The sequence below is a fragment of the Colossoma macropomum genome, unplaced genomic scaffold (genome assembly GCF_904425465.1).
Source record: "Colossoma macropomum unplaced genomic scaffold, Colossoma_macropomum, whole genome shotgun sequence".
NCBI classification, from domain to species: domain Eukaryota; kingdom Metazoa; phylum Chordata; class Actinopteri; order Characiformes; family Serrasalmidae; genus Colossoma; species Colossoma macropomum.
Genome location: NW_023494792.1, coordinates 12,780,924 through 12,853,012, shown reverse-complemented (window position 1 = coordinate 12,853,012; position 72,089 = coordinate 12,780,924). Strand labels below are relative to the sequence as shown.

At 38.6% G+C, this 72,089-nt stretch overlaps 2 protein-coding genes across 3 annotated transcripts; both read left to right on the top strand.

The window, feature by feature from the left end:
- The first annotated feature begins 11,732 nt into the window (after positions 1–11,732).
- On the top strand, positions 11,733–39,569 carry tbc1d2b (TBC1 domain family, member 2B). The gene is made up of 13 exons (XM_036576055.1): positions 11,733–12,185; positions 15,012–15,162; positions 16,568–16,721; positions 21,759–21,931; positions 23,460–23,686; positions 26,664–27,029; positions 28,202–28,312; positions 28,556–28,752; positions 31,253–31,747; positions 32,886–33,003; positions 34,051–34,236; positions 36,893–37,014; positions 37,225–39,569. The coding sequence occupies exons 1-13, from the start codon at positions 11,847–11,849 to the stop codon at positions 37,418–37,420; spliced, it is 2,835 nt and encodes a 944-aa protein (XP_036431948.1). The 5' UTR covers positions 11,733–11,846; the 3' UTR covers positions 37,421–39,569.
- Positions 39,570–41,220: 1,651 nt separating this feature from the next.
- dapk2b (death-associated protein kinase 2b) lies at positions 41,221–69,875 on the top strand. Of its 2 annotated transcripts, XM_036576053.1 has the most exons (12): positions 41,221–41,343; positions 42,442–42,611; positions 53,774–53,995; positions 57,076–57,214; positions 60,865–60,994; positions 61,219–61,267; positions 61,374–61,400; positions 62,049–62,201; positions 63,354–63,399; positions 66,647–66,736; positions 66,947–67,006; positions 67,762–69,875. In XM_036576053.1, the coding sequence occupies exons 2-12, from the start codon at positions 42,535–42,537 to the stop codon at positions 67,885–67,887; spliced, it is 1,119 nt and encodes a 372-aa protein (XP_036431946.1). In that variant the 5' UTR covers positions 41,221–41,343; positions 42,442–42,534; the 3' UTR covers positions 67,888–69,875. The 2 variants fall into 2 exon arrangements, with proteins under 2 accessions (XP_036431946.1, XP_036431947.1); XM_036576054.1 differs by lacking the exons at positions 66,647–66,736; positions 66,947–67,006; positions 67,762–69,875 and adding an exon at positions 65,036–66,640.
- The last annotated feature ends 2,214 nt before the right edge of the window (positions 69,876–72,089 follow it).

Below are 72,089 nucleotides of genomic sequence, written 5' to 3'. Positions count from 1 at the left end.
AATATTTTACCCAACCCCTAACCAAACACTGTCTTGCTGCCCACAATGAGTTATAACAAGCATTTCTGCTTTCATAATATTACCAGTACAGTATGATCTTAGTGATATGTTTGTCATTTTCAGAAGGAACAAATTGATGATTTTCAGAATGACTTAAAACAGACTCTTTTAAAAATGTTTTATATTTAAATTACAGTGAATCTGATCAGATTTACAGTGGGTGACATCAAAATGACTGCAAACGAAGTCAGTACTGCTTAATTTCTATACTTGACATGCCAAAGATTAGTGACAGACAGGAGGTGTTAACTGCTGAGAGTCTTGCTTGTGAGATAGGCCTGACGTAGGGGGAGATCTAAACAGCTTGACATTTTTGAAAGGTCACATGTCAGAAGGGACTGGAGAGAATGTCAAGGCAATGTTGTTTTGTGTCAGTGGCCCTGCGTGAGAGAGAATCATACTTGAGACAAATGGATGCAAATAATCCTGCAACAAAAGGTGACAGAATGAAGAGGGGAAAATAATAGTAAAATATTGCACATATGCACATTCATGCTAAACACTGACATCATTAAAAATATTGCTTTATCAATGCAAATGTACTTGCTTTATTTCCATATTTCTTAGAAATAAAGTGTCAGTGCAAAAATACCTGTGCTGGTTGCTATATTTATCTGAGAACATATTTGATGCATATCTTGCTGAAATATTTCTTCATAAAAAAAGTTTGATTTCAATTGCGTCAGCAGCTTCAAACAGATGTCACTTTCATTAGGTTTGCACAGAGACTGCTGTGGTACAGGAAACCAAAGTGTTTCCCTCCTAACCGTCCCATTTCTCAAATAAACAGCTGCTGCAACAGCTATAGCAACCAGAGATTGACGTTAAAGCTTGAAGCAGGCTGGAAACAAACGGTTTAACTGATCACCTCTGACAAAGTCTTAGACTCTTTTTTGTCAATTTCTATTCCATCATCAGTCTACTGAATCAGTATACACATGAATCCATACACACCATTCTCACTAATACTAAGAGGTGAAAACACTTTGCAAACACAGTGCCCTCCACAAATTTTGGCACTCCTGGTAAACATGAGCAAAACAGGCTTTATTGCTCATCCTTTTGGTCTTTCATTTAATATATTAACACAAATCTAACCTTTCTTTGAAATTCTTAAAAATATTGAAAGAACAAATCAAAATCTTACCGTAAAATCAATGTTTTTCTCAAATTTACATATGCCACAATTGTAGATATCCCTAGAAATTCTTGTAAGAGAAATCTACCTGAAATATGTTCCCATTTATATTTTATGTTTTAAAGTTCACCTGAGTGTTCAGAAAAACTTAAATGGTCAGCTATGACCTCCTATTTTATTGGGGAATAAATATGATGCCAAATTCCCTCAGTCATCCATCACTATGAGAAAGACCAGAAAATACAGCAAAGATGTGCCAGAAAGTGTTGCTGAGCTGCACAAATCAGGAATTGGCTACAAAAAAAAACCAAATAATTAAGGAGTTTAAAACAACTGGAGATGTTAAGAATCTGCCGGGAAAAGGATGTATGTCTATGCTGACCCCACACAAAGTGAGGAGGATGGTTCAAGTGGCAAAAGAGTCTCCAAGGATCATTGCTGGAGAATTGCAGACATTAGTTAGGTCTTGAAGTCAAAACGTCTCCCAAACTATAATCAGACACCACCTACATAACCACAAGTTGTTTGGAGGGTTGCCAGAAGAAAGCTGCTGTTGTTGTCAATGACGAACAAACTCAAGCTCCTACAGTTTGCTAAACGTTACTGGAACTTTCAGTGGGACCGTGTTTTATGGCCGGATGAGACCACTGGACAACTTGTTCAGAACCATGGTATCATGGACTCCATCAAGGACCAGCAGATATTAAATCACTTGACTGCCTCAACCAGGAAGCTTAAACTAGGCCATGGTTGGATCTTCCAGCAGGACAATGAATCAAAACTCGCAGAAAACCTGTGGATGAACTGAAGAGGAGAGTCCAAAAACATGGACTTCGGAATCTAACTGAAAGGTCTGGAAAGGTTCTGTATTGAGGAACTGTCTCAGGTGCTTTGCCATATGTTCTCCCGTTTCATTAAGCACTATAGGAAAACACTTAGAGCTGTTACTTTTGCAAAGGGAGGCTGCACAGAGTCTTGAATGAAGGGTGCCAACAGGTGCACATAAATTTGAGAACAACATTTATTTTATTTCAGGCATTGTACAAATTAAAGTTTGATTTTTGTTAATATTTTGAAGGAAAGATCAGAAGATCTCATGTTTACCAGGTGTGCCAATATTTGTGGAGGGCACTGTATGTATGACATTCTTCAAAAAGATAGCCATTCAGTTCTCCATAATCATGCTAATTTTCTTAAATTCAGGAGCAACTTCTACCACAACAGTCTAATCAAACATTTATTCAGATTGCATAACATCAGTTATGGGTACGCTATCAGACTTGCAACAGAAAATAATTTAATTTCTGTTTCACAATACAATGGAAATTATAGATAGGTCTGATTTTCTTTTCTCCCTAGCACACCCTTGAACTTCTCTAAATGTAAATATAGAAATATGAGGTGAGTCTAAGCTGTAATTCACCACCAAATTTGAAAAGAATGAAAAGAATGCTTACGAAGCTGATATCCATTTTTAGTCATCATTTCAGTCATCTTGGCTGAGGCAGAAAAGATTAAGATATTCTGTGGTTCTATTGCTCCCCCTAATGGTGGCGATTACATCAGTCCTTTTACACTGCCCCATTCCTTGTTCGAGAACCTAATAACTAGCTGTTATTTTTTAAAAAGAGAACACATGACAACAAAATGTTTTATTGTAAATATTGAATTTAACTACATATTCCTATAAAATCCACAGACTAAGAAAAAGTTACATTGTCTAGTTACCTACCTTGTAAAGCTGAGACAGTCCAAAACCACTACAGACTGCTGATGCTGTCTTACTTGCCCATATTAGGAGCTCTGAGTCTAGGCCAGTTTTCTCTAGCAGTGCCCTTTGTATATTTTCCCTGTCACTGGGTTCTGAATCATGAGGTTGTTTAGCAATCAAAACACAATACTGTATATGTTACAAGCTATATTCCTGTTCAATAAATGATGTTGCATAAAACTAAGTCTACTAAACCTCAATATTCAAGTGTTAACATTCATGTAGCAAAATTTGTATTTTGACTTCCCGTATTATAAATTATGAATTCCATGCTGGTCTGGTGCTGGTTTAGCTGGTCAGTTGGTCACAGTATATTCCGGTTTTGCTGGTGATCAGCACATAAGCTTTCATTGCTGCTGACCAGCATACCAGCATCGAAAACAGCACATATGCTGGTTTTGCCAGTGACCAGGCAAGCTGGTCTATGCTGGTCACTACTGACAGATTTAAAAAGTGCATGTGATCTTAGTGTGAGAGAATGAGGCCTTTTTGTCAGATCTGCGTTTTTTAAACGAGAACTAATCTGCTCCCCTGATCTTTCACTAGAGGGCGCAAATGTTCATATTTACAACAGTTACTGTATGTAGAGTCAGTGGTCAGTGGATCACGGGCACAAAGCCTGTGGAAATAATTGCATAACTGCTCCAAAAAAAAATATTATATATATATATGTATATATATATTCCTAATCATAAATGATGAATAGCTTGTTTATAGCACACAAATTATTTACAAAGTAATTTACAAAGTAATTTGGAAGCAAAACTACATGACACCTATGTATATATTGATATGCACCTAATTCATTCCAAATCTAATAAAAAAAACAAAAACAAAACGAAACAAAAATATTATGACACTATTTGTAACAACTAACGAAACTAACAAAAATGTGTTTCAGTGGAAAGATGACTTTGATGAAAGTTTTTTATTACTGATAGTGATTAGCCTGTACTAAGCTTGCTGATCAGCATCCTCAACGTTTTACGTTCAAGCGGTGTCCGATAAGTTTACATGAGGCTGAAACAAGCAGATCAATTATTCACTTAAACCACAAACTTAATAACGGTCATGTAGTCTGACAGCTACAAGCGTTGCCATAGTGACACATTCAGGCGACTAAGACGGCATCGGCAATAACGACACTGTGACGTATCCCGGCTATAAAAATGAAAACTGACTGAAATTTCTTCATTCGCGTTTGTGATGATCTGATGTGAAGACATGAAAATGGAAGCGGAACACACAGCTATAAAAGTAAGTCCAAAGTTCCTAACAGAACCTAAACCTATGGAACCTATGGGTATGACGATTTATTAATTTAATTATCTAATTATCAACGCAACAATTAAAACACACATCACTGTTACACTAAATGAGTAATCAAAGTAATCTTAAATAACACAAGTAACATTTTTGGACTTGAATTTTAAATTTTGTTTTTACAAATGTAATGTTTTCCAGATAACAAAAATCAACAGCATATTCAAGAGCAGTATTAGAGTTTGTGTAGTAACAAAATGTGTCTTTTATAGTAAAGCTGTAAGTCTGATTTACAGGGAAAAAAAAATACTTAAGTGAAACCAGAAACACAACTACAATCATAAAATAAGATTGATTCACTTTCTTTCTTACAAAACGTGCACAAGTCATCTGTGTCTGTAAATTCTGACAAAAGAGAATTAAAGGGATGAATTTTGGAACGTATCTCTCTGGTCTTGTTGGGAATACAAAACTTGTAAGTAAGTAAGTAGCTTTAGTAAGTAAGAAGATCTTTTCCCATCAATGTGTATATCTGGACTGGAACAGAATAGATTTGTTATTACCCTTTTTTCAAAGTTGGACAGTCTCAAACTTCTCATCAATAGTATTATCAGCAGTGATAATCACACTGAATCGTTCCAACTGGTGACGTAGAAGCAAACGAGACAGTCGAACCTTACGACTCTATTTCGAATCCTCGCGCTTTCGAACGTTCTCTGCGTCATCACGAGCTGGATTCTGAATTCGGAATGACCAGCAGCCATCAATGAAAACAAATGAAGGCGAAATGCTTTTGTATTTGACTAACGGACATTACGTACTCTTCTATTCGAATGATCATTACTAGTTGTGTTATTACAAGTAATGTGTACATCAAGGGGCTGCATGCTGTTTATCATATTTGTTTGCAACTGCAACAAACTGAAGGATGAAACGGCATAAAATGCTGTATAATTTGCTACAGTAAAACACCTTGGCCCACATTTATCTCAGAGGCAGAGCACTGATCCAAGATCAGGTCTCATCAGGTAATGGAATTTTATTTGGTGTAATATAAAAAGCATAAACTGATGCCAGATCAGTATTATTACTCTAAGAAGTTTGATAATACAGGCCATTGAGAGAGAATGAGCCATGTTGATGATTGAGCTACAGTAATGGAAAGCACTGGAATTACTACCACAAAAATGACGATGACTTGATGATGACAGACTTCAGTGGCTGACGTCTGACCAACAGAAAGCAGAATGATGTGTATGTTGTGGAAAACGTGCTTATCTCATGATTGATCTGCCTTTAGAGTGGAAAGCGAAAGGATAGAGGTGGCAAGGGCACCCATGGTCCCACCAAGAAGAGGGAGCACAAAGCTGCTGAGGACAGTGGCTTCAGCAAGCTACCACCTCTTAGCCTCAAACAGGAGCAAGAAAAGACCTGTCAGGTATGTGGATATACTTTATCTTATGTGTGTGAGCGCATGCTGTGTTCAGAAAGAAAGGGACTTTTGGGGTTGTGCTTGTGTTGTAGCCTTGGCCCTCCCCCACCTGCTAAACAGACTGATTACATTGTTATTTAATGTTGTTATGTTGTTGTTCTTCAGTTACAGTGTGTGTATGTGTTTATTGTGTTATTTTGTGCTCAGCTTGGGGTTAGTTGGAGTGTGTTTGTGTTTGGTAACCATCAGAAGAAAGAGTAGGGCTAGGAGAGACCTACCTCAGTTTTCAGTTGCTTTTCAAGTAGCATTGTTTTCCCTTGATCTCAATAGAATTTTCAAACAAATAGCATTTTTAGCTAAAAAGTAGCAAATAGCATTTTTCAAACAGAAATTATAGCCTCATCTGACCCTGACTATCAGAAACCCATCCCTTTAAGCTCTGCCTGGAGTTTGTTAATGCCCATTTATGGATATGCAGTGATTTTCATTAAATATATATCAATGATTATTACATATATATTAACGCTCACTGTATGTATATCAATATTCATTGCATATATGTCAAAGTTCATTTCATATATGTCAATGTTCAGTGTTTATATATCATATATTCTATATATATATTTGGCTTGTCATAATATAAATATGTTGTGTATATGTATAAACAGACTCATTATGAATGCATTTGTGGTGAATTCTCATATATTTTTATATCTTATATTCTGTTTAGGTTCTGGATGTGACTGCACATGGTCAGTCTTATGGTGTCCTACCTCCAATCAAAGGTTGGAAAATGAAACTCCAGAACTGAATGGAATTAAGGAGGTTCTGGTCACACCGGAGCAAGAATGTGAGGAGGGTCAGGCCGAAGTCGAGGAGGTGTCATCTGCTGTGAATCGTCAGTCCAGGTCATCAGCAGTGGTCAAGGAAGTAAGCCGGGATCCTAAAGACTCTAAGGTCTTTACTGTGCCTCCCTCACTCATCAAGAAAACAGCCGAGGAGCTCGTCAAGCGTCTGGAGACTTCATTTAATGTTGAGGTCTCTGTGATTTTTCTCTATAAGTGTCTGGTGGAACGTCTGATGGAGGAATTAGAGACCCTGTCCCAGATAAAAATTACCCACCAGGTCCTTGGCGGGCAGCTCTTCTCTGATGAGAATGAAGCCATTTCTTATATTGCCAATGAGGCATACAAAAGCCTTTTGAACAAGCACTTGATGAAGGGAGCATCTTGTGTCAATCAGTGGACCATCAATTACATTGCTGACACCATCCTGATGGCGTTTGTTAACCATGCTTTGGGATGTTTTGAGGCCTCTTCTTCCCCAGATACTGCATACACTGCTGAAGAAACATCACAAGAGTTAGAGTTGTCTGAGGTTCAGGAGGACTCAGATCAGCACTCTAGAGCCAGTGAGTCCAAAAGCACCTGGTCTTGCAGCACCGTCCTCAGTGAACTAAGACCATCAGAATTCGAGGACCTGATCCGAGAATGTGATGGATCTCCTGCCTTGAGTGCTCTGAGATCTTCACCAGCTACCAGAACTATCGAAGGTACGGCCATGTAAAAAGACCCTCTACGTACCTGGTGAAGTGTGCTGAATCCCCCCTGGAAGATTCCCCTGATTTGTTGAGCTCCATTCCTGCTGTTCAGGTAAACAGACTGAATTGATTCTCTATTTCCTCTTAATATAAAGCTTAGTCTTTTATGTTGGACTCTTCTCTTAATGTAATTTTAACTGTGATGTGATTTTCAGGTGACTGAGGCCTCTGAGAACTTGATGGAGAATAACCAAGACCTGGAGATTTCTGCCTGCCCTGATGGTGAGTGATTCAATTCCTTTTGAGATTTCATAATGTTCTGTATTTAAGGTAGCCTAAATTCTCCCATTGCTTTGAACTGATATCCTCTGATATCCTTCTGTCTCTGTCTGTAGGTACTGAGGATGCCATCACACCCAAAAAAAATGAAGAAGCGGCAGCTCCATTCTCGCATCTTCAGCTTCCTAAGTTTCCTGAGTTCTCGTCTCATTCTCAAAAAACTCCCTTTTCCTCATTAAAAAGCATAAGCATATTATCTTTTTGCCCGCCAGCATTTTTGAATATGCTTTGTTTTGGAAAAAAAATCTTAGAAATGTGAGCTCCATTTGATGACAAAAGCCCTAAAATTGGCAAAATTACATATTTTTTTACTGTAAATTTTGTTCAGACATTAAAAAGAAATTTCCACCTTTTTTTAAAAAAAAATCCTGCACTATTAAATCATAAACATGTAAAAAAGTCATTCAGAGTGGTTTGACATTAAATGTTCAATGCTAGAGAAACCTACTTATTCAGAGTTGTTCACAGTGGTGGTGATGGTAACCAGACACCTGAAGAGTTTCATGCCTCTAAAAGCTCCCTCACAGAAAGCTATTACACAAAATGGTTGATTTCTACACCCAAGATATTGTTTTATCATCGTTCTAAAAAGGTTTAAACTTAAAATAGATTTTTAATTCATTCCTGGTGGAGAAATACATGAAAGGTGTTGTAAAGCTAAATAGTTCCCACCCACTCAAAAGAAATGACAATTATAAGCATTACATACAAAAACTCAGAACACAAAGTTTCACATGTATTTTTGGATATTATCTTCAATGGCTACATTTCTGTTTATATTGTGACCCCTGGCGACCACCACTGTAAAAAAATCTGTAAAGAGTGGGCAGGTCTCTCTACAATGAACCATTTCACACCAAACCATTCTAAACTCTGTATATCTCATCCACTGAACTGTACAGAAATTGTAAAAAAGTGGTAGAATTCCCATTTAACTTTAAATGACATTAGTAAGCAAATGTAAATATGTGATAAAATCAACAAATCACTTTCTAAGTACAGATTCCCATTTGCAGTATTTTCATATGCTGCATTCTGTCAGCTTACTGTACAAAAGTCTTAAACATCAAATTTGGTTTCAACCAGTTCATCAGCAGTTAAAGTGATTTACTTTGCTTGTTTCGATCTCCATGTAATTCATTTCCTTAGCTGTAGTTTAGCTCACCTGTAACCTAAACTAACTCTGACTTGGTAGCATTTTTCAAAGTCATTGTGGCTCCTTGTTGTATTTTTATGCTCTAAATATGTGAGGTAACAAATGTAGAGATTCATATTCTATAATAAGAGTACTTTCATGCAGTATTTGTACACAAAACTACCTTAATGTAGAGCAGTGTTTGTGTCTGGGGATGTTTTTCTCTCCACTATGACTGGAGTAGGAGTAATCAAACAGTAAACACAAGAGAGTACAAAAGAGTGGCATATGTGAAATAACAAGTGTTAGTGTGATTAAGTTTCTGTTTCTCTTCTTTGCACAGTGGAGTCCAAAAGTCAGAAAATCTGAGATGTTTTTAATTTAAATCTGAAAATAAAAAAACAAATGCTAAAATTTTGAAAAATTAAAAAAAACTGTTCTAAAGGTATAACTAGTGAAATGAAGAAGGAATGTTCAAGATTCTGATTCTTGGTTACTATTCAAATGTAAGCAAAATTGTGACATTGACCATGTTAAGACCTTTGTACAACAAGTTTAGATTTTTTCTGAGTCACTGAAGCTGGTGTTAAGACTCTCTGCTCATCAGATTCTTTTGCACAAGCTTGTGAGTTTCATGCAGCTCGAGTGCACACTGTCATTAAAGCTAAAAAAGGACACACTGCACCAAATACTAAGAAATTTAAAAATTCATGTTAAAATTTCAAAGACTTTTCTGGGTTCGATTCCTGGCCGGGTGACCTGGGTCATTTCTGTGTGGAGTTTGCATGTTCTCCCCGTGTCTGCGTGGGTTTCCTCCGGGTACTCCGGTTTCCTCCCACAGTCCAAAGACATGCAGTACCCCACCGCAACCCAGAAGGATAAGCGGTTTAGATGATGGATGGATGGATGGATGAACAGAGGTCAATATCAAATTTAAGTTACATTTTAAAAATATAGTTTTCACTGTTTTATTATTATTACTATATGCCACTAAGCGCCATGAATATGTTTCTTCAAATATATGTCTTCTTCTAACAGAGCAAGTATTAGTAAAAGTGGAGCAATGAAGACCAGGTCAGAAAATAAACTTCACCTTCTTTAACTGAAATGTTCTTGTTCTCTCTCTACCTCATGAGAAACGCTCTACTGCCATCTTGTGGGAGCTGCTCAAAGAAAAGACAACTTTAGAGCAGAGCTGCCTGAAGCATGACCTGCTAAAGTTGACTGTGAGGACTTTTGACCACCAGAAGGTAAAAAGATTGTTTTCCTCTGTCTTTAGTAATACTTTGGTGAACGACAACTATGACAACTAAGTGATATCATGTCACCAAGTACTAGGGTGTTTAGAGAGAAATGAGTCAAACGGAAACCATGAGAACTTGAGTTTCTAGTTCTAGTTTATTTTATGATATTTACTCTGTGTGACCTGATATTTACTCTGTGTGGCCAGCACTGAGAGATACTTTGAAAATACAGATGTACATTTTTGTATACACTCCAGACTAAAGCCAGCCTCTAATCATCAGGGCAGACAACACAATCACAGATATTGGGTGTTGTCTGTCTTGTTATCCTCCTTTCTAGTTAGAGTCTTCTGTCTTGGGTGCGTCCCATCACCACCTGGGGCGATGAAGCAAGAAAAAGCAGAAGCATTCTCTGAAGAAGCCATGCTTTCGAAATGAGGAGCTGTTATTTGGTCTAAGATTGATGCTAAATTCTGAAAAATCATAATTGTATGATACAGTTTGGGTCAGTAAAGATAAGGCCATTTTAACAGTTTAAAAATTAATTTAAAAAAGGGCCACCCATCTAGTTAAAGAATATCATGTTTGTGTGTTACCTTGATTGTCGAAACAATAGGTTAGTTCTGTTATCTTTAGTTATATGTATCCAGGTGGATGGACTGTCCTGAACACAACTTTAATTTGAAATATGATAAGAAGCATGTTCAGAGTTCTGTGGAACAAAAATATCAGAATCTATTTGCACAGGGATATAAGCATTGACCACACAGTCCAGTACATCCTATAAGAAAATAAAACAGCAAACAAGTACAAGCATGCCAGGCCAGCAAGACTTGAACTGACCTTTTCCTAAAATTGTGGGTGTCAGTTAGGTTTATGATATTCCTAAACAGTGAGTTCAATGAACTATAAGCAATTTATGTTCTGTTGGCTAACTAGATGTTAACATAAACTTAACATAAACATGGTTTACAATTTGTGCAGAAATATTGTGAAAAATGTATTTATAAATGTGAAAAACAGAGTACTCTTTGACTCAAGGCATGCAGTCTGTGGAATGACAAGCTGCATATGTCCTTGAAGATATAAGACACACAAAGACTGCAGACAAGCCTTTTTGTCCTTCATTTATTTACTATTTTTATTTATTTAACCAAAATCAATATGGCTGGGTCCTCAGCCCAGATCTAGCCCATATACTGTAAAATGAGAAGAAATAATGGATGTGGCCCAGATTTGGCTCATGCTGGTTTACGCTGGTTTGGTGCTGGTTTAGCTAGTCACCCAGAATGAACATGCTAGTTGACCAGCATACCAGCATCCAAAACACAACATAGGCCGGTTTTAGTGACGATCAGCATAACAGCTTCCATTACTGCTGACCAGCCAGCATCCAAAACACATCTGCTGGTTTAACTGATGGCCAGCCAATCTAGACAGGTTTTTATAGCAGATGTCGTCATTCTGTAGTATGCATCTTGTCCACAGCAAAACCAGAAAATGTTGTGTTTTGGATGCTGGTACCCAGTTAGAAAAATTTATCTAGCCCAATTGTGGAATCCCATGCTGGTCTGTGCTGTTTTTTTCAGCAGGGTTGACCTACTAAGCATGGTAATGCAGTTTTGGAGGCAGCCTGCATCTGGCCTTATGGTAGTGATGTTAGCAGATGTGAAAACTCGCTGCATGAAACCTCATTCCACCATACTAAGTAGTAACTTATGTCAAAATAGTAAAATACTAACTTACAACAATATTAACAGAACATTGATCGGTATAACGTTAGTACGCACAGGTCGTGAAACGTTGTACGAACTACTTCCGCACTACATTTCCCGTGAGCCTTTGCTGCGCCACGAGAACGAACGCGCAGTCATGTGGATGGAAATGGTAATGTGTATCCGCTAAGGCAACAGTTCCGAGAAAGATGCAGGACGAGGATGACAACTCTGCCCATCCGCCCAGGAATTCTCGCATTTTTGCGACCAAGTCTGTGGATGTGTCGGACTGTGAGAACACGAAGGAGCAGGCTCCGAAATTATGCGGCTACCTGAACAAGCTGGTTGGTAAGGGGCCCCTCAAGGGATTCAAAACTCGCTGGTTCGTGTACGACCCGAGGAAATGTTACTTGTACTATTTCAAGACCCCTCAGGATGCCCTTCCCCTTGGGTACATAGAAATAGCCGATGCGTGTTTCACCTACGATGTGGAGGCAGAAGAGGGCCAGTTCGAGATCCGCACGGCGGGGAAGGAGTTTCTGCTCAAGGTAAATGGAGTAAATGGCTGTGGGTGGATGTGCATTATAGGCTGCTTAATTTCTCACAGATATCTTCAGTTGCTTTGAATGAATGCATGACTGTGAATCACTTTCGAAATCAGAAGAGCAGATCTGGACACGAAATCAGCTACTAATAAACACTGTTGCAGCGTTGAGCACGATCTGTCAAAACTCCATGAAGGATCCCTGTCCATGTTTTTGTTAACCTGTGTATCTCGCCGTCTTTAGCCTAGACAACAGCAGCTGCTGCTTGATCTTCGTTGTCTTTCCAACATACTGATAATAATTTGACTGCAGTCTAGTCTGAAATTTTGGTTTAGTCTTGTTGTGTTGTCACTGTGAGATAGACAGTGAATACACTTTTTGGAAATGCACATTAAGATGGTGTCAAAGTAAAACTTTTGAAAATGTGCTTACTTGAAGAAAGCCTGACATCAAGTGCATAACTTACTACAAAGCTGTAAAAGAGAGTCTTAGTACACTTGGCAGGCTTGAGGGAATCTCTTAGTCACTCAGTCAGCTGGCCTCTTTTTAAAGGGATACAGCAGACACTCTGGATTCTTATTTCACCTCAAAACATTGACTTAGAGTGGTGGTTCTCAGTCCTGGACCTGGCCCTGGTCCTGTGTGTTTTCTCTCACCCCACACACCAGATTACACTCCTAATAGACTTGTACTTTTCATTAACTTTGTCAGAGCAGGTATCATTTTTCTGGCTCCTAGGATGGCACTGCTTCTGCCTCCTGATAGTCTGACTTCTGTGGATAACAGTCAGCTTACTTTTGTGTTTTCTCTGAGGCAGCAGACCATGTTCAGTTTATAATAAGCCTATAACTTAGCTGATGGGTTGAATTAGGTATGTTAGAGCAGAAACTCGCTGAAAATTGGTGTTTCCCAAGACTGCGAAAACTGTCTTTTCAAACTGCTGAATGCTGGTATTAAAGAGTGTAGGCCTATCAAAAAATTAAGTTGATGTTAAAATAAAGCTTGGCACATGGCACATTACATACGCAAAGCTCATCTGAAAAACAAGTGCAACAGTATCTTCATATTGCGTACAGTTATTAGACCAGCATTGTAATAACCCAGCTTGATTTGCCAAAATATCCCTGCCACTCTGACAAACATTGGCTGACTGGCCACTGTCCCAGCCTTAGATTTATGAGAGCAGTTGAGGTCACAGCACCTTCTCCAAGTCCTCCATTGGTGCGCTGATTTATTGGTTGTCACACATGGCAAAGCTACAGGCAACACCTTCACGAGCTGTTGTCACAGCTTAACTACTCAGATATTAAAACCGTGTCAGTGCCTGCTACACACAATCTCGTTTTTATGAAGTAGACTTTGTAAAGATTTGATGATGCAGGCTTGGATTCTGTTAACATACAAGGGCTTATATCTTTGCTCCTTTGAATTTGAGTTGAATGTCCAGGAGCACATTTTATTTTTAAAACTAGTTTCAGCTGAGGGAATCATGCGCCGAAACACATCAGGTGTTTTGTTGGGTTCATGGGTAGACGCTACTCAAACTGGAACTGAGACTGAAACCCGCATGATCGCTCTCAAAGAGTACAATCACCCTCACACCTCCCTGTGTTCCTCTAAAAGAGACAGGTAGATGGCTTTATTGTACCAGCTGTGTTGTACCAGATAACATCTGTGTTAAAAATACCTCACAGCTTTATGGTTTTCTATTGAAAAAGCCCCACCACGTGAGAGGTCCAGAGGAAGTTTACCAACCAAAACAGAACTACAGCAGTATCTGCATCAGAACTAGAAAAGTGTCAGTTGACCCAAGTTCAATAATGAATCCTCAGTTTTATACTAATTTATGTATTACATAAGAAGTTGCGGAGCCAGTCTTGTACTCTTGAATGTCAATGTTGCCCTTAGAAGTTATTAAGTCATTGTTGTTTGGGGGTCTACGAGCAGACGTGCCATAATTATTGTTAGCCTAGCCTGCATGACCCTCATAACACTACTGCTGCTACAGTGGGGCTACAAGTTGAAAGATCTATAGCCATTTTGCTGTTATGATTATGGGTTTCAGACTGCATAATAAAGCATGAACATTCTATTTTAAAGTGTTAACTAGAAACTAATAGCACGCCATTAGTGGTACGCATCAAAAATTAGACTTGGAGCATGTGACCACACAAGCTGTGCCACTTGTCATGCATGACCAATATTAAAGGTTCCACAGCGGTAGCATCGCATTGCAGAAGTGGTGGAATTATCGTTGATTGAGGTTGATCTGGCAGCCGATCATTACAAAGAATGTTGGAAAAAGGAGGTTTGCATGAAAGTAGGCAATCAGACATCATAGACAACAGTGTGTTGCAGTACCACTTGCTGAGAAAAAGAAGAATTGTTGATGGGGTTAGAAGGCAGGTGATCGAGATTAAAGGGCCCATATCATGGAAAATCAAAATTTCCTTGCTTTTTCAAAATAAAAGTTTGATGTAGTATGGAAATATTGTTATAGTTTCAAAACACACCACTCACTCCCTAGTCCATATAGGCTCACTTTCATTTGACAAATTCATTGTCATGTGCCTGTTCACCCTTCAGCAGTTTAGCCTCACCCATTAATGCACTTCAGTCCAGACAACACAAAAACAGCTTGTTTACATCTAAGTGGTAAAGAGAAGTTGGAAAAGGGTCATGTAAAATCAAATTATATCTCATTTTGAAACACATAAGCATCATGAGCAGACCATCTAAGAAAAATATAGGATATAGACTCTTTATTGGTCAGACCGCCCACTACCCTGCAGTGGTAGGGGAAACATTGTAATGCTTTTTACTTTGCAGGCGCCCAACAAGCAGGTGATGCAGTACTGGCTGCAGCAGCTCCAGCAGAAGCGATGGGAGTTCAGTAACACGAGAGGATGCGGTAACAGAGACAGCTGGTGCTCACCCTCCACGCTGTACCCTCACACAGGCCTGGTGGCCAAAGATGCAGGTAAGGGCCTGATTAGAGCTTCACAGATATGCTGCACCTTATCATTTTGCACACATGCACTCCATGACAAAGTGGTCTGGAATATCCTCAGCTCTCCCACTGTTACTGAGGAGTGTTTTCCACTGCTGTTTGCAGCATGTGGTCATTTCTCAGCCTGCTCACTCTGAACAATCCACTGTTTCTGGACTGTTTCTAGTAAGTATGTGGCGTGACTCAGAGGTCAACAGGATACATGTGTTCTGATGAAGAGTGGGTTAATATTTAACCTATCGGGTTTACTTAGATCAGCCCATGCCTTAACCACACAAAGACCAAGGAAAGGTTAATGATGATAATCATTTTTCTCTCTCTCATTCTCTTTTTCTCTCTCTCTACATGAAATCCTAATTCACGTTCAGTCGTACTTACTCACTTCAAGTCTCTCTCGCTGTCTTGCTCTTTCTTTCTCTAAATGTAAATATTTGGGGAAGCCACATAGCGAGACTCTGCACCCTATACAGTACAGATTTTTTGTTGTGTTTAGCTAGATGTTGGAAGTAAACTGTCTGGGCGTCTGGCCCTACACATATCATATATTAACCATGTGAGGACACATGTACAATGTATATGTAGTTGTAGGCAAAACTTTGGGCAGCCCTGGTCAAATTACATGCTTTGTTAATTCTCTAAGTGAAAATAAGATGACACGTCCTTTAGAGAAGCTTGAATATGGCATTTCTTCCTGCAAATTGTAGTGCACAGTTTTTGTTTATTTGCTGAGTTTAACATATTGAGGGAAAAATAAAACATAAATATAAAATTTGCCATAACTTTTGTATAGGCCACATTTTATGTTTTATTTTTTCGAAATATGTTAAATTCAGCAAACTCAGTGATTAAATTTTGAATTAAAGTGTGTTCTCTGTAGAAGAACTTATTTTCACAACAAAACATTTTGACCAAGGGTACCCAATTTTTTGCATACGACTGTAGAGTGAGAAAACATGTCATGAAAACACAATTCAATTCCACGCTTCCTAAACCGCTCATTTGAGTATGTGATTGTTTCAGTGGACTACAAATTTTGAGTTTCTCTTGTTTGGCACTACATCTGGCTATTGTTAACTCGTTCAGGTTGAAAGTCTTGGAATATTCCAGTCGATTGTGTAAACATTATCAGAAGATATGTTCTCTTGGGGGTACTGTAACATCTCTCATTTCCCATTGTGGTTCCAGCTAGTGCAGCTCCTTATAACCATTGGGTACTCAAACTGTTTTTGCAACACAGTGAGTGATGGTGACTAAGAGCAGGGCCAGTCACAAGGACTACTGCTTTGATCATTTGGAACACAGGCCCTGGCCTGTAGCTAGTAAATAGCATTATGTGTCAGTATGTAACTGTTTAGTCTTTTGTGTTGCTGTTCAGATGCAGTGCTCCTTGACCAGCCCAATGAAAGTATGGAGAGCGTCCGGAGTGATTTTACAGTGGAGGCAGATGCTAATGGCTTGGTTGGACTCCAGACTGCAAGGAACTCGGCAACCCTTAACTTTTCCCTTAAACAGTGGAGCACTGAGCTGAGGTAAGGGCTGAGAGAATGCATTCATTTGTTTTATAAATACCAATGCATTTTGTTTTTTGCCCGAGCAGCTAACATCACACATCATGCCACTGAATCGAACCTTCTGGTCTATATGGATCATTGTACTGAATTGGTTCAAAGTCAGAGTTTAAAACACATTTTGGACTTTTAACTGACTTGGACTTCAGACTAAAATCCTTTATCTTTATACATACATTTGGTATAGGTATTGTATTAAACTAAACAGTTAAACATTGTTTTTTGTAATGACAAAAATTAATCATAACACTTCTAAAACCTTTCCAAATGTTTCAGTAGTGACAACTTTAGCTGAATTTGAGCATAAATCAAAAATGTACGTACATAAAATCATATTATATTTCTTTTTAGGACATATTTATTTCAAAACATTGACACTAAACGCTCACTATGTGGCCATGAGGGACAAGGATGCAGTCTCACTTGTTGCTCTAAAATGCAGCATTGTGGGTAAAATAAGGCTCCACCTATTGGACTACAACTCTGTGTTTTGGTAGTGACATGAAAATGTGAGACAGCATTTTTGAATAAAGTTTTTGTATTTAAAAATTAAACTTATGATAAATCTGAAATGTTTCAACTGCAGTTTAAACCATCAAAAATCTCAGATCTTTACAAAAATTTGCAAATACACAAATGTAAGTAGTATTTTCAAGTTGAAATTTAGGGGTTAGGGTTTGGGACACACCTCCTAATTTAGCTAATTACAATCTCAATTAATGAGCTTGGGTTTAAATACATCATGATATAATACTTGTAAATTTCTAAAGTAGGAATACTTAATTATTTTTTAAATAGTTTTTTACTGTGGGACTGCAGTTTGAACTAAGTAGAACGGTTGTAAATGGTCTTTGACTGCGCTGCCTTCACTAAAGCTCACACTTCCTGCACTTCATCAGAGCTGCTTTGGACACATCTGTTTGGATGACGCAATGATTTAGCATGCCAAAAAGCTCAAGCTAGACAAACAATATGGTGAACAGAAATTCAAAGCAGTATTTGACATAAGCTTTTAGGAACTGGAAGCTGCAGTGCACAAACTTGCTGTAGTGCCAAATAAAAGAGACCAAACATGATGATGTTGAGCAAGCAGGGTTGTCCAATCATGTCAAAAGCAGAACTGGTTGCACATACTGATGTGACATCTGCTGTTTGAGGGTGAGATAATGACACACAATGTCTACACACATCATCCTGCAAATTAGTTAAAAGCTGTAACATCTTCAGTTTGGGTGTTATTAGAGCATGAACTTCCCCCTGACTGTGTGTCCTCTTTTCTCTTCTGAGAACAGTTGTTTCTTCATTATCTCAATGTGCCAGCCGTGTAACTATGGTAATGTATGCAAGGGCAGAAAATAACAACACATTGTCTGTATATCTGGTTAACACTGTAACACCTTTAAGCTTTGTATTTATCTTTATTGAGCTGTAGTCTTCTCTGGCACAAACACCAGACACTCACCATGACCTCAGTGAATGCAGAGCTAAGCTTCTTGAAAAACCCCCTTGACTTTTCTTAGACAAAAGAGATGCTTGTTAAAAAGCAGTGGAATTTTCAGGACAGTTTCTTATGAATGTCTAGACATCCTCAGCAGACATGCCCCACTCTGTTTTTTGCTTTTTTATCAGTGCTATTATCAGTGTTTTCCTCTCGGGAAGTCAGCTCATGTGTCTTAATGCTTCACTTGATGCTTTTCATGCTCTCTGATTCCAGCAAACTTAAGATAAGCAACCAACATGCTGGGACATGTTGTTATGGTCTAAACTTAACTGGCTGGAGGAATCCACCACTAGCTCATTCTCTTAGAAAAAAGTCTAGAAATTATGTATGATGATAACAAGGATTCTGCCTGCATGCGGTTTCCTATTGCCATCCATCCCTGCGCAACAGATATCAGGTGGCTGCCGCCACAACTTAGTAGTGTGGACTAGTTTGGTCACGATAAGAGAATTTTGATTTCAATACCAGTACCAAGTGTAATATCTCTACTTCTTAGCAAAATGATGCTTTGGAAAATTCAGACGTATTCAATTTCACGCACATGTTAGGAGCACCAGCACTAGGAAGGTGAAGGTTAACACAAGCTTTCTCAGAGTCATGTGAAGCCAGCCACTGCATATTTTTGAACTGCTGCTAACACAACATCATTGGACAGCTGAACCCGCTCAGAGGAAAGCACCAACCGCCTGTTCTGTTATGTCAGCTTACAGACGCCTGCACTGGCCAGCATTGCGCTGGGTGATGAGGGGACCATCCTACCCACTCAGAGGGAGCAGTTGTGCTCTTTTGGACTCTCGGCCACGGATGGCTGTAGGCTGTGGCATGGATTGTGATCTTCTGATGATAGGGCGTTTAGATGGTTGCATCACTCGGGAGCCCCCTACTTACTCTTTTAACTTAAAGCATTTTTTCACAGCGTGCTGCAGGTCCAAAATTCTGAGACCATTAATTAAAATACTTATATTTTGCATAACCCCCACCTGCTCCCCGGGCGCCGTGGATAGGGCTGCCCACCGCTTCGGGCAAGTGTGCTCACTGCCCCCTAGTGTGTGTATGTGGTGTTTCACTGCACGGATGGGTGAAATGCGGAGGTCTAATTCCGATGTGTTCAGACACAGTTGGCTAAAAAAGGTTAATTTCATTTCATTTCATTTTGACCCCATTGTACAATATAGTATTTCATCTCAACCAGATACTGAGTAATACCTAATGTTAATATTTTCTAGAAGAATAGGATCATATGGTATGTATGGAAATGTTTACCACACTGTAGTACTGAAAAGACACCAAACTTTCAGTACATTGTGCAACACTAGTACAGGCAGACCTGACACTGCCTGTTAGATTCATTCTCCCTTCTACACTTCCAAAAAACATTTTACCTTCTGTCTGCACTGCTGTTCCAGATCTTTTAGCTGAGACGTGTTCCCTGGGCTGAGGCTGTGCACACTGTTGTCCAAGCAGTGCATGTTTGGAAAGACCTGAACTCATTGGGCCTCATTCACCAACCGTTCTTAAGAAGAAATTTCTTCTTAAAACCCACTTACACTTAGATGTTTTATTAGGACCTTTCTCACAAACAAATTTAAGAAAAAAATTTGGGAATATGTTGGTGAGGCCCGTTGTTAGTGGCATCTCAAGGCACAGGTGTTCAGGACTTGGACCAGTAATGCGTAAGTTTGTACTTAAATTTGTGCACGAAGTTTTTACTAAGTCACAAGTTAATGCTGCTTAGTTTTGAACTTTTCTTTTACTAAATTTGGTTGTACCACAAATCCATACGTCACGCCTTAGTCAAAACTAATGTGTCACTACTTTTCTGTTGGTTCTTTTGCTTAGGGGGAGGCTTTAATAACTACTAAACTCAACATAAACCACTCAATGTATTCCTAAACTACAGACAATCGTGTGATTGGCCAGCCAAGCTGCTATTTACGTTCACATCTGCACACATGAAATGCAGTGATGATATATTTCACATATATTGGTATCTACCAATATCAAAAGTTGATAACAATTAAAGTAGAAATGGCAACATTATTAATTATTGTAGCTGTTCATTAGATATATGCATAATATGTATGTTTACTAGGGGTGGGAATCTCTAGGCACCTCACGATTCGATTCGATTACGATTCAGAGGGCTGCGTTGCGATTATAAACGATTATCGATGCACCTCAGGTGGTGGGGGTGGTGGCGGTCGCTGTGTCAGTAAAATATCTTTGAGACGAGATGTGTGCAACATAGCGCGAAAGCCCTATGACGACTGAGAATTGCTGTGCAGACTGCAAGTCACCTAGCAATGATAAGCAGCACAGTTGGTTTCCTGGTCTGTTAAATCTGCAACGCGAGACTGTCAAACGCTAAACAGTTGCGGAGATGAACTCGTGTCTCTTTCGAATTTTCCCGTTCCACCTTAAATGGTGCCGCATTTACATTCTGGCCCCTCAGTCAGAATTTAAGGTGGAATGGAAAAATTCGAACAAGAAGCTGGAGAATAAGAAGCGACTTCAGCCTCGTAAAACAGTCGAACATTGAGAGACATTTTACAATAAGCTGCTCTACTTTTGAAGAAAAGTTACCTGGCGGAAATGGGAGGAGAGCGGCTATAGCTAAAGCTTAAAGCAGATCAAAGTAAATCTGCGTTTTCGTTTATATTGTTTAGTCTATACTAGGCCATCAGCACATACTGAGACATACTGGCCATTAAATATTGTGGCTCCCAAGGTGGTTTGATTTTTGTTGAAAGGACAAAATGGCTCTTCATAACATTTGGGTTGTGACTCCTGACCTAACCTGGCTTTTAATGCAGAGGATGCTGGTCGGATTTCTCACTCATCCAGTTGTGTTTTTGTTATCTGCCGCCACAGACCGTCCGGGCGCTGCCCCTTCCGCCTTTTGCATTCCGTCAACATTACGTTATAAATTAAATATTTAGAAAATTGATTTTTGACATTTGTCAATCGATTCAGAATCGTCCACGTCCACATCGCGATGCATCTAAGAATCAAGTTTTTCCCGCACCCCTAATGTTTACATATCACGATTTGAATTATTGTTGTCCGTCTAAAATGAATTATTTCTAGGTGGATGATAACTTCTCGATGTAAGATCATGGAATCAGTATTGGCAATTAGGGCTGCACAATATATTAATTCTTAATAGTTTTCACAATATAAACCTTTTGCATTAGTGCGTTCAAAATATATTGCAAGACATATTGCAATTGCAATATGTAGCTGTATAATCACAATATGGTATTTTGGCCATGTTTTGTAGCCTTATTGTGAGTACTTCTGTTACTTATTCTGTTAAACTATGCTTTTGCTTGTATGAATGTGGAAAGTGCATCAAAAGGCTTTGTTTCTTCACACCATTATTCACACCCGCGGTGCTTTTATGCATCAGCAGACGTCACCCTGAGCTGCTTAACCACAGCGCTTTTTCTTTCTCTCGTCTTTTTCTTTCACTGTCCTTTCCTCTGTCTCTCCATCAGGAACAGCATGTCTCACTTACGGCCCAGTCGAGGTGGAGAGAACAGACGCAGTGTTTTTTACACAGCCAGCAATGAGGAGTGGGAGATGATTGATCCTCCTACCAAAGACACACCAGAACATAAGCCCCCGACCGAGAGCCCACGCAGAGAGAACCCATCGCACTTCCACAGACGTGAGAAACATCTTTTTCAATCATTTCCCCTTATTGCTGCTGTGGAAAGACCAGGGCCAGAGCTTACAGAATGTATAGTATTGCTTCCTCTTTTCTTTGTTTAGTGACACCTTGCATATACATTGGTGATGCTAGCGTGTTTTTATGCAACCGTTTTCGTCTGTCTCTAAACGTGCACTGGACACATTTAGCTTTCAAAATGTATTTCTTCTAATTCAAATAAGCGGTTTTATTTTACTGGTTTGCAATAACTTATCTTAATCAGGTTTATTTCTTTATTTTAGGGAAAACAAACTCACGTGCAGTACTGTGTTAAAGACCATTCGTTTAGTTTCTGGTCGAAGTTGTTCATTTTTTAGAAGATATTTCTCAAGAGATCAGATATAAGATAATCCAGTTGCAAAGAAAATTATGTGAAGAAACAGAACAAAACTGAACTTAAAAAATACTCTTGCTTCAGATCTGAAAAAAAAAAAATCCACAGAACACAGCTGAACACTATGGGTCTGAAATAGAGGTGGGCAACATGGCAAAATGTAGTATAACAAAACTTTAAGAAGCTTTTATGATACAAGAGAAGTCACAATATTTATTTTTTGACATCTGGTAAGTAGGAACAAATAACCTAGTGCTACATTTTAAAAAATACTATGAAAAACAAAATCTAATTCTTACATTTAACATTTCACATACTATACTGCACTAAATCCCATTAAACAGGACTGATTATACTGTCTTTGTAATCAAACATGCAGTTGGAAAGTGGTTTTAAGTACTGACGATATGCTTGAAAAAAAACATATTTTGACATATTGTGATGTAATTTATCACAATAACGATAAATATTGTCCCAGTCCTAGTCTGAAAGGATGTGTAGCTGTCAAGAAGCTGTTACTGAGGAAAGGAAATGGGCAAAAAAGAAGAAACTTTACAAATCAGAGAAGCTGCTTATGTTCTCAAAACAATGGACTGACCACCCCAAAACCCAGACCTCAGCATCACTGAATGTGTTTGGGATTACTTTGATCACGAAAAGCAGAAAAGACTGAACTTTGGAGGTGTGGAAAAATATCCTTGCAGATTTCTTCGAAAAACTGAAAGCAAGTTTCCCAAAAAGAACAGAAGCTGAATTAAAGACAAAGTGAAAAAACATAAAGGCTGAAAATGTTAATGTTGTACTTGAATAACTTGTACTTAATGGCCATTTTGACTGGAAATTACACAAATTAAATCTTTGTTTTTTGCATAGTACTATAAATATTTGACAAAATTTGAATCAGTACTTGAGAATGATGAAAGATGAAGTTGAATGTTATAAAATATACCCAAAATATTAATATGGTAACAAAACCTTTGCAGGTATTTTTCTTGTTTAATTAAAAAGTAGAGGTGAAAATAATACATGACTCTAAAATTTTCAAAATAGGACAACGCATCCCAAAATTTAGATCGGCAGTATATTTGAATCTGTAGCCAAGTTGTTAAGTTGGTTAAAATCTTCTGCTTTCGATCTTGTTATTTTCCACAGACTCCCTTGGTTCAGCATTTACATTCGATTTCCGGAACCCATCCCGCATTAGACGGCCATTCCACGTGGGCTCGGGTAAGTCAAGCCGCAGTGCAGAGACGTCGCCGGTGGAGTTTAACGGCAGTAAGGCCTTGGAGCTGCAGCTGCGTTTGCAGAACCAGCAGGAGGAGCTGCGCCGCATGCAGGAGGTGCAGACCTGCCTCCAGGAGGAGCTCAGCAGTCAGAAGGTACAGAAAGAGGGGTGTGAAGGAGAAGCTGAATAAATGGGTGAATAGCTAGAAGGTCATATAAACTGGCTTTACTTTAATCAAGGAAAAAAACAATGAAAACTTACTGTCTCTCTTTGTTTTACTAGTAAAATAAATATATGTTCTGCACTCATAATTTTTTTGTTGATCACAGAGTTATTTTTGCTAGGTTGAGTGATTCTCAAGAATTTTAACTAGTCTTCAATGATCTTTGACTTCTTCAGAGTGTACACTGTAAATCTTAGCAGCGAGCTGCAGAAATGATTTAAGGGATTATTTAAATCCCTATTTGCAGTTGGGATTTGTTAAAAGCAAATAGCTGACCAGTACCATTACAATGGGCAGTGGTGCAGTATGTTCTACCCTCTCTGCCGTCTTGAAACAGAGCCTGTTGTCAGTTATATAACAGTTACAATAAGTGTTATTTACATATTTATTTATTTATTTTACTGAGAACGTATACAGTACAGCCGTACTAAGTTTTGCTTCTATACCAATTTAAGGATTCTTCCTGGAACCTTTACATCATGCATGATATGGAAGTTCTTTAAAAAGGTTCTTCACCGTTACACATTTTATTTACCAAACTGGTAAATAAGATTCTTTAGTGATTCTTTAGAAAACCAAAAGAGGTTATTTTGTGGCAGAGCTTTTCAAATCTGGACCTTAAATCCATTTTCCTGTCATGAATTTTATATTCACCAGCACAAACTGTTGATGTAAGTGATTGGTCACCTAATCTCATACCATGCAGTGACTGCTAAATCCAGGACCAGATTTGAGGACTTTTGCTCAGTGGCATCATGCAAAGAATCCTTTTTAGCACCTTCATTTTTAAGAGTGTTTCCTTTGTATAAATGTAGTGTCTGTCTGGTTTACATTCACAATACTGTGAGGTAGGTAGAATTTCACCTTAGGATGTAGTTTTAAGAGGAAAAAAAAAATCATGATTTTTTGGAAGATACTGCGATACTGAATTTTATCCATACTGCATAGGAAGTATGGATAAATAGGAAGCCCCCCGAATTGCCCGTTGAAGTACAGAAAAATATCGAAAAAAGTTCTGTGGAACTGCATTGGGGATTTCCACTGTAATCTCAAAGCCCTGTAAACTGTTCCCACAGTTGAGGAGTGCAGTACATGTGTTGTCTTATTTACTGGACTGTCAGAGTTGTATCACTTGTGCTGGGATTAAATCTGGGCAGAAGGACTATCTCTGAGGAACTCTTAAACTGTCTGCAGTGAGTCTCGCATTGCCAGTTCCCCATTTGTTTCACTACTGTACTTAGACGGGGAATTCCTGTTAGACTGTGTATGTGTATGTGTTCATGTGTGAATTGTTTTGGTCACGCTACTCGTAATCTTACCATCGGTGCTACTATAAAATCACCACTGTGTGACTATTCTGAATATATACATTTCCTATTAGGTTGGACAGTTGTGTGTGTTACTGAGTGACTGTGGTGCAGTTATTAGGCTCTATGGTGGCATGTTTTTTTTGTTTTTTCATTTTTATGTTCTTTTTTTTTTGTTGATGTTTCAGCAGAGATGTTTATCAGGGGCCTAGAGAGCCACATGCCGGGTACCGTAGATTCATTTATCTATTAGTTTACTGATTATGAATGTTATAATGTAAGGTCTTGCAGATATAACCACAAGCAAGGGCAGAAACAACACCACTTATTCCAGCTCACATCTAACATCTATGGGCTTGATTAATGGTTATTTGACTAAATTCGTATTCAAAACACTAGAACATTTATCTCCACTACACATTAATTGATTTGAAAATAATTTCATTTATGATCTGGATTCTCAGTATGTTCTTAGAAGTGTTGTTAATTTACGTACGGTAATGGAATGTGATGAGTGCATGTGCTGTGAGATTGTCTAATCAACTGTTTTAACAAATCAAACTTGTGCCCTGAGCATTGCAGTGTAAATTCATTATAGCTTAGAGACTGAAATTAAAAGCATAGTATACAGGTGAATGAAAAAGGATAAATTAGATAACACATGACAGGAGCAAACCTCCAGAAGATCAGAGCAGGATTCTTTAGATGAATCTACTTTGGACCAACTAATCAGAAAACAGCAGTAATTATTCAGTAATAAGATATTCAACACTCAGTATTGTTTGTGGAGACACTTTGAAATACTGAAGTTTTATGTTAGTCAAACAAATTGGAATCTTTTAAAGAGATCTTTAGATACAGAGTAGCTCTGCTTTTACAGAATATTGCTGTGCCATTATGCAAACAGCCTTCAGGGAAGTTTGCATTAAAAGCAGAAGAAAACAGAAATCCCCAAAATGTATAAAATAAAATAAGAAATAGTAAGTAATTTTTGTGAAATGAAATTGGTTTATGGTTTATTTAGAAAGAGATCAGCTTCTCAGAGTCAGAAGTGCTAATCTAGGTTCAGATTCCTCTCTTATTTATTATGGCTTTCTGGTCAGGACAGTCCTTTTCTTAGAAGCTCCAATAATGCTGGCTGTGATCCCACACAGCATGAGAGCAACTAGCATTTGTTTTTTAGACTTTTACCTTCTCTTAACATGTTTTTTGTTCTGAAACTGCAAATTACATTCTATTATCAATTAATAGTACCTTATGCCAGTTAGTTAAGCTGATACTGACAGTAAGGAGCAACATGGCCCTTGACCCTCCTAATCACAGTGCTTATCTTTCTTAATTAGTTGTGGTTTCATCCAGACTTACACAGTAGCCACTTAGAAATAGTGTTAACTAAAGGGGTCAGCAGTTCCCTAACTGAATGAAGTGTGTTCTCATGAACTTTGACATTAAGGCTCCTGATCAATAAGCACAGAATAGAGCCTTAATGTTTTTCCCCCATCAGCTCTTTTGGTGTGGGCTAACATGTTAATGTTTGCTTGACTCTGCTTAGCTTTCTTTGTGACTGGCTTGTAATGAAACTGTGTTTTCACCTTTGCTAGGAGCTGGTCAGGCTTCTCCAGCAGACGCTGCGGAGCTCTCAATGTGAGCATTGGCCTGCAGGCAGCTCTGTGCCGGGGGAGGTGGATGCAGCTGCAGCCCTGGCAGAGCGGGACGGGCAGATCCAGGCCCTGTGTGGTCACATGGAGCGGCTGGCCCTTGAGAAGGAGAGCCTGCAGCAGGAACTGAAAGGCCTGAAGGTTAAAGTGGGGGAGATTAATGATCAGTTAGGCATGCTAATGGAGACCATCCAGGCCAAAGATGAGGTCATTATGAAGCTGTCCCAGCAGAGCCAGGAGGGTAATGCTGAGCTGCCAGAGTGCAGCTCCCCCACGGCCAGAGAACGGCAGGAGCTGGACAATCTGAGGGTAATGAGATCTTTAATTGAGAATATGGAATAAGAGTCCTGGTGTAGATTATTGAGTTGTTCTTACTGTTGAATTATTAGCAAATTCGTATTTAATGTTCCTTCTAGAAAATTCCTTAGTAGGCAGTATTGGTTGTTGATGGGTGGGGCACTGCATGTTGAAGCCCACAGGCTATTATAATGGGCTTGGACTGCAAAATATAGTTTTAAGCAAATGTGACATTTAGGGTTGGGGCCACTTATCAATGTATTGCTAATTATTGACAGTGGTCATGAAATTTAGGTAGATTTCATCCTTTTTTCCCCCACATTCCATGCTGTGATCCGTGATCTCAAACTCCAATCCTGGTTTTGCTTCATCAACACATGCAGTACTGAATTGTCCTGTCAGCCCTGCCTGCTTTCCAAGACATACTGATAAATAGTTAAATACTGAAACATATCAATATATATCAATAACTTAGTCTTGATTCATTGATTTTTCAAACTTGCTTATGTGAATTTGTGCTTCGTTTGTGCCTGACTGCTTCTGTTCCGCTTGCTTCTTGAGGTCATTGCCTAATTGATTAATATAGGAGTGTAGTGCAGGCAGGGAAAATGTGCGGTTACCACTTCTGATCTAATATGTTACATTTGTATACATTTTAGCAGCCAGACATTACAAACCGTGTCTAAATAAGAACTGCACATTGGCACAAAAGTAAACAACCACAGATACCAATCAGTATCTTGCTCTTATAGTTGCGCTGTTCTTTTTGCTGAAAGAAGAAGAATTGTTGATTGGATTAGTGAATATACAATCAAGATTACGGAGTCGTCTGCCTGCTGTTTTCTATGATAGGGGAAACTCTGTATTGAAATGTTTTGATAGTAACATTGTAAGAAATTACCTTCTGAACTGAGCTACAAGAGACCGGATTAGTTTGTAATTCATGCAATTTTAGTCAAATAGTCTTAATATTTTAGTTTCACATCTGACTGAAACTGAATGATTTACAAACTAATCCAGTGGTAAGTTTGGTTCAGCTTTACTAGCAGTCCTGATGACACTGATCTCCTGAGCACTTTAGAAACAGTAAGACTTGGAATTGCTGGTAGGGAGGGTTCTTTTAGTTTACAGTGCACACTTTCTTGTGTCCTATTTTAATATGCTGGGTGATTGTTCTCTTTCAGGACAGCCTTCATGGCTACAAATCGCAAAATAATTTCCTGAACAAAGAAATCCTGGAATTGACAGTCTTGCGGAGGAATGCTGAAGCTAGAGAGAAGGCCCTGGAAGCGAAGGTAAGACCGAGGGAAAGAGAGAGAGATTTTGTGTGTGTTACTAGAAGGTGAAGTTGTGCAGGAAGCACCTTAGCTTCTTTTGCTTAATTTAGAATCTGATATATAGGTTTGTGCTGCCCTGTCGTTTCATTTCCCGTTTTGTAGCACAGATGTTTGTGCTTGTGTGTATTGTTTGATAAACAGTCCTGTCTTTCTCTGACTTTCTTCCTCTTCTTAAACTCTACATTCTCTCTGTCTGTACAGTACACTGCTCTGGAGGCCAAGCTGTGCCAGGTGGAGAGTAAGTACCTGGTGCTGTTGCAGGAGATGAAGACTCCGGTATGTTCCTCATCTGAGCAAGGTCCAGCCCACGAAGTCATATCCAGACTGCTGGAAGATGCCCTGGAGGTGGAGAGCTCTGACCAGCAGGAACACACTGTTTTCAAACCCCATGCTGTCAGGTAGGACAACAGTTTTTTGTTGCTGGCTTCAGACATCATCCTCTATCATACCATGTAGCCCACATGTTTGGACCACTGGCATAACACAAATGGATAAGAATTTTAAAAGATTTAACCCCAAGTTAGTAGTCGAGACCTCTCTGCCTTCTCTGGAATGTTACTGCAGTTTTGTGCCTATACACGTCATGATATGAGTAAGGCTGTCAAAGTGAATAGGTTAGTAACAGGTCAATGCAATAAATTATTAACAGGACACATTTTTAATAGCTGTTAATGCATTTTCCTGGAGTGACCTTTTAAATCATCTGTAGTACAACAAGCTGAAGTCCAGCTGCTTGTGTGCCAAATGTTACTATGATTGAATCTGTGATTATATCCCCCACACGTTAAATGCAGCCTTTAAATGGGTTTTATCCCCTTAAAATCTCAGACTTATTACACACTAAGGCTTATTATTTAGTAACTACAGGGACTTCAATGCAAACTGGTTGAGCTATTCTTAGGGTATAGATTTGTGTAATAAAACTCTGGGCCTGCTGGTGGGCCCTGGCCATTTAAGGGGTTAAATCAATACTTTCACCACCTTCAGATGACTACACTGAACAGTGTTCACAGGAGACCTATACAAACACTACCTGGACAAAAGCATTGGGACACCTACACATTACACCTACAGGACCTTTTATAACATCCCATTCTAAATTCATAAACATTAATATGGAGTTGGTCACCCTTTTGCAGCTATAACAGGTTCCACTTTTCTGGGAAGCTTTCTACAAGATTTTGAAGTGTGTCTGTGAGAATTTTTGCTAATTCATTCAGAAGAGCATTTGTGAGGTCAGACGCTAATGTTGAAGGAGAGGGCCTGGCTCACAATCTCCGTTCTAGTTCATCCCAAAGGTGTTTGATGGGGTTGAGGTCAGGGCTCTGTGTGGGCCAGTCAAGTTCTTCCCACCAAACTCACCCAACCATGCCTTTATGGATCTTGCTTTGTGCACTGGGGCACAGTCATGCTGGAACAGAAAGGGAGCCTTCTCCAAACTGTTCCCACAAAGTTAGAAGCATACAGTTGTCCAAATTGTCCTGCTATGTTAAAACATTAAGATTTCCCCTCACTGGAACTAAGGGGTCTAGGCCAACCCCTGAAAAACAACCCTATAGTATTATTCCTCCACCACCAAACTTTACAGTTGGCACAATGTAGTCAGGCAAGAAACATTCTCCTGACATTCGCCAAACCCAGACTCATCCATCAGATTGCCAGACAGAGAAGCGTGATTTGTCACTCCACAGAATACATTTCCCCTGCTCCAGAGTCCAGTGGCGATGTGCTTTACACCCCTCCATCTGACGCTTAGCCTTGTGCTTGGTGGTGTAAGGCTTGCGTGCAGCTGCTCGGCCATGGAAACCCATGCCATGAAACTCAGTTTTTTTTGTACTGATGTTAATGCTAGAAGAGGTTTGGAACCCTGCAGTTATCGAATCAGCAGAGCGTTGGCGACCTTTTTGCACTGTGTGCCTCAGCGCTCGGCGACCCCACTCTGTAACTTGGTGGAGTTAGTCCTAAACGCTTCCACTTTTCAATCATACCACTCACAGTTGATCATGGAAAATCTAGGAGAGAAGAAATGTCACAAACTGACTTGTTGCAATTGTAGCATCCTGTTACAGTACCATGCTCAAATTCAGTAAGCTTTTTAGAATGACCCATTATTTCACAAATGTTTGTAAAGACAGACTACATGGCTTAGGTGCCTGATTTTGTACGCCTGTGGCAATGGGACTGAATAAAACTCCTGAATTCAATGATTAAGAGGTGTGTCCCAATACTTTTGTCCATACAGTGTACATATATACATACACACACATTTATTGGTTGGAACATGCAGCCACTGTTGCTCTCCCTGGATGTCCGTGATGGATTGGAATTTGGAAACTGTGTCTATTCTGCCTCTTTTCTCACACTATCTTGATTTTGCAAGTTCTGTAATTTTTCTTTCCATAGGACAGTGTAAATAACATACTCTTGTGCTTGGGTTTCATACACTTCAATTAGAGCTGGGCAATATGACAATATTTATTGTTATGATTATAAATTACATTACAATATGTCACAATATGCTTTTCTAAGCATATTGTGGATATCGTCAGTACTTAAACACTTCACAGCTGCATGTTTGATTAAAAAGAGAGCTTAATTAGTCCTGTTTAACTGAATTCAGTGTAGCATAGTATGTGAAATGTTGAATTATAATCTTTGGATTAATAGTTTTTGATAGTATTTATTAAATGTGGCACTACTTTGTCGGTTCCAACTTATCAGATGTCAGAAAAAATAAATATCATGACGTAGCCTGTATCGTGAAAACTTAATGATATTACATTGTTTGCCATATCACCCACCTCTAACCTCAGTTCGTTCCAAAGCATACAAGTTATTTTAAGGAATGACAAAGACCACTTGACTTCTTTTCAATATTCTTTCCTGTCTTCTTCTCAGTGAGTACGATGTGTATGGCTTTAAAACAGTCCCAGAGGAGGATGATGAGGAGGAGAAACTAGTAGCCAAGGTGCGAGCTCTGGAGCTCAAGTCCCTCTCGCTGACTGACCAAGAGGTGTCTGTTGGGGTAAAGTGGGAAAACTACCTCGCAGGCACCATGAACAGGGAGATGGTTCGCTCTCCAGAGCTGAAGTCACTAATACGCAGTGGTGTGCCACACGTGCATCGCTCTAAAGTCTGGAGCTGGTGCGTTAATTTCCATGTGAAGAAGATACGAGAGAGCCAGCCGGCAGACTATTATGAAAACCTGCTGTGCACGGCGAGGGACAAGCCCAACCCGGCCTCTAAGCAGATAGAGCTAGATCTGCTGCGCACACTGCCCAATAACAAGCACTATGCCTCCCCTTCAGCTGAAGGTATCCAGAAACTCAGGAACGTGCTGCTGGCGTTCTCCTGGAGGAACCCAGACATCGGCTACTGCCAGGGCCTCAACAGGTAATTCTCAGTGAACAGGAATATTGAGGGATGTGAAAAATGAAGGGGGAAGTTGAGGAAGCTGCAGCACCCTCTGCTTTCAGGAATGTCTAACTGCAACTAAATATAATAATAATAAACTTTATAAATAAAGCATTTATTCATAGTTTAAAATATAGATTGTATATGTATTTTATATGTTTTTACATATTTTTGGAATCTGTATTAACCTATGACATTTGACATTGTCGTTGACTCAGACACACACTGGTTAGCTTGGCCAGCAGCCTACAGTGTGCAGTTCCCAAATAATTTCAGAAATTACACAAATTATTCAGTTAAAAGGAAATCATTAACATTGACTTCAGTATGTACATCACATATATAATCATTCAAACATTTTAAATCAGTGTTTTCAATTAAATAAATCACGTTTTGTATGTATTTTGCATGTATTTTGTATGCATTTTTATTTTTGTCAATGTTTATTTTTCATTTACATCATTTGAACATTTTCTTTTAAATACAGATCTGAAATATATTTACAATTCACTGCTTTCTATTTTTCTTTGGACAGTGACAGTATGCTTGTCCTGTGGGCCTTCCTGGGTTTAATGTAATTTGTAGGAAACTTAAGAATCTGAAAAAATAAATTTTTTGAAGATTCCAGAGTGATGACCAAAAATATGGTATAATATCAAGAATAAAACTAAAATAAAAATAATATCCAGAATGCCTGTGTTTCAAAAGTAGTCATCTAATCTCGATGCCAAAACTTGACAGAAAATTATTCTAAAAACATTGTACTTAAACAGTTGGACTATTTGCTGATGCAGAGTGGTGAGCCTTGACCCATCTTTGCTCATGATGGACTAGACCTTTTCTGGATGCTCTTTTTATACTCATGCATGATTACATCACCTCTTTTAAAATGTTTTCTGAACACTTAACAACATTCCTAGTTTTAAATTGCCCTATTCTAACTTTTTTGGAACTGGGTTTGTAGGACTTAAACCAGTAGTTTAACTGATTTGTTCCTGAACTTCAGTAAAGCTTCCACTAATGAGCACTAATACTTTTACACTCAGGGTTAGGCAATAAAAGCCTCATAGATAGACATAATCACTTTCATATTTGTTTGCATTTAATATTTCTTTAGGTTAGCAGCCATAGCCCTTCTCTATCTGGAGCAGGAAGAGGCTTTCTGGTGTCTCATCACCATTGTGGAAGTTTTCATGCCACGAGACTATTATACCAAGACGCTGCTTGGCTCACAGGTACTATTTAAAGGCCATGTTTTTTCCTGTTTTACCTACTGGTGGAAAAGTCTCCAGATTTACTGCCAGGACAGTAGCATCAGTCAGATGGACTGAGTACTGCTAGCATGTGACTATTAGGTCTGTATGATTCAGTAGCAATAAGGATAACAAAATTGATATATTTTTTCCCCTTATTGTGGTGCTGGTGCCCTTGGCTCAGTGCTGTTTTAACATATTCACTGTAGTGTCTGAGCAGTGCTTCCTCTAAAATGTATCTCTGCTTTATTATTATTATTATTTTATTTGTTGTAAATTAAATTATATGTGTAGCATTATTATTTAATTTTTATCAAAAACCATCTGTCTGCATTGTTCCCATGAAAATCCTGGGGTATCTTTTGAAGGGAAATTTCGATTTTTCTTAATTTCTATAGAATTCAATTATTAAAATGTAAACAAAGCCATTCAGAGTGGTTTAATGGGAAGTGCTCTGTTCTAGAGAAACGTACTGAGTCAGAATTGTTCACAGTGGTGGTGATAGGAGCCAGACATCTGAAGCATTTAATGGCTCTAAAAGCTACATCACAGAAAGTTATCACATGAAATGGTTACAAATACTCTGTCTGATGCCTGAGATGCCCATTGTTTCATGATAGATTTGAGATAAAATTTTAGCACAATTTAAATGAAAAAATGCATTCATAGAGGAGAGGTACCTGTGGGACATGTTAAGGCAAATCCGTTCCTAAAAAAAACATATTTTTCAGATTTATTACAGTTTTATCATTATTAACATTACATATAAAACATGCTGGTCTTTTTAGATTGATCAAAATGGCTATATTTGCATTGTAGACATTGCAATCCATGATTCCTATAATCATAATAGTCCAAGGTGATATATTTCTATAGAATGCACCTTTTCACATCAGGACACTTTGATTGACTTTGTTTACATCTGAGCAGTTGAATTAGGCAGAAATTAAAACAAAAATCAGCAAACGCAGCTTGTTGGAACATTTCTGTATCAAACTGTAATACAGTACAATTATTTTGTTCCTGTAGGTGGACCAGCGTGTGTTTAAGGACTTGATGAATGAGAAGCTGCCAAGACTTCATGCTCATTTTGAGCAGTATAAAGTGGACTTCTCCCTCATCACCTTCAACTGGTTTCTGGTGGTGTTTGTGGACAGTGTGGTCAGCGACATCCTCTTCAAGATATGGGATTCATTTCTTTATGAAGGCCCAAAGGTAAGAACGAAAATCTGAGCAAGCATTCTGTGTATTTGAGTAGGAACAATAGTAGTAGCATTACTTTTGAGGCAGCAACGAGCTATACTTACCAACATGTGGTTGTGGTTGTTGCCATTTGTGCATAATGCATGAATGTGCACATATAGTCATGCTTGTTGTGTTCTTATTGTACTTTATTTGGGTTTCCGGTTGCTGATGACAACAAGCTTTAGAGCAAGCAATATCAGCTGGTTTAAAAAAAAGAAAAAAAAACATAAAATGAGCAAAGAATAGTGTTCACTGAATGGAAAACTCATCAGTGTGCCCCCAAATCATTCATCAAAGGCCAAGAAGTTCAAAAACTGAATTGTGATTGTGTTTATTTCTAGTCTAAACGTGTGTGCCAGCTAATCTAACAGATGTGTGCTGATAAAATGAGCTCATGCTTGATTGATGTTTCCAAATGGAGAGTAAGTAGCTGTTACAAACAAAACAGGAACAAGTACCTTACAGTTTCCTGATGAACTAGTACCTTACAGTTTTCTGATGAATGCCTGAAGGAAGAATTATATGTTTAGACTTTAAATGACCTCTAGACACAGATTAAATGGCTGACACATGATAAATTAGCTGAAATGGAGCGGAAAAACTGATATCTTCATGACTTTAAGACTACACAAAGTGACGGCAGCATTCTGCTGAGGCTTATGTATCATGACTGTTTGTAAGACATGGACAGTGTTGATTTCACTGCAGCCGTGGCTTGAAAATAACTTGGGCAGTAGTTGATTTAGTAAGTTCTGAACTTCAGCACATCGGAAAATTTAATTTCAACACTGACTTGAGCCTGAACTGCAGAATGTCACCTTTCATTTGAGCACCTACTCAAATGAAACATTGAACATCTACAGTGAATAAATCATATAGAAATCACAGCCTTTTTATACATAATACCCACATTTTAGGGGGAGCAAAAGTAATTGGACAACTTAACTAGGTGCACCAGCCCAATTCCGATTTTTTTCACAGGTTTTCTTAATAAACACTCTGGGGGGCTAAATGTATACATGAAACACACTACCACGTTTCCAGTATGTTCTATTGGCCAACGTTGTGACATTAGTAACATTTTCTCTTCAGTGGGTCCAACTGAGATTTTACATTCTTAAACTGACGAGGTGCCCTTTAAATAACATGAATCAAATAAAGTGCTATGCTGAAAGTTAGAGGCAACTGGCTGTTTAGTGCAATGAGTCATGCACAGTAATGCTATGGCATTTAAGTATAGGTGTAGCATCAGCATTCAAATACAGCATGAGTGCACTTACCTGACTCACGTTATTTACGTCATAAAATTGCAATAGGTCAAAAAAACAATTGGCTGACTGTCAATTGCATGTTTGGGGCAAACATGGGCTGATTCTGATTGTGCACCCATAAAATGAATATAATCTGAAAAAAATAGTACTTGGCAACAAATCCTTCGATCACTGCCTGAAATCTGCCACCCACAGTCATCACCTGACAATATTTTCTCAGGCTTACTTGGCTAGTCGAGAATGTTCCATGTTCTAACCCAGAACTGTAGTTGCTTTAGCAGTAAGCTGTTAAAGCTGAACTACGCAACCTTTGGGGATTTGGAAACCTCTCTGGTGGAAATGTGTAATTGCATGCAGTGTACAGAAGAACATTTTGTAACGTTGGGTTGGTGCTTTGTTTCCCAACAAGCAGATTAATCTGATGTTTGCGAATTCTGAGGAAAGTGAATTAAATGCTAATGTCTTCATATCTTCATCAGTTGTTGATTCTGCATTTGAGACCTAAACATTGAGGTGGACCTTTGGAACTGTGTGCATGTAGTTAATATGTAAAGACGTGTGGCGTGGTCCGAAAAACTCCCGCAAAATCCAACCCAACTCCTCCGACTTCTAAAATATTATTTCAGTCCGTCTTGCAGCAGCCCACACACACCATACTTTAGTGTTTTTTTTTTCCTCCTGACTCACTTTTAACTAAAAAACCTTACATAGTGCTGCTTTAAGATGCTTTTATGTGTTGCCGAATTCATTCTATTACAACCATTGCAAGTAAATAACATTAATAAAGTCAGAAGAGACAGTTCCATCTGCCATACATAGCAAAGCCAATGATACATAGTAAACAATGGATCATGTCAGTTTGGATCACTTGAACCCTGCTACATAACACTGACATAACCGTGCCTTAAACTAAAATGTCATGTGCTGTCATGAGTTGCCATGACAGATGATGTTCGGTTATATAACAGTGTCATGTTATTACTGATAATTGTAATGACAGATGCAATAGTGTTTGATGTCATGAGAGCTTATGTCACATTAGTTTTGGTAAGTGTACTGTAACTTGCCATCATGACATCAAACATTATAACATCTATCTTAGCAATTAACAGTAATGATAACATGACACTGTTATAGTACTGAATGACAACTCATGACAGCATATGACATTTTAGTTTATGGCACGGTTAGTGTTATGTAGCAGGGTTCAAATAAAGTGCAAATTGCAAATTTTATATTTAAGGGCTTTTTTGTGGCGGAATTTGCTTTTAAGTATTCCTTTTTCTATTTCAGGGTGACATGCATGCATGCTGGAGGTCACTGTTTTTACAACTTATTTTTCTTTGTTTCTGCAGATCATATTTCGCTTTGCTCTTGCGCTCTTCAAGTGCAAAGAAGAGGAGTTTTTGAAGTTGCAAGATGCCATGGCTATTTTTAAGTATCTTCGATATTTTACACGTACAATCCTGGATGCAAGGTAAGATGTATATCTTTTTAATCCCAAGTTATTGTACTACCTTATTAGACATTTAAAACAAACTGTATGCTACAACATTGATCTGTTATGTTTAGTAACCCATCTAGTGTCAGATTTTTCTTTTGCTTTACTGTTCATTTTTGTACCCCAAAAGAATAAATAATTCCGATATTTCAATTACGAAGCTTTGTTTGTGTGTTTCCCTTACAGAAAGCTGATGAATATGGCCTTTGTGGACATGAACCCCTTCCCCCTGAGGCAGATCCAGAATCGCCGCACCTTTCACTTGGAGAAGGTTCGCCTGGAACTCACAGAGTTGGAGGCCATTCGCCAGACATTCCTACGAGAGAGAGAGACCACCCAAGACGGACGCACGCTTATTAGTGATGATGACGAAGACAACTAAATGAGCACCAATCAGTGACTGGACCCATACAGCTAATCAGCCAATCAAACAGTGCTTTGTTTATAGTAAATGTTTTGGAGACAGGATTTCAAATCTCTGCTTCTGAGCACAGTGGTTTGCAGGGACCAAAGAGCGTGATGCAGCCATTTTAGTTTACCAGCATTCTTTTTTCTTATCAATGTCCTTTTCTTGAGCGGTCAGTGAAAAATGATACATCGTCTTTTTTTATAGTTTTCTCTACAAGTCAGTATTAACATCCACATCAGTGTATTGGTTTATATTGTGAATGATGTGTGTGCGCTAGGTGGTGCTGATTGACCAAGAATCAAATTTCAGGTACCTTCATGTGATGCTGGGCTTGCAGTTCTGGTACACCAGCATTGTGTACTGTGTAACACTTCACCTATCAACACACATGGTTCATTGCAAACTCTTGTGTATATGATTTAAAACATGTTTACTTTCAGTTGTTTACCTTTATATGTAATATTTCAAATAGCACTGTTGCATTATTTTCTATGAATCATGGTGTACTTGTGAAATATACAATATTTCAGGTTTTGCTCATGCAAATTTCATATTCTTTGTACTTCTGTCCCTGTTTTTATGTTGTGTGAGGCACTTAAATCACTTTAAATTAGGGTCGTACTATTTTAGGGCGAATTTCAGTTTAGGGAAGTATGAGATGCTATATGGTAAAACGAGCAGTAGCCAATTCTGTCCTACATGCACATGAAGTATCTGCAAAGGCTCAGTGAACATTCCTGTCTTCAGTCATGAGATGACACTTAGCTGCTGGAAAACAGTTCTTGGACAATGCGAATCATGCAGTCTGTCAGACCAGGCTGCTTATTTTCTGCTTGAGTGGCATTCCTTTGTTAGCAATCAACTGCATTTGGCCTAGCTTGAGTCCTCGATTGTCAGGATTCTACCATATATCCAGTGCTGTCGGTGCCATATGTGTTATCAGTGTGACAGTATGGCATGGCTGTATTTCAGGATAATTTTGCTTAATAGTCATGGCCTTGAGTTTTACTGTAGTGCTATAAATGTGTCTTCACAGTTCATAGCACTAAAGAAATGATTTTTTTCCTGTGTGCAAGATCAAATGTATGTTAACATGAACTATCCTGTGTTTTGGTACATCACTCACTGAATAATAACAGGTTTTATTTGGTTCTGCCTTATTCAGCAGGGAGCAGTATTGTATGATTTTTTTTTTTTTTTGCTTATAATAATCTAACTGATAATGTGCAGTGTTGATCAGAATTCTATGTAATATGCATGCTACATGCCCTCAGTTTTTACTCTTAGTGCTTCAGTAAACCTAAAAATGGAATTGGATTTTAAAGGTCCATTTGATGAGGGGCATTGAATGTTTAGCAATTTATTTTGCTGTTCATTGCTTTTTCTGGCCTAACATACTTTCTTATAGTAGGAATATAACATTCCCTGTCTACTTTTATCTGTAGAGGTGTTTACAGGTGTTTACATTGGCTTCAATGTAGATTTGTTTTCACTTTAATTACTTTTCATGAGTTTTTCCCTTTTACGTTGGAAGCTTCCATAAATGCCCGTGGCTTCCTGTGTACGAAAATTTTACACATGCCTTCAGTTGATGAATGATAAAAAACTGTGAATTTTCTTGTTGAGAGCTGGTCTCTCGGATATGGAGGATATCTTCATTTTTTTCAAACCTAATCAGTGTACTTGTGATAAGTGTTGTGATACAATCTTTGTAGCTGCATTCCCTTCATTGTAATTTTCACTTTTCAGTGAGGACTTCCCTTTGATTTGAAAATTTAGCATTTCTATGTATGCTTTTACATTTTGCCATATATTAATTGCATGAAGACCATCACTTGTTATTCAACAGGTATCTTTTTGGCTTATCTAGCTCTGCTTTTTTTGTTGTTGTTTTTTTGTAAATGAATAAGCTAGCATGTCAAATTTGCATTGCTCATCGATGCAATGCATTGCACAGGTCTGTATACATCAATGTAAAGACTCTTTATGCTTGTATGCAAGACATTTAGAAATCATGTAATACTTTAAATGTTACCAAAACATTGTACTTTTTCACAAAGTAATCATTAATCATTTGATTTTAGTGCCATGATCTTCCATTAAATTTTGCCTTTGCATCGAGCACATTGCCTCTTCAGTATGTAGTTTCACTTGTGCTGGTCAATGTGTTCATCTCATTACAGAAACGGAGGCCAAGTCGATGAACTCTTATACACATAGCCAGTCATCTAGTGTTTGGCAGGAAATTTGAAATAGCTAACGTAGTGAAAACAATTCAAAGGCTCACCTCAAGTTCCTTCCTGGTTTTCTTGGTTATTGTGTCCGTGCTGACTATATAGAATTAGGTCAGAGTGTTGGAGAATTCGACAGTTATCGAGATCATTCTCAGTGTTTCACAACACATTCTGTGCGTTTTTATCTTTCTTTTTCTCTACCTCATTCTATGAGATTTTGCCAAGTAAGGACACGTCAGTGCCCCATTTTCTCCTGCAGGTGTCAGTCTCATCACTTGCTGCATTCGTCAGAGACAATATCCAGGGGTACAAAAGTCATTTGACGCAGTTTAATCATGCTGGGTATTTCCCGTCGTATCGCGTTAAAAAGCAACTTTACATTCTTGACTTTCAACTGTAAATTAATGTAACGAGATTTTATTTTAATTAATTTTGACTATTTCTATTGGTTTCTTCATCACCAACTTTGACACAGTGGAAACAGCAGCTGACGTTTTCATTATGTAAAAATAAATAAATAAAAGTCACAAAAGCGACGATATATTTCGCAGGGTAAAGGAAACGAAATATTTCCTTAAAATGAGAATCAATTCACAGCTGCAAAGAATTGAGCAGTGGTTCGGCCTAAAATCCAACTTAGCCTCTAAATTGGCTACACTTACATTGACAGCCTGGATTTGGAGTGTAGACAGATACAAAGTCCATCCTCACACGAAAAATCACTGCTTATCACTGTAAATAAAACATATACTCAACACATTTATGTTGAACAATTTAATGTAACAAGGAAAAATGGCACAGAACTTACACTGATTATAACTGGTCTGAAGTGAGTGTAGTTGTACTTTGGATGAACATCTAACAGGAGCCATTTAAATGTATTTATTTATTTTAACTTCGCATTTTTTTGTTGTTTGAGTAAAAAAACAAACAGCTATATAAATATATATATATATATATATATATATATATATATATATATATATATATATATATATATATATATATAAAACATTATGTATTGTCCATTTTATCAGCTTTAAAAACTCCAGGAGCGCTGCTGTGTCTGATCCACTCAGACCAGCACAACATCAGTGTAACTGCAGTGCTGAGAATGATCCACCAGCCAAATAGTACTTGCTCTGTGAGAGGGGTCCAGGGTAAAAGGGGCTAACAAAGTATGCAGAGAAACAGATGGACTACATTGTAGAACTACAAAGTGCATCTATATAGTAAGTGGAGCTGATAAAATGGACAATGAGCGTAGAAATAAGGAGGTGGTCATAATGTTATGCCTGATCGGTGTATATATGTACATATATATATATATATATATATATATATATATATATATTTATTTATTTATTTTAATTACATTTAAAGTTTCATATATGGACATTAATGTAATGGTATTTGAGTGTTCAAGTGTCCGGAACAAACAGGCACCTGACCTGAGGAACTCGGCCTTACTCAGAGCGAGCTTGCCAGCAGGAGGCGCACGAGCTGGCACAACACGAGCGCGTGCCTGAGGGAGTGAGTGAACAGCACTCAGTGAGTAGCGCGAGCGGCGCGAGCTCAGTCCTAATGCCGCTGGCAGCGGCTTACTTCAGCTGTACGACCGACGCACTCCAATTAAACAGTGTGACCACAGACATAGAGCAGGTAAGACACCTCTAACTTCAGAATTCCTAAGAGAAATGAGAAGTTCTTCAAGTTTTCTAACTAAGTTACACGTAGGCTGGACATCGTTTTCGACTCCGAGTTAAAGGATGCCTCAGACAGAAAACAGAGGTAACAACTCTGTAGTTAATGACGCAAATGAACTGTAGTGACTGGATGTATCATTATGTCCGGCCTTCATTAAACTCTGTGTCAGATTAGTTCATCAAATCTGTGGTGACTGCCTGAAAGGTAAACAGGCATACAGGTGACTGTACAGCTGGTTGAGATTGACAAACTGTATACAAGGGTCATTCACTCATAACTTCATATGCTAAAAGGCTGAATAAAGAGGATTCATGGCCCCTCACATTCATAGCCATAGCTCTAAATTAAGTGGCCAGTATAGGCAACATTATGAAGAAGCCTATGCTTTCGTGTGCATGTTGAATTGCTGTACATGAGGAAGTCAGGGACCCTCGTATTTGCCCATGTTGGGGGAAGAAAGTTTATCTGAACTTCCTTCCTTTAAGAACAGACGTTTATAGCCTGTATGACTGTGTTCATTTTTCACTGTGTCTTTTTCATGAGACTGAAATTACTTTGTTGTGGTCAAAGTCAGTTTCACCACCATGTGCTTGAGTGGGTGTCACCCCTTTTAAAGCTCCACATAGACAGCCCTGCTGGATTTTCTTTATCCTGCTTGGAGCCCCAGACTGGTCTAACTCCTGTTTTGCTGTTTTGATGTTGGGATGAATCTGTGCTACTACTTTATGATCAGTAATAATGTTGACCTATAGTGACGGTGTTGTGTATATATTTCTTTAGACCATGAAATGGTATAAAAGGCACCCATGTAGCCTTGTGAAGAGTTTGTATTTGCTTTCAAACTAAGTATTTTTATGCCCCTAAATGCTCATATATTTGACAAAAAAAAATTGGAGAGATAGTTAAGTAACATGATGCCTGAGATTCGCCCTCTGTGATATGCTGGAATGCAAGCAGCATGTAGGAACATGTCCTTTTTTTTTTATAACTTCCCTATTTGGTGTTTCAGAAATGCTCCAGAAAACACACATATAAATGCCTGTCTTTTCACAGCATCTCTGGACTCATCTGTGCTGCCCAAAGGGGATACCCACTGGACCTGTAGACCCGCTTATGTGTTGAACTTTTATCAAGACACCATCATCAATGAGGACACTGGGCATGGCTGTGTTCAAGCAACAGAAAGTGGAGGATTTTTATGAAATTGGAGAGGAGCTAGGAAGGTGAGTGATATGATAAATGGTGGGATTACACCACAAGTTTGTGCTGTCCTTAAGATCATCCATCACAGCGCATGCTTTATGGACGATCCCCCAGAGTGTGTTCAAAGGAGCTGGCTAACAGATGGTTTGATGATGTTTGAGAAGGGAAGGGCTGCAGTGGGATTTGCGATCATAGCTTGAGTAATGTAAAGTTTGACCCCATCTCGATTTGTTTCTACTGCAAAACAACAAACTGATCGGTTGTTTTTGGAGTGGATGTTGTCCTACATGTGTACATGCAAGTGGATAGAGTGAGTTAGTCAATGGATCTCCAAAGAGAGATACAGCAACATTAATAAGAGATGTCAAATCTCTTTTTTATTACACAGTCAGAAGTAAATTTGCCTTTCTTTTTGTCTTCTTTTGGCAGTCGTAATTCTGAATGTCTTTTTTTCCCTCTCTTGTGAAAAGGAAAAAAGCCGCCCGACAGGCAAGCCGAATTCTCATCACTAACCAAAAGAACATTAAGTGTTAAAACGTAACTTGAAGTATCTTTTCAGCAGAGGGAAGTTGTAAATCTATTCAGAAAGGAAGTGGGGTTATACTGTTCAATAGCTTGTTAGCTTTCAGGAAAGGTGTAGCCTTACACCCAGGTGCTCGGCCTATCCCTCTGGCCTTTTGAATAGCTTTGGGTAGAACCTGCACTAAAGTGCTGATCTAGGAGTAGCTCCTCCTATCTAAATATGAATCGTAACTTAGAAAAAATAGCAAAAGAGTCTCAGGTCAGCACATGGGAATGACTTCCATTGTCACAATGAACTTATTTCCATGGAAGAGGTCAGCTAAGGAGACATGGCCTGTGGCTAGCAGGTGGATGTTTGTTATTGTTTTGAATATGTAGTATGAGAAGGCCCACCATCTGCCTGACCGTCTTTGTGCCCCATTCAATGTTCTCTCCCTCATTTACATGCAGTTTCTGTGACACACCCTGGCTTAGAGAGGGGATGTTAACAAAATATACTGTAGCAGCGCTCTAGATTTTAATGTAGAAGCAATGTTGCGCTGATCTTGGGCATGCTTCAGCAGCTCGACTACATCTTTAACTATTAGAGGTGTAACAATACACATTTTCTGGTTCTATGAATTTTTCAATTCTGAGGTCTTTTATATTTTAAAAATGTCTTGATTCTACACAGCTGCAATTATATACAACAGAGACTGGTTTGACTCAAACAAGAACCTTTTTTCCCAAAACAAAAGTTTGCAAAGTGTCATGTTCTTGTACAGAATAGTGATCTTACACAACAGCGCAACTGAGCAATAACAAGTACAACCATAGACAGGATGCACAAAGATACCACTTAAAAATGATGATTTTTCAAGGGTTCTTTAGTTACAAAAATAGTTCTGTATAGAACCATGAACATTTAAAAACCGTTTGCTTGGTTAAAGGTTCTTTGCATTGTGAAAGAGTTCTTCGGGTTGATAGAGAATGTGCTGTATATAGTTCTATACGTAACCTTTTTGAAAAGCGTTCTATATAGCACCAAAAAGGGTTTTTCTATGGTTATGAGGTCAAGTTTGTAACAATAAAAGAGCCCTTTTTGGTGCCACATTTTTCAGGCCACAATAGTAGAAACATGTTTATCATACATAAATTGTGTTTTTAATGAACAAGCATGCTTGACAAGTTAGGTGTAAGGCTGAACAATTTGGGCAAAATATCTCATTGCTATTTTTCTGACTGTTTTAAATTTATTTATTATTTATTAATATTATTATTTTCTATAAATTGATATACGGGCCTGTTTTTTGGCCAAAAAGACCAGCTGATACATTTTTTTCTGGCCTGAGGCTTGAACACTAAAGATACTGTGCCAGGCTGCCTGTTAGCATGGTTGGTATTAAATTATATTTCCACACTTAAAGCTAAGACAACTTTGTTGATGATATAAGCTATAATAAAAATTGCAGCTCTTGCAGTTTCAATATTGCAGACTTTCAAATTGCCATTTCAATATAACAACAATTAATCTTTCAGCCCTAGTCAAAATTTTGTTTTAAAAAGGAAATATTTATTAAAAACTTTAACAAGAATATTGCATTTGTGGTGACCGTGGTCACACTCCCACCAATCTAGTCCTCCCTGACATGTAGTCTAGGGTGTTTCATTAGATACTGCTTAGCTACTCGAGTGATAGCCTCTTGGTGCAGCGCCAACTTATTTGACACCTTTTTTTATTTAAGACCTTATTTTATAGATATTAAACTTCAGCCAGTGGAACAGCATCCATGACACGGCCTAGCCCAGCGGACTAGCCCAGAAAGGGGGGACCACTTTAAAAGGGAAAACGAACGCAAGAAAATCCCCATGGCAAGTGGCCTCTTAGGCCACAGTCTCTGCATTTCTATTGACCACAATGTCTACCTCATAATTAGCCATTAGGAGATAAATAGCAAATCTGTTTTCATATAAGCATCCATGAAAAAGGGCAAGGGATTTTTTTACACACACATTTACATTGTGAGGGCAATAGGTGTAATTATATTCCAGTTTTTGTTGAATTATGCCAGTATTGTTCGCCCAAACTGAACATTTAGATAACACTTGAATGGAGAACAGTGTTCAGAGTTTTAATGTTACACGTGTTATAAAATCCCATTATGTCGTGCGAGGTCAAGTGTCTTTCTGATGGAAATTAATGTTGTGCACAAACACTTGTCGCTTAAGTGAAAGAGGAAACAGCATGTATGTGGTTTGACAGTATCACTAAACCGTCTGTGATCTGTGACAGCTAGCAGCCAGATGCTAAGGAAGATGTGGGGGCAGGGAGAAATGGAAAAGCAAAGAATCAAAGAAAAGGAAAGAAATAAAGCAAACTAGACAGGTGTAATAGTTAGCCATGCCCAGGCACTCCTACATGTCCCACTCTTTCATTGTGTTCCATGTGGGTGAGGGCTGCCTGTTACGTCATGTCATGAATCACTCTCCAGCGTTGCAGGGGGCGACTGAGACCTTACACAACTCTTCCCTGGAGGTGATGTTGGCTGCAGACAGGGCTTTGTACAGAGACTACCTGAGAAACTGCACATTATTTCTGTTGTCTGCTGCACTACAACTCACCCCATTGGTAAACCACCTTTGAGATATCACTTTCATTTTTCTCTGCCCACAAAGCACTCCGCTGACCATCAGAATATTTGTCATCCTGTCAGTTAGTTGCTGTCAGTCTCTTAGCAGACTGTGGTGAACTTTTTATGTCTCACATAGCAAGTAAAGCATTGGTTTCTCTGCGGTTCCAGGAGGCTTCTCGTAAAGCGTACTTGAAACCAATAACACAGCCATCAGCAATTATAAGGCTGAGAATTGTCAGCCTCCCATTAGCTGCACTGACATTTGCGATATTTGCTCTAGATGTTAGAAATCCATCAAATTTGTGTGGATGTTTAATTTGAGTTTTAAGTAGGAGTTCTGTTTTATAGTGTAATATAATTAATGTGCAGAAACACTCTTACCGCCAGTACAAATACTTTTAAACAATTTGTGGCTGCTGAACAGTTTTGCATAGTACTGTCTACTTCGACAAACATAGAACTGCGAGAAAAAAATGCAACTCAACGTCTTTTTTTACAGACTTGTGGTTAAGCAATAGGAGGAAGTGAGATGAAATACGAAAGACAGATCATTGATATGAGTTCCCTTTCAAAGGAGTATACACCTTCAAAACAGTATCAAGGCCTGGACTGTTGAAGTACCTTGAGCTACACTGTCAGGATATCAGTCCTAGTTGTACTTCTCAACCTCCGGTATTTGAAACTGCTGTCTATCTTGCATACTAGTCCCACAGCTACTGGTTGGCTAAAAGGAAGTTTTGTCATATCAGTGTCCCACATGTTCTTGCTCAAGGTTTTTGAAGGATTAAGGGTTCTTACTATAGCATACAAGGGACGTTATGTTTGTATATGTGTGTGGTCTGAAAGAAGCGGTTTTGCGAAAAATCAAATGTACACAGTTTACCACTTAACTTGTATAGTCAATAAGACATGTTTGGTGTCCAAAGTATGCTTCTGGCTTGACATTCTGGATCATGTTTGTTTGTGGAAGATCATGAAGGTGTTTGTTGAAGTGGGGGGCAGGTGCTGTTGATCCCTATGGAGGGAGGAGAACTTCTCCTCATTTTTCACCCAGCTGTATTTATGCCATGCTTGCTATTTACAGCTAACAGAAAAAAAAACAAAAAACAAAAAACAGTTGCATAAACACTGCATGATAGTTTTGGAAAATCACTATGCAGTAGTTGTTGTTCTTTGTGTTGATTTGATGGACCAATATGATTATTTATAGCAAATTTGTGCAGCAGGCTCTGTCCAGTCCTCATAGAACATTCCACAAGTTCTTCCCCCACACATTTGGACTGTCCCTACTGTACTGCTAACAGCAGGCTTTGAAGTGTTAGGCTAAGGCAAGTCTCTGTGTCTATAAATGTTATTTCTTTATAGAAAAACCTCAGGGTTCAAGCTGAAATGAAGTACGGGAACATAATGGTTGGATTACTAAGCAGCTGCAGAAGGCGGTGAGCGGGAGTCAAGTTTGATTTCTGTACTCGATAATGTGAAGTACATGAGCGTAGGAGGGATAATGATGTGTGTGGGTTGTTTGCCCCCCTCCCCCTTCTGGAAAATCTCAGCAGTGATGACAACCAAAGTAAAATAATGTTTTAGTCTGCATCTATCATATCTTATAATATATATAAACTTGATTGATAATGTCTGAAAATTGTAGTTACAGTTACAACTCCACTTTTTCTTAACTGTATAAGACAGACAACTAGTTTTTATCCATGTATGGTTTTATCAGGGGTGTATCATACAGCAAAAATCATAATTTAATTAGATATGATACAGTGGTGTTTTAATCGGATACATTTTTATCAGATTGAAACATCACTGTTTTATATCTGTGGAGCAGCTGAAAATGTTCCTTGTATTAATACGTTAATGTTTCCACTCTTACTTTATTAGAGCGCTGAACATTATAAAAGTACAATATTTGAAACAAAAGATGTGCTTTGTGTCTAGATCTAACACCCTTGTCACATGCTAATATGTATTATGTTAGACTCACGCATCTGAAAATAGCCTGGAAGCTAGTCATGATACAATAATATAATATGATACAATACAGTTTGATACAATTTAGTATTGTTGCATCCTTAAGTTAAGGAAGGTTTCTCTGGGTATATATATATATATAGCTGACAGGTGGATAAAATTAATCACTTAGCCTTGCAGTCTCGATGGACAAATACTGGCACTAGAATGGGTCATACTGCCCCTGTGAACTGTAAGGGCTATTATCGTGAAATGGAAGCATCTAGGAGGAACAAGAGCTCAGCCACGGAGCGGTTAACCACACAAACTGCTGAGTACTGAAGTGCACAGTGCCTATCCTCTGTTGAATCACTCACTTCTGCGTTAGGAGCTTCATGGCATAGGTTCCCATGGCTGAGCAGCTATGCACAAGCCTAAGATCGAAATGCACAATGGCAAGCATTGGGGAAGTAGTGTAAAGCACGCCACTACTGGACTCGGAAGCAGTGGGAACATATAATGTGGAGTGATGAATCACGTTTCTCTATCTGGCAATCTGATGGATGAGTCTGGGACTGGCGAATGCCAGGAGAACGTGTAACCTCAGAAAAACTAAATATTGCAAATCGTACGTCTTTAAGTATTGTGGTGTTAGATTTTTGTCACATGGGCCACCTTTATGTAGCATGTTATGTGTTCTCTTTTTTGTGTTTGTGGTTTCTCTTGCATTTCCTCACATCCGTACAGTGAGCGGGTCCTACAGTGTGCAGTTTATAATTATAAAACTAAGTGTCATGGCTTTCCCTCAGGCTGTTGTTGCGTTGTGAATTTGAATATTGTGCTGGCGCCGCTCAGTCAAGCACACAGCTAGCCAGGGCCTCGGCATGGCTAATAACCAGCAGCTGTTGGGAGTGGAAAGTCCAATGAGACCTAGAGCTGTCAGAGCTGCAGGCAGGCTTAGAGCAAAGTCGGCCGGAACGCCCGCTATGGGAGGTCTCTTTCCCTCTCTAGCCTACATGTTAGCTCTACCTCCAACAAAGACTGCTTTAGGAAGGGGAGGAGGCGTTAAAGTCAAGGTCAGTTTGTTGCAACATAGGAGTCTTGTTTCTTGATGTGGTTTTGAATTGTGTGATTTACATTAAAAGAGTTTATGGTATTTGAGGGTATGCTATCGGCTGCCTAGTACCATTGGCCTTGGTTACCTTTCTTAGAAAAGCTTGAAAAGACTTATGTTTTTTCACTGCACTCTCGTGAGGATCTTTTTATTCTGTGTGAGAACCCATTTTCCCCTCTTTTGTTACAAAGAGTCCGTTTGCTTCATACGTGGCCATTCATGAGTTCTTTGTTCCTGTGTTGTTGCTGTAAAGATGTGTTATTGCTGTAAAGCAGTCCAGCTGGCAGAATATTTCAGTGCTCTCTGGGGCAACACTGTAGATATAATAGATGCAAAGAATATTTGAGATGTTCACTCATTCTGACCCTCCCAGGTTTGTGTTGTCCCAAGACTCTATGAGAGTGGGCCAGCCGTAAGGCTGCACATTCCAGCCAAGTCTGTTTTGGTTTGATGTGCTGTGTGTGGTTGTGTGTGTTTGGATGTGTGTCATATATTTTTTTCTCTGCTCTCTCTGGACTGTATGGACAGAAAGAGGGATAGCAAGGACAGCTCCTGGGTGGAGCACTCTGAATGTTTGTTGCTGTGATCTAAAACTGGCATCACATGGTGATATGAATGTAGTGTACTCACTCATAACCCTGACTGCAGTGAATTAGTAATCAAGTTAGAGAATAAATTGTTTTACATTGTTACAGCTTTCAGACAAAAGCGTGTAAGAATTACTTCCCTTGCTTTTTAACTTCAAGTAGAAAAAAACATAGAAAAAGTTCTGTGTTGTCTAGCAATGCTTATGATCTTCATTTAAGCTGAAACAGCTTTCTATCTGTATGTTGACTAGGCCTTGAAGCATGCACCCACCAGTCCAGCATTTACATTTTAGTAAACGGAAAGAGGTCCGCATTGTCTGGCATTAAAAGCTGTGTTCATGTTCTTCATTTAAGCTGACACAGCTTTCTGTCTGTACTTTGTCCAGGCCTTCTAGGCATGAACCAACCAGTCCACCATTTACATTTTTATGTGACCTTGTGATTGGCAACCTTAAAACATCCTCAGAAATGGAGGCCAGGCTAACTGTAAGCTGACTGGAATGTATCTGAGTGTATGACCCTATCAGGGCACAGTACCCCTCTCAGAGCCTCCAGACTCTCTCCCCATCACCACTCCACCACTCAAAACAGAGCTGGCAGGTGAGAGTGGAGTGGGACAACGGATGGTTTAAAATTAACCCAGCTGTCCAGATAGCACACAGAACAGAGCCACACAGCCTATCGCAGTCTTTGGAAGGCCTCTCAGTGGGGCCCCGTGTCCAACACAGGAAATAACTGACTGTAATCATCCTCTAATCATCTGTTCCCTTTGTTAATCCTCTTTGCCGCAGTTTGTCGTGCACTCTAAAACATGGGAATGGTATGCTAATAAAATAAGTGGTGAAAATGAAACTTGAAGGAGAACTTGTACCTGTGAAACATTGCTCAATCTGAGAGCACACTACTTTTCATTAGGGCTGTAATTGTGGATGTACAGATTTTTTTTTGACAATCAAGAAATTTGAGTTTTAAAAAAGGTCCAAAAAAACACAGAACAGTTACTAACATTGCAGAGCCTTTCAAAGATCCCAAAGCTTTAATGGAATAATATACTGTAATTTGGGAAGTCCCAGGTAACACAGTGTAAATTATTCAATGTCTTTATGTCATACTAAAACTGAATGTTACAATAAACGTCCAGCACAATAAGAATGGAAAAAAACAACACTACAACATATGTGTCCGTGGCTCACTAAAAGTTTAATCTTGCTTTTATACAGTGACATCTTAAAGAACATACAGTTCTTATGCACTTAATCATAAATGAATGGAGAGACAGACAAATGAACAAACAAATGGAAGAATGAACAGACAAATGACAGGCAGACAAATGAGCTAGCTTGATATTTATGTTCGCTAGGTTAGCTTTTGCTTGTTGTTAGCGTTCACTCTGTGAGATTTTCTGACTCAAACTGGTGGGTAATTACTGATTCATCAGAAAGGCAACTATGGCTTTTCTAAGTAATTGAGTTTGATCCAGTGAACACATTTTAGGCCAGCTCTAATTTTCTTGTGATAGTCATTTCCTCACTTTAAACCCTTTAAACCCAAATCACAAACTTGTTTGGATCTACTGCAACAGTGGGTGCTATTTCATAAGCATGTCTGCATCCACAGAAGCATCCAATATTTCACATTTTTAAAGTGCGTCACAGTCCAGTCTCTGACATTCCTCAGGATGACTGTGCTAGACAGAATCTCTCTCTCCCTCTAGCACATTTCAGACAGGACACATCATCCCTTTTTCTGTCTCTCTCAGTGCCCTCCTAATCACTCTCCACCTCCGTGCTATCTTCTCTCCTGAGCTGACCATCTGGACTGAGTGCTGGTGGTACTCTGTGTTAATGGGCCAGACTGATTTAGAGAGCGGATATCAAGTGTAGAAATGAGCTGGAGCATCAGATGCAGGCCTGCTTAGTCAGCTCTGATACAGCTTCCTACTCAGACACTCCCCACTGAGTGCTGTGGTGATGCAGCCTCGCATAACTGCAGGGATGGGATCATATGCAGGATTTAATTATTCTGAGACACAGAAATGTTTTACTATATTTGTTCTCCTTGTTCACTTTTTTGGCATCACTGAAATGGATATGGCCCAGCTATGATCAGAGAAACTTACTGGAAGAGATATGTAACGTTAGGGCAATGTGCGGTATGGAGTATTAGTACAGTTGTCCTCTCAATCTACAGTTATACTGTATTCCGTTGTTGTGAGTCAGATGTAGACGTTGTATACTGCCCAGTGACCCTGGCCACAATTTTTTTTAAATTTGGCCCAAGTGGTCATTTGCCTTGGAGTGCATGTGCTAATCAGGCAAATCAGATTTTGTTGCAGCTTGTTAACTGTAATCACTGTAGTAGATTACGTGGTGGTGTTGTGACTGTTGTTGTCCCTCCTGTTGAGATAGTCAACCTAGCATCGTAGTCACTGTTCCATTGGCTTAAGTTTGCTTACATCACTCCATGAAATAAGGTCCTAAATAAAATAAATGTTACATAAGCTGTCATTGCATTGAGAGGCTATCACTGCAGTAACTAAGCAGTACCTAATAACAAAACCCACACTGGGTGGCATCAGGGTGGACCAGCTTGGTGGGGGGAGGTGGGGCTCAGGACATCACCAATGTTCTTATTAGTGTAAAGTTTAAGAAATATTTCCTTTTTCTTAGCAACACCTGTTTTTTGAAAGTTTTTTTTGTCACTGAAGAATGTTTGTTAATTGTACATACATACACATAACATATCCCTGTGTGAGTGCATGATTAATCAAGATTAGTAAAAAAGATCACTTTTTAAATGGTATGCCTTTGTGCAGGTTAATTGTTTTCAGTGGGAAAGATGCATTTTAAATGCTTTTATTTTCTTTTCATGTAGCATGCTGCAGGCAACCTAAGCTGAAATGGCAAAGATTGTCTTCAGTGACAGTTTGGTTACACTTGCTGAGTAGATATCTATGCCAGACAACATTAAACAACTACATTCCCTAGATGATTAAAAAACACAGCTGATCAGCATTTACGATGCTATTGTTCTTTGCAGTCAGGAGAAGCATAGACAAAAGTACCCCTTAGAAATGCTGTGTGAACCCCCAAGAAAAAAAAAGCTTTCTGAAGAATACATTGTGATTCACTCCTTCAGCTCCTGTCTTCATTACTTGATACAGCATGTATCAGAAAGAATGCTGTTCTTGAGGTCTCATGTGCTTCTGTTGAAACTGCAAAGTATGGTGTTGACCAACAGGAATTTATGAAGTTCTTTACCCTAGACAGATATGTTGAATACTATGAAGATGTGTTGTAAGAATGCAGGAGGAAGCAAGACCGAATGCCTGGCGCAGTAGTAGAGTGAGTAGGAGGAAGGCATTTCTCTACTTCTCTTCTCTCTCTCTGTGTTCTTCCTACTTCATAGCTCTCATGTCATGCTGGCCAGCTGAAGGATTTCCTCTCAAAGTCTCGCTCTGTGGGAGGTGTTTTGTTCCGAGTTTTGGTGGTGACATTGGCTGAATAGCTGCAGTCCTAGTGCTGTCTTATAATAAACATGACATACATTACTGTGCAGCAGTCTTAGGCCCCTGAGAAAATTAGATATAGAAAAGCTGTGTATCCAGGCAGTAAGAGTTTTTTGCTCAGAAAAACACTAATACGAATGATAAATCTGAATAACATTTCATATAAAAAGTATTGATTTCATGTATGTCAGTGTTCTCATTTAACCATTTCCAAACCTTTCTTTGAGGAAGGCCAGTAATATTTGCATACCTGCTTTATCTAATGAATCCCTCAATAAATTAAATAAGGTGTGCTGGTGATGGAATTTAATAAATCTATGTGATGACTGGGGGTTTCAAGGAGAAATCTAGAACCAAACGTCTGTTCTTCTAAACAACTCTAAAGATGTGAGCTACTTTTATTAAAAACAAGAAGTTCTTATTTCTTTGTACTGCATTTATTCTAATGTTACACATTAACTGCCCAGATAAATGATTTTAAACAATTTGTTTAGGTGCCAAAGTCTTTTGCACAGTACTGTATATAATCAGTTTACCATTTGTATGATATTATTTGTATGATAAATCATTTTTTGCTATTCATAATTGGCCAAGTATCAAATCTTTGTGTTATTAGTTAAGGAAATGAAACTTGAATAAAAACATTAAAAAAAGTGACACAAGTTATTCTTCCTACATTGTGAGCTCAGATAAATGGTCTAGTGAGTCTCAGAGGGCTGTTATCCAAAGCACTGTAAATCTGTCTGTGATTCTACTGTCGCCACATGAGGAAATAAACAACTTTGGCTCTATTTTCTACATCACACATACTTCATTCCCAGTTTATTATATGTATGTTTATCCATAGTTAGTACTAACCAGTGTTTGCTTTCTTGTTTTTCAGTGGGCAGTTTGCCATTGTGAAACGATGTAAAGAGAAGAGCACAGGTGTAGAGTACGCAGCGAAGTACATAAAGAAACGGCAGAGCAGAGCGAGCAGAAGAGGAGTGCGGCGAGAGGAGATTGAGAGGGAGGTGAACATCCTTCAGCAGCTCCAGCACCCCAACATCATCTCACTGCACGATGTCTATGAGAACCGTACCGACGTGGTGCTCATACTGGAGCTGTGAGTGACATTCATACAGAAGTCCTTTCTGTGGAATAGTTTCATTTTGCAAGCTAGTTTGGGGTGATATGTCATCTTGATATACCAGTATTGATACTACACAGCAATAATGATTTTAACATGAGTTTTAGAGTTAATAGGTAAAATTCTTAACTGCAGTTTGAAAAATACTGTGATATTGAATTTTACTAATACTGCACAGCACTACTACAAGCTGTAAAGCTATAATAAGCATATTTGGTGTTGTGATACCGGCTGTACAAAATGCAAGAGAGAGTCAACTGAATGCTTGGTGAAAGTTTAATTTGATGAATATTGTATTTGCTGTACATCAATGACACTTGCGCTTGCTTTCTGATGGTAGTGAGCTGGAAGTTGGGGTGTGTATATGTGTGTGTGTGTGTGTGTGTGTATCTGTGCATGCCTGCATGCATCTTTTTTGGACTCCCCATGACTCAGTGTCTGTTTGCTGTATGTTTTTGCATGCTGTGTGTGTCAGTTCTCTGGAATCACTGTGGGGCCTTGTGTGGGTTTGTTCATGCACCAATGTGCACATGGAAGCATGGGCATTCAATTAGGTCTAATTGTTGGCTGAATTCAATCAGGGCTGTTGGTGAATGGCACAAACTGTCAGAGGCAGTCATCTGCTTACATGTTTAAGTTCAAAAACGTTTCCATGGAGCCACCAGCAAGGCAGCAAACTGACACAGTGTTGTTCAAGTGAGTTGATAGTACCTCTGTATTATACTGTATTGTAGTTGCATCATATGAATGAGGGTGAGAGACAACGGAAGTAGGAGGGAGAAAGTGCAGTATTTTTGCAGTTTAAAGAGATAATCTGAGCTTTGTATGATGTTGCTTACTCTGAAGTACCAGTAAGCTCTGTGGTTGAAAGCTGCTTCATGGTGTAGTAGAGGAAGTACATGTTTCTCATCTAATATGAGTTTGCAGAGAGTGAAAAATAGATGGTGAGAAAGTCTGGTCAGTGAATGCGTGCCTAGCCTGCAAGGCGCAACCTCGGTGTGAATGTACAGCGTAAATTGTCGTTCCAAAACCAACTTCTTTTTCTTTAACCCTTTAATGCCTACACGAAAAGCAGCTGTTTCTGCCCCTTATTCATGTCCTTTTTTAACATTATATTTATTTAACATGTAAAAAATATGATATAGCAAAGCTAATTAACCAAATCAGTAATAAGCCCTCAGAAATCTGAATTCTGTTCTGAATATGTACACATTTTCATTCTGAACCTATTGAAGTGTATCCATTAATAAAGGCAGCATAGTGTTTCTTTTATACAATGATAGAAAAGAGTACGCACAGAAAGCTACAGTTCCACATGCTGGTGCTTTTTATCATGGCCATCGTGAACATGGACACTTTTTATGTCCAGTTCAAAATTTTTACAAAAACTTTCAATTAAAGATGAATCTAAAGACTGCATTTCAGTCTGATACCACTCCATCCAACTCTGCTAACCTTTCTAAAAACTTTAAACTGCAAGAGCCTGTGTGTGGATCCAGATCTTAACTGTCATTACTATATACCTTACATATTATGTATCAGAGTAAATAATAAATAATGAATAGTAGTTTTGGAACAACTAGCCTAAAGATTTATCCCACTTTGCTCCCCCTGAAAGCTACTGATTTTGATACTACTTGATTTTTCATGCTAGAACCATTAAACATAGTATAAAGACTAAAGTGACCTAAAGTGCATATCTACATTTCCTACTGATAGCACTCATATAACTGTATTTCATACTGACCCTGCTATCCAACCTTTCATCCTTTCATTAACCCATATAAATACATTGATTTTTACTGCCTTTTGTACTCTTCTGCAATAACCTAAATCACTGCCAGAAACAAATAGTTTTACCAAAAGAACACAAGTGCATGCTGCTTTTCATATAAGCTTATACATTCCCCTAGCCCTTGAAATCTTGTGCTAGGCAACTGTTTTATCTGTGGGCTTTTGGCAAGTGAACTCAACATTTGTTTACAACAAGTTTCTTATTATTATTGTTTTGAAGATTTTCATCCACTGATCTCCAGTTATCAGTCTCTAACCATACTTAACTTAATAGAATGATAAAATTTAACTTAATAGAATGATAAAATTTACAGCCAAAAGCACATGACAAAAGCACAATCCTCCCATAGAAAGTGACTGATTTTTACTGACTTGCCTGCTCAGACTTGGTATGAAAATTTGCATGTTGATCAAAAATGTGATTTCATACTGATAGTACTTATCTACTTAACCCTGCTTTCCTTTTTTACATTTGTCCTTTCTCTCATAGAGACTCATTTTCACTTCTCTTTGAATACGCTAAAGCATATGACTTTATATTATACTAATTGCCTAACACTGTTACCTCTTCTTTTATTCCTTTTTATTGCATAGGTTTGTACATTTTGACACCTCATGAATGTTCTACATAATTATATGTCACCTATTAAGAGAACATATGTCAGTGCAGTGGAAAAAGTACACACATATTCAGACACCCCTTCTAATAAATGAATTTGGTTTCTTTAAGAAGCATCCATTGCTGATACAGTTCTTTAATTGTGCACACACAGCTTGTATAATTTCCATAAAAAGCATTGCCAGTAGAATGGGACACTCTGGAACAGCCACTCATAAGCCTAAAGTCACCATACTGAATGTGAAGCATGTGCTTAGGGGGTATAAAGTCCCAGCACTGGACTGTGGAGCAGTGGAACTGCATTCTCTGAGTGATGGAGCTCCATTCAGTACTTTTGGGATGAGTTGGAGTAGAGAACTAACATCCAACAGTACATGGCTTCACTAATGCTCTTATATCTGAATGCAAATGAATAAAATCCTCACAGCAGTGTGTAAAGCCTTTCCTGAAAAATAGAGGCTGTTACTGCAGCAACAGGAGGGCAGAATCTATATTATATTGTTTTTCAGAAGAAACTTTGGATGAGCAGGTGTCTACAAACTGTTGGACATAGAGTGTATAAAAAGGCCAGAAACTGTTCACATCAGAGAGTGTGTGACAGTGTTGAGAACATAGTTGTAGTTTATTTTGTGTGTATTTTCAGGGTGTCTGGTGGAGAGCTCTTTGATTTCCTGGCCCAGAAGGAATCTCTCAGTGAAGAAGAGGCCACTGAGTTTCTTAAACAGATCCTTGATGGAGTGCGGCACCTGCACTCCAAAAGCGTTGCACATTTTGATTTGAAGGTATGTGCTCTATTACTGTGCTGTTTTGTATGATCTTGTAGTACATTATCTAGTTTTTCTAGCACCTAAGTCATATTTTATCTAGTCTACCATCTTCTAACTTGGGTACACTTACCTCTTTTTTGAGAGCACAGCCTCCATATTACCATAGCAGCAGACATTGACCTGTCAGGATGTTAGTGCAACATGAGTTTATTTATTGATTGTTTGTATGATCGATTGATTATACATGAAAATGTTGAAAAGTAGTTACTGGTAATAAAAAATGTTCCATGTTCACCAGTCTGACTGAGTTACACCTCAACGGACCCAGAACACCTCAACAATAAGCAGCAGACTAACATTAACAGGATTAACCAAAGAACTGACAAAAGAACAAATGAGAGGGAACAAGACCAGATTAGATAGAAGGGCCTCAATGGAGCATATAGACATAGCATATGAGCAGTTATTAATAAATAAATCAGTGTTTACAAATCTATTCTTAAAGCATACAATATGGATGTTTGTGTTTAAAACATACCAAAGGAAATGTTAACTGTGATATGATCGTGTTCCAAATTTTTGTATGAATATGGAAAAAGATATTTAATATAAGTAGTATGACATGTTCCAGTCTTATTGGGATATGTCTTACAAGACTGCAACGTTGCTTACTGAACAAAGAAGGTGGTTACATTTAAGATAATAGAACTTTATGGCTAGGTCAAGGTTTTAGCATGTGATAATGCAATACAGTGACAAGTCCTGAGAGGAAATTTCTCATGAATCTTAGCGCATAACCTTCCTGTTCAGGGACTTCCTTGCTAGTAAAAAAGGAAAGGAAGGGTTAAATGAATGAAAAAGAAGGACTAAATGATGTATACAGATGTGAAAGCAATGGTGGAAAGTATAACTGAACAAAGAGATGTTTTAAAATGTAGTTGTACACAAAAATGTGTTAATATGAACCTGGCAAGTAAGGTAACAATCAAGAACTTTGGTGAGATATTTGTCATTGTCTGTACTGTAATATGTGTTTATTTATTTATTATGATTTCATTGATGAATAGGTTGTTAAAATTCAAACAGATATATCCTAAACTAAATTCAGCAGAATTTTTAAAAGATAATTGTCAACATATAAGTTGTAGCTTCAATATTTGGGTTTGAAAGTTCTGAAAACAACTGGAGCATTGACATATAGAAGACTATATATATATATATATATATATATATATATATATATATATATATAATATATATATATATATATATATATATATATATAGACACCATTTATATACAGAAAAGGAAAGGACCCAACCTGATAACCTGCAGCATTGTACCTGAATACCCCTTCCAATGCAGGCCTGCTTCAATGTGTAGTACCAGTGTTATCTCAGATGAGGTGCTTTTTTATTGCACTGTAATGGCCTTTTGCCCTGTTACACTTGCAGCAGCAGTTATATTAAGGATTTGTTCAAACTTGTATCAAAAACAAGTTACAACACAACTTTGCAAAATGTAAATAATGAAAGCAATGATAAGCAAATCATTTAAACTCAATATTTAATTGAAAATAGTACAAAGACAACGTAACAAATGTTGTTAGGTTAATTTGCTACAGTTTAGTAAAATGATTGGGTTAAAAAAGAGCATCCCAGAGAGACTGAGCCTTTCAGAAGTAAAGATTGGGAAGGGTTCACTGCTCTGTGAAAGGCTGAGTGGTGAAATAGTGCATTATTTAAGAATAGTGTTTCACAACGTAATATTGCAAAGAATTTAGGGATTCCATCATCTACTCTACGTAATATTGTTAAAAGATTCAGAGAATCCAGAGAAATCTCTGTATGCAGGGGACAAAGCTGATCTGTGATCTTCAGGCTGCACTGCATTAAAAACAGACATGATTTTGTAGTGGAAATCACTGCATGAGCTCAGGAACACTTACGAAAACCATTGTCTGCAAGCACAGTTTGTCACTGCATCCACAGATGCAAGTTAAAACTCTACCATGCAAAGAAGAGATCATATATAAACAGGATCCAGAATGCCGCCACCTTCTCTGGGCCACAGCTCAAGCAAAGTGGAAAAGTGTCCTCTGGTTCGACAAATCAAAATTTGAAATTCTTTTTGGGAGTGATAGATGCTGCGTCCTGTGGGCGAAAGAGGAGAGGGACCATCCAGCTCATCCAGCACGTAGTTCAAAAGCCAGCATTCATGATGGTATGGAGGTGCATTAGTGCACATGACATTGGTGACTTGCACATCTGCCAGGCACAATTAATGCTGAATAATAGACGCAGGTTTTGGAGCAGCTAGACAATGTTTTTAGGGAAGGCCTTGCTTATTTTAGCAAGATGCTGCCAAACCTCATACTGCATGTATTACAACAGCATGGTCCGGGTGCTAAACTAGCCTGCCTGCCGTCCAGACCTGTCACCCAGTGAAAACATTAAACGTGAAAAATACAACAAAAGAGACTTTGAAGTGTTAAGCAGCTGAAATCTTATATCAAGCAAGAATGGGAAAACATTTAACTTTCAACTGGTCTCCTCTGTTCCTAAACGTTACAGTGTTGTTAAAAGAAGAAGTGATCCAACACAGTGGTAAATATGCGCCTGTCCCAACTTTTTTAAAATGTGTTGTTGGGATGAAATTCAAAATGGGCGTGCATTTTTTAAAAAAAACAATAAAATGTCTCAGTTTCAACATCTAATATGTTGTCTTTGTACTATTTGCAGTTAAATATAGGGTTTAAATGAATTACACATCGTTGCGCTCTGTTTTTATTTACATTTTGTACAGCGTCCCATCTTCTTTGGGCACGGGGTTGTACATTCACATACTGTAGTGTGCATTCTTATGAGGAGATGGGAGGAATAGGAAATAGAATTGTTGCTATGGCAGCAGATCATTTCTGCGTTGGCCTTTTTAGAGGATCTGTCCTGCTGTGCACTCTGTTGCATAGCAACACCTGTAGCTTAGTGAACGCAGAGGGAACTGCACAGAGCACTGAACTTCCTGAGTTTGGGCCCTAAGGAAATCATATATATACAGGCTATTCAAAAGACAAATAGATTTAAAAATATTTAGCTCCTTTTTCACAAAAAATCACAGAGAATATTAAACAAAACCTCCATGTATATGTATAGCAGGCATTGTAATCATCAGCACCAGCACCATCAGCAGTGTTTTGTCTGTTTGGACTCACGTTCACACGTGCGCATTGTGTTGTTTGGCTTCAGTTCAAGCATTCTGGCACTGCAAGGTTATCGGGCGCACATGAGGTGGGATGTCACCCACGCTGCTCAGCCTGATAATCTCCATCCTGTTTTTCTAAGTGCTGCACCTCCTGTCTCTGCTGCTCCGCAAGGGCATCCAGACATGCTTACAGGCCGGCTTAGCAGCATGATCTTAACATACAGATACTGAGAGGACATGGACACTCTTTCCAAAACAGACCTATGAAGTAGTTCACTGAATATGTCATTCAGTCTATTTTGAGAAGTGGCCTATATTTACAGTTGTAGAGCACTAGTGACCATATTATAAAAAATTGTTTTTGCCTATTTCATGTGTTGCATTTCTTATCAGTCTGCCACTTGCATGTCTGCTCTATAGATGTTTTTTGTTAAATTTTAATGTCTCTTCTCTCTGGATTTCAGCCTGAGAATATTATGCTGCTGGACAACAATGTCCCAATGCCACGGATCAAAATTATCGACTTTGGCCTGGCACATAAGATCGAAGATGGTGTCGAATTCAAGAATATTTTTGGAACGCCAGAATTTGTGTGTAAGTTGGGAGGTGGATGAGTAAGAGCTATTATATTCATCATCTGTATACTGTGCTGTACAGCATGCATCACTCTTTGGACATTTGGAGTGAATCACCTTCATTTAAATAGAATAGTTAAATAGCACTGTCACATCATCCAGAGCTGAAACTCTGCATCATTTTTAGCCATCTTGCATTGTCGTGTTATGTGAAATATCTTTATGGTAATGGTCTATTTTCAGCTCCAGAGATAGTCAACTACGAACCTTTGGGATTAGCATCGGACATGTGGTAAGTGCTCTTAATTGGCCTGCACTTTTTGTTTTGCATAGAACAGGCATCAGTACAGTTCCATGGCTTAATCTTATGTTCTCTCCCCTTCCCTCCTCCTCTACAGGAGCATTGGAGTGATCACATACATCCTGTAAGTGTGAACTGGGGAATGTGGATTCTCACTTTCAGGTGTTACTTCTGTGGGCTGGTGTGTTGGAGCCAGATTATTCCTAAATATGGACTGAAAAGAAATCCATTGGATTTCCATTCCTGCTAATCCCTCAACCTGCATTTTAATTCATGACCAGACTTGGAAATTTGGTGTCAGAGTTTTGTTTTTAAATAATCTGATTCATTAAGCATACGCAAAGCTGCTTTGCTGGAGTAATAAGAGTACAAACTTGTAATTGGTTGAAGCACACTCTTCCAAAAAAGTGCCAAATGGGGTCTTTGGAGTGATTTCACAGAAGAACCACTTTTTTTTCAGGGAAAGGAACCATTTTTTTTAAGAACGGCTTTTATAAAAGGGCTATGAAAAAGTCTAAAGAACAGCCACATAATGCAAAGCTTCTATATTAATTTAAGGTTTTTCCTAAAACTGTACATCCAAGTCAATAATCATGTTGGAATTTTTATTTCTAATAGTGTAATTGACATGAAATAATGTGTCATGTCACTGAAATTGCAAATTCCAAGCAAGGCAAGTGTTAAAGTAATAATGTCTGGTCAAGCTGGCTCTGAGTCTAGGCTGCTTTGGCTGAAAGCTAAAAAGTCTGTGTTTTTTTCTTCACCCCTGCAGACTGAGTGGTGCCTCCCCATTTTTGGGCGAGTCTAAACAAGAGACTATGGCAAACATTTCTGCCGTGAACTATGAGTTTGATGAGGAATTCTTCGGCAGTACCAGTGAGCTGGCTAAGAACTTCATCAGACAGCTGCTGACTAAAGACACAAGGTGAGACATCAAATTAAGGAAGCACTGCGCAACAAGCACAAGGTCAACTTCAACATGCAGAAAAGTGAACTTGTAGACAAGTGCCCAATCCCATTTCTTATTTTTATCCCTACCCCTTTGTTTTTCGAGTGTCACCTTGCCCCTTGGAACTGAGTTACAAGAGGTAGTGGTTGAAATCTTGCCCTACGAAATGGGACAACCCTCAAATAAAAAGGAACATTACTTCATTAACAGGGTGCTAGCTGTGCTCTGTAGGCAGCCCTGTCAGTCTGCAGTGATAGCAGAGGAGCAGTAAAGTTCAGCAACCTTGCTGCTGGTCTTAAATTTAGGAAATCATGTGCCTTCAAAGAGGGGGAATGCGACAATTATTTATTATTGCCCACCTCTAATTCTTCAGTAATATAAAGCTGAAGTAAGCTATTCCCTAGCTTCTTGCTTGAATTTTCCTGTTCCACCTTAAAAGGTGCAGCACTTACATTCTGGTGCCTTAGGCATCAGAACTGCTGCACCATTTAAGGTGGAACGTGAAAATTTTGCTAGCTAGCTACCAAGACATCAGCATACTACTAGCAATTTTTATGCATGTTATGAAGAAAAGGACCATAATACATTGGTTGTCGTGTTTTTATTTTTTACAGAGAAAATACTTATTTGTGGTTTCTTTGGTCGCTTGTGCAGCCGTCTTGCTGTTTTTTTCTCGTAACACTTCATTTGGAGTGTGCCTCTGAAAAACCTCTGATTGGAGGGCCATGTAGCCCTAACACTTCGCCCTACCTCTCTATCTCAACAAAATCGGGACACCCTACCCCTAGGCGTAAACACGCAAAACGGATGGCCAGTGGCTAAGTGGTAGAGGCAGGGGGGTGAAATGGGATTGGGCCAAGCTATTACAAAATATCAGGCAGGCTTCCACTGTTCTTTTCCCTTTCGAGGATGGGCTGTAACATGTCACTGTTACATCATCAACCCAGAAATGAAGAGTGGAGTAAACGTACTGTAGATCGAATCATCTTCAAAAAAATTGCCCGGAGGAAATATGTGTTTGGACACGAGTGAATTGCACTAGATGTAAATGGGCGTTCTGCGTGTTCTTGTACTGCTCTTGTGTTTTTCAATGTTTTTTTTTTTTCTTTGTCTTTGTTTGCTCTACAGAAAGAGGCTCACAATAGAAGGTGCTCTGAACCACCCATGGATAAAGGTAACCATCTGGATGACTGTGCATGTGACAGCATGTATTTAAGTGTTTGTGTGGTTTGTTATTAGTGTGTTTACTGACCATTGTAAGGTAGTAACAGCACTGGATGTTGCCTGACTGCTGCTACTGGACACTGTGAACTGTTCTATTTGTGCTATGTCGCATAGCAGAGACAGAATGAGTCACCACAGACCAAAAAATTGCTGCTTTGTGTCAAAACCAGCTCACACTCTATGCAGTATTGTTTTTGGTATTATATTGAAATTAGGTATAATTTCATTTTAAAGTCTGACTAAACCTCTGGTTATACCTAAACACCTGGTTTAAGTCAGAATTATTCACAGCAGTAGTGATAGGAACCAGACATGTTGATTGTTTCTAAAAGGTACACCACAAAAATTATTACATTAAATGGTTACAAATATGCTCCCCGACACCTGAATATTTTTGATAGGTTTACAAGAAAGTTTTGACACCTGAAAAAAACCCTGAAGACACTTGTAGGTTCACAAGTGGTTTTTATTTGCATTGTATATCACCACCAAAAATCTGTGGAATTCCCCTTTGACATTCCCCTCGACAATAAACTTGCATTTACCCATTCAAAAAATATGTCATGCCTTCACAGGAGCAATATCTATTTTTTTTTTAACAACAGCTTAAATGAGTAACAGGGTTTTAGCATATAATTAGCATATATACCTTGTCCCCCATATCAAACATCATTAAAAGTAAACAAAAATGAATGAGGTTTACTTTATTTTCTTCTTTCCATGATCTTCACGACATTTGGATGATGCTAATTCCTGTTGAATTTGTGACTTGTGGAATATTCCATGTATTTTATAGGGGTGAATGTGTTCTGATGAGGTTGGCTGCGTGTTGTGAGACACAACATTTTATCATAAGTAATACTGGATGACAAATGGAAAGGGATGTTTCAATTGTGAGATGTTAAATGAATTTTCACAATTATGCAAATATTGTAAGATTTTTTAAGTATATTTACAGATCATATTTCTGGGTAAACTTTTATTATAGTAGCTAAATCAGGGAAAACTGCTGTTTTCTAAGTGTAGATAGGTTTTATTAATGTTTTAAGTTATTTGTCTGAAACATGCAGATGGGTTGTTGTGAAGGGACACTTCACATGTGTTTGAAATGTCTTTTACTTTTTTTTTTTAACATACATGTTTGTAAATGTAATATCAGTGGGATACAGATGACACCCCTATCATGGAATTACCCTTAAAACCACAAGAACAGACACCAGTAAACTAACCGAGAGTACCAACATCTATTTTACTAGCAGTCAAATAAAATTAAATTTAATACTTCTGTATATGCAATTTGGAATTTATCCTGTGACAAGCCTACCAGTCACCTGCATGCCTGTGTTTTTTGCATCAAGTACTTCAATGTTTGGTAAACAAACCACACTAATGGTATGGACTGAAGAGTAAGCTGACTCCAGTGTGGTCTCTATACTCTAACGACATGAAACTAACCTTTTTGAGTCTGCAGCCTGACCCCACTGTGCACTTTCCAGCCTGTGAATGAAAATGACTGCAGTGACTGACCAAAAAAGGTGCACAGGACATGCTCTTACTCAGTCTCCATTTGGTTCCTATGTCTGAAGTCCCGCGAGCATGTAGAAGACACCAGCTCAGCCCCAGAAACCCGGAGAAAGAGTGAACCATGTCAGCTGAAGACTAAACGCTTGAAAGAGTACACCATCCACTCTCACTCCAGTATTCCACCTAACAATACCTACATCAACTTTGAGCGCTTTTCCCGTGTGGTGGAGGACGTCTCTTTCATGGAGACCAGCCTGGAAAAGGTGGCTGAAAAACGGAAGTCCATACAGGAGGACATTGAAGCTGTACTCTCCATCTATACAGAGAAGGAGGCCTGGTACAAAGAAGAGAGCGAGAGCGTGCGTCAGGGCCTCTCGCGGGTCCGTTATGAGCTTAGGAATATTGAGGAACTGAGGAGGGGAATCCAGGAGGATCTGAAAGCAGCAGATACCAATCTGGACAGCATCAGTGACCGCTATCTGGAGCGTCAGGCCCACCTGAGCTCTCTCAGAGAGGAGCTGGATGCAGAGCTACACTGGCTACAGGAAGTGGTGGGCTCCATAAAAGGAGAGGTGGAGAACGGAACACAGTGCTCCACACTTGCCCTCAACAACGAGGTCAATGAGGCTTTAAAAGAGCTGCTGAGCAGGGCCTGTGGAGGAGACTTGTGCTGCAGCATTCAGACAGACAACAACTCAGAGTCTGTGTGATGGAGGTGTGGAGGGCTTTAGGAGATTTGCATGCAGTCCCATGCAATTTTATGTTATTATGCAAATTCTTAATTTAGACCCTGAACAGTTTATTTATTGAGGTTCAGTTCATGTATGGAGATTTTTTTTGGGGCAATATGCCCATTAGGCACTGTTAAATGTAGATGAGTTTTCGATTTGCATTATTGTTTATATGTTGTTCATGCCTTGTTTAATTGGTTATTATTAATATTTGTATACATCATTTAAGAAGCACTGTGGCTAATACTGTTTGGCATAGTCTTTCAGCAGCAGTTTTCCAGTGATTTTAAGTTCATGCATACAAAAAAACAAGATCATTTCCACAGGCAGTTTTTAATGATTATTAACTGATTTTACAGTTAATTGTCAGAGAAGTGTTTAAATATAGTTGCATTACTGGTTATCTGTTGTAATTTACTTGACTTCTCTTTTTTTCTTTCTTTCTTTCTTACATGTCATGTTTGTTATCAAATGGATATTTTCAGTGTAGTTACTTAGAGTTTTGCTATGAACATCACTATCATTTGTATACTTGTATTTTAAGATCTTGCAAGTTTTCTTTGTTTTCAAGCATTGTTTGATATACACAGTGATTTCATTTCTTTCTACACTAAATGAAGATTTGGAATAAACATAATTTCTTTTGGACTTCAGGCCGTTTTACTGTCTTTGCTATCTCTGTGATAAGTGAAATGAAAAACAGCATTCTTTATTATTAGGTGGAGTTTGTGATGTCATATGTTGGCTTTGTGGAATGTACAGTCTATTCTGTGGTGACTGTCTGTGCCATTAGTTCTTATGTCATCACTAAGTAATGACAGTCTGACATTATATACAGTAACTCACTTTAGTAGATACCACATTTTATTGTAGTGCCATTGTTTGTTAATTATGGATTTAACAGAGCAGTCTGTGCTGTTGTTCTTGCGTGTTTTTCTGTAGCCTGTGAACCCTAGACAAGCTCTGGTGCGCCGACAGTCTGTGGTCAACATTGAAAACTTCAGGAGACAGTATGCTCGCCGGAGATGGAAGGTAATACTCTGAATCCTGTTCTGTCTTACAGTGCTGAGCAATCTGCATTTGGTAATTACTTTATCACACACAGCACTTGTTGAATAACCTTTGAACGTGCAATATAATTGTGGTTCATAACCCCTTTTTACACAGTTAAGACTACTTTTTGCTACACTGTGTGTGTCTGGTACACTGTATGATTAATGCTTTTGTTGTTCTCTTGAATAGTTCTCCTTCAGGATTGTAGCGCTCTGTAACCATTTGACACGCCTGATGAAGAAGCCACAAGTAAGTGCTTTATTCGTGTATTGCAAATCTATTCTCCTCTGTAGACAATTCACTGATTTTGGTCTCTCTCCTGTTTACTGGGGGCCATGTGAGGTCATCAAAGTCATGAGAATTGCCCTGACATTTTACCCGAGTCAGGTCAAATGGTGGTGTATCCTGTTTACAGTAAATGGTGGAGTTAGCTTTCACATCCCTGCCATTTTTGTTTAGAGAAGTCTTTCAAAAATGTTCTCAGATGGCATTTTTAAATTTTTTAGATCTTAGTATTAGTATTAGTACGATGAGTACGATTAGTAGGGTGTTTGATTTATATTATTTGAAAATGCCATTTGGATGTACACTGTGTGAACATTTCATGGTGAATGGACTGATACAAATGGTCCAAAATTGCATGGAATAAGATGTTGTTACATTAAATGGCTCATATCCTACATTATTCTTGTACGTAATTTTTGTCAGAGAGTCTACTTACAACATGTATGTATGTTTGGGGACCAAAAATAGTCATAATTTATTTTTACATGAATATTTTCTAACATGTGTTTCCTTAGAATAAGCAGGCTGTAATTTACTGCACCTTTAACGCTGGTGTATGTAAAATATCTCTGTTCTAAATGGTTACCCTGTATTGTGCCTCGTTCAAATACCAGTCCAAGCTGAAACACTTATTTGTGAATCGTTACACCGCTGTGTAGTATATATTACAGATGTTACGGTAATGGATGGTTCCTGAGTATTTCTCTTGTACTCAACAGGACAGGCCCAGGGAGGGCTACGTGGAGCGCACAGTGGCCATGTTTGAGAGGGACTGTGAGAGTGACCAGGAGGAGGAGGTGATGCTGAGGAGACCCAGGACCAGGAAGAGGAGCAGCACCTCCTGAAACTCCTATACAGAAGACAGTGGGTCTGCTGTAAGCAAAGATACACCAGCCTCGACAAAACACACTGGTGAAAAACAGTCCAGGTTGTGCCTTTTACAGGTACACGCCCTTTAAAGAAGTGTTTTATAAGAGCGGCTGAGTCATAAGTAATGTACATATGCCCTGGCCACACTCATGCATACAGTTGTTTGTCAAATAACAGTGTCAAGAAAAGTGATGCAATAAGTGCCAGGTATTAAAATAGTATGTTTTTAAAGCTGTGCACAAAAACGCTCATGCACTTATTGGGGAAGGGGAAAGAGAGAAAGGATTTTTACTTGTGTACTTATAAAGTCCATGAGTGCAATGTTAACCATAGAAATATCTTAAGTAACTGTCCCTTTGTATGAGCACTGGGACTTTCCAGTCTACTGTCTTTAAAAGTGCCTGTGGTCTTAATATGTGCCATGATATTTTGCATTTATTTTGCTATATATGCTCTTTACAAACTGGCCAACTTAATTGTTGAAGTATGTGATATGTTACTAGTAAGGTTAATTAGCTTTTTTGTCTTAAAAGCTCTCTGTGGGACAGTTTCAGTAGTGTTTTGTGTATTTACAAACAAACCAAGAAGTGAGTTTGACAGTCTGACATTACTGGGTATTGCACAATAGGTAACACTACACTGAAAGGCAGCATTCCTAAGGCTACAGGACACCTGCATTAGGTTTATACAAGAACTGATGTAAACCTACATTAATGTGAATGAAGGCTTATTCCAACAAGTGTCAGTTGTCATCTTTAGTCTGTTTTGTCATGCTTTTGATGAAGCAATATGACATTTGGTGCTTGTTGAAATAAGCGCTTATAAATGACTATATAGGTTTATGTTAGTTGTCATGAAAGACTCGTGTAGCTTTATGAGTGCTGCCCTTCAGTAAAGTGTGACCACATGATGTTTTCTGACTTTCTTTCACATTTTAAAGATATAGGTCAAGAAGCAAGGTTTGTCAACCATGCTTTTTCTTTTAAGAAAATGTCATCCATAATTTTGAAATCAGGGCAACAATGTGCTACCTCACACACTTTGGGAAGCAAAACAAAGGCCACCTCACAATAGTGGAAATTAGAGTGGTAATTAAAGTATTTCTAAGATTGGTTTTAGTTTTCATGTCATCCTGAAAAACTGGCCTCACCTTAGTAGTGCAGTAACAGCAGTGCAGTGGGCCATCTTAAATATCTTTGAGTGTCATTATAAGGTATTTTATACACATAACAAGAAACATTTATCTTTTTAATGCCATTCAGGGTATGAGGTGTTGTGTGTTTTTAGAAAGGAAGCACAATGTTTATTAGAAAAAAAAGACAAAAAAATCAACACCTCACTGTTCTCTCAGTGATTTTACATCAGACAAATTCACAAACAGCTTGCTTACACAGTATCAACCTGTTCCATGGAATAGGTTTGACTGTGTGTTGAAGGTGTGTATTTCTTCTTGCATTAGTCATACATTATCAGTTTCAGTTTTAGGCAATGCTGTTAGCATTTGTCATCTTGTCTATAAAAGTATTGAAGTGCTCCAACACTGAAATGAATCCGTTTTGACTATGGGTGACTTTCCTTTCTTGTGTTTATTTCAAGCTTATTTCTGAGTTTACCTTGTTTTTTTAATTATGTTTAAATGGCCAATACGTGGTAATATTCATTTGAGCTCTTTCCTGACCAGTACAGTTTCGTATTTTTGTTACTGCATGCAGCATGTTTAAAGTGATAATGATAACTAATTGAATTGTCTTTGGGCTGTTTCTCTGTGAAAAAGGCCCCTTATTTTGTACAAACAAACAAAAAATAAATGTTTAATATATTTATTTGATTTCTTGTTTGTTTATCTTATGAAATGAGATTGTAAGGGAGCCAACATGGAAGCAAAAAAGTGAGTTGCTAATGATGTATGTTGTTTTGAAGAGAACGATGAATAAAAGTGAATGCTTTTACATGTTTACAGTCACTGTCAGTGGTTCTCTCTGGATGTCCGTAGAGTTGTCTGATTTTTGCCTGTTTGATCAGGCAGTTAGAACTTCCCACAAGAGTAGTATTGTTTGAGCTCATTTAAGCTGAAAGCATTTGCACACAAAACCTGACCTGAACCAAATAAACTACTGGCTGTAAGCAAATGTAGGGCACTGGAGCAGGAAAACGCATCAGACCCAAGACATACTTTTAGATTATGTAGAGGCACTTTTACTCTTTGCCTTTGTCCATTTCCAAAGGTGACCTCTTAAGGTGAAGTTAAGCAAATAAAAAGCCATCCTGAACTTTGCTAAATCCTTTTTAATGCCATGTAACAGAAGATGCCTTGGTAACAGCACAGCATTGCAGCCAATGCAGCTGAAAGGCTGTTGTGAAGTAACAGTGACGCACACTGAGAGATCAAACCCAGTCATGCTCAATAGTTTTACCCCTTTTAAATAACTGAGTTTTGCCAGTCATGTCCACTAAAAATGAATAGTTCTGTTCCAGACTCCTGCCCCACATATTTCAATAATCCCCTTATCCACTGCTGTACTTTTTATTATTTCTTTCATTGTGATCATTGCCAAGTAGCACTTTGTCCCAGCCAATGGTTTACACTAATACAGAGAAACTAGGTGCGTGTTGTAAAGTCTGCGAGTGTCACTAATCTTGGGATGTTGAACAGAGGCTACGCGTAAATGCAGCAGCATCAACAGAATTTGCACAGTTAAGCTTTTCTGTGGCCAGTTTAGCTGGTTTTCCTGTCATGGTTAAGCTTAGGAATTGGCTGTGGAAAATTAGTCTACCACAAGAAAAAAAGAACAGCTTCTACTCTGAGCCAGTGTAGCATTTACTCGCTGTATAATTTTGGTACTTAGACAATATCAAATTTATACGATATCAAACAATACTTATACCGAATAAAGTCAAATATGCAACAACATTTCACACACAGAGAGCCAGGAGTGTCCTAGTTAACAGCGTTACAGAGAAAAATATTTGATTATATTATTTCAAATGAGTCATCTTCCAGTCCATCAGTGGAATGGCACTTAGGGGTCTACAGAAAGGGGTTCATTTCCAGTCAAAATGGCCATTAAGTACAAGTAATTAATTTTTCAGTGTAAAGAAAAAAGCACAAACAACAGAAAACCACACAGCATCATCTACAACTAAGTATCAAATCAAATTTTTCAGCATTTAGTGTGTCCAGCCTTTGCATATAGTATATGTTTCATTCTTGCTGCATACTTTCAGAAATCTGCAGGGATATTTTTCACACCTCCAAAGTTCAGTCTTAGAAGTTGGTTGCATTTTCTGCTTCTCACAGAGCCTGATTTTCTCCTCTCTCTCAAAGATAAAAGCTAGTACTGTTTATCTGATGGTAACAGGTTTGGTGGTCTACCAGGTCTTGCATGCTTCCTACAAGTGTCATTTTCTATCCATCTTTAAATATTTAATAAAGTTTAACTGTGGTTTCTTTTTTGACACTTATTTTCCTCTGACTTTGATAATTTGTTCTTGATTGGCATTTTGACTGAAATTTAAATAAATGAAGGCGGTCTCTGACTTCTGCATAGTACAGTATATATGAGCGTAGTATATACGAGACCATACACCCTGACATTGCATAAAACATTTGTGTGGTGATGCTGGGGAGACGATTTATCATCTTATGTCCTTTTGTATACACTCATACGCACCTCCATTAAAAGGCAAACAAACACTCAGCACACACTCAGCAGATGTCTGTTGTCTCCTGCTAGTGCCTTTAATGATCTCGACAGCCTTTCTGCACAGTCAGAGTTGCCCCTTTGCCTTTTAGCTTCCTCTGGTTTCAAGAGGAAATAGCAGGCCTGATGAGCACGTTAAGCCCCTGCAGCTGGGCAGGTTACATGACGCTCAGTTATCATTCTGAGAAAAAAACAACTTTATGATGCTTTGAAATCATCAGTAAGGCCTGACCTCAACCATTAGATCAGAGTCTGGCCAAACTGGCCTCAAATCATATCTGTGCAGGCGTAAGAGTTGCCAATGGCTCATTTTAAAAGTGGTGAAACAATAGATCGACTTTGGGTGTCTTTCAAGCACTGTGATGTGAAACCTCACGTCCCTGAGGGTCTTTTGCAAAAACATGGAGTGAAATTGGAGGAGAGACTGTGGCTGCTTGTAAAGAGTGATTCACCAAGCCTAGAATGCAGTCATTACT

What these genes read in the sequence shown, in the direction of transcription:
- tbc1d2b (XM_036576055.1), top strand. Translation starts at nt 11,847, where the DNA reads ATGCAGGACGAGGATGACAACTCTGCCCATCCGCCCAGGAATTCTCGC. An exon ending in CCCATCGCACTTCCACAGAC is followed by an intron (nt 21,932 to 23,459) that starts GTGAGAAACATC and finishes TATTTTCCACAG; the next exon opens with ACTCCCTTGGTTCAGCATTT. An exon ending in AGAAGGCCCTGGAAGCGAAG is followed by an intron (nt 28,313 to 28,555) that starts GTAAGACCGAGG and finishes CTGTCTGTACAG; the next exon opens with TACACTGCTCTGGAGGCCAA.
- dapk2b (XM_036576054.1), top strand. Translation starts at nt 42,535, where the DNA reads ATGAGGACACTGGGCATGGCTGTGTTCAAGCAACAGAAAGTGGAGGAT. An exon ending in TTGCACATTTTGATTTGAAG is followed by an intron (nt 57,215 to 60,864) that starts GTATGTGCTCTA and finishes TCTGGATTTCAG; the next exon opens with CCTGAGAATATTATGCTGCT. An exon ending in GGAGTGATCACATACATCCT is followed by an intron (nt 61,401 to 62,048) that starts GTAAGTGTGAAC and finishes TCACCCCTGCAG; the next exon opens with ACTGAGTGGTGCCTCCCCAT.